Source organism: Babylonia areolata, chromosome 5, assembly GCF_041734735.1.
Source record: "Babylonia areolata isolate BAREFJ2019XMU chromosome 5, ASM4173473v1, whole genome shotgun sequence".
Lineage (NCBI taxonomy): Eukaryota > Metazoa > Mollusca > Gastropoda > Neogastropoda > Buccinidae > Babylonia > Babylonia areolata.
Genome location: NC_134880.1, coordinates 29,495,516 through 29,567,604, shown reverse-complemented (window position 1 = coordinate 29,567,604; position 72,089 = coordinate 29,495,516). Strand labels below are relative to the sequence as shown.

The window sequence follows — 72,089 nt, the reverse complement described above, 5'->3', positions numbered from 1 at the left end:
TTTTGTATGAATTCAATTCCGCTGGGTCTCCGACACTTATCAACGGTATCCTCTTTCAAAACAAACCTGAGAATCGACCTGTTCTTTGGTCGACAGGTCTTTGGATGTGATGAAGCACCGCAAATTGTCTGCATTCTTCCACCCCACTTTGCCCTCTACGGAAATCATCATGTAGTGTGGGTGTGGGTGTGGGTGGGTGTTTATATGCCCGAGCGTGTGTGTGTGCGCGAGCATGTGTGTGGGTGTGTAGGTTGTTGTTTTTTCTTTTGTGTGTGTGTGTGTGTGTGCACGCGTGCTTGTGTGTGTTGAATGCGTGTTTGGCGGGGAGGGTGGGGGGTAATGATTTAATGTTTTGTATCTTGTATTCAATTTTACCTCTTTGATATTTACGTGTTTTTTGTCTTTCTTTTTTCTTGGTGTGTGTGTGTGAGTGAGTGTGTGTGTGTGTGTGTGTGTAAACGCCTAGGACTTGTTTTCAAGATAGACGTAAATGCTCATACTGTTAACTACTACTGCTACTAATATAGATGCACACGTATGTGTTGTTTTTATAGTTTGCGCCATACAAGTACTATCCATTATCATTATCATTTGTGTTTGGTTTTTTTTTGGTTTTTGTTGTTGTTGTTTTTTTATCATTATCATTTGTTAATTTTTTTTACATAACTTACTAAAATGGGCATACTGACAATTTCAGTTAAAATCAACTATCTTGCCTGAAAATTTGTCACCATCGAAATCGTGCATTCAATCGACTAGCACGAGTGGGCTTTTACGTGTATGACCGTTTTTATCCCCATCATGTAGGCAGTCATACTCTGTTTTCGGGAGAGTGCTAATCAATAACTTACGATAACATATTATTTAAAGGAGGCGAAGGAGGTGCGAGATTTGTTTTGAGTGGCTCCGTCGATGCGGTTGATACCCAAGTACCTGTAGCTGTGGCAGGAACAGTGACGAAGAATTGAGTCTGTCAACTGGACTTCTGTGCATGTGTTGCACTAGAGTGAAAAATGGTTGAACTGGGCTTGTGAAGAGATGCAATAGGTCGTTTACAACTGGCTTGTATGTCAAAGTTCTTTTTGAAGCCGGTGCGAGCCACACATGAAAAACTGTATCAGTGTCAACGACATGCTATGTACCTGGCAATGCCTACTGCTTCGTGTCAGCTGTGTGTGTGCAGCACAAAGCAAGTGCTTCAACGTGTGTTGTTCTCTCTGTTTGCATGAATGGGACTTGAAAACCATGAAACATTGTATTAGTGTGGAACTTCTACAGTCGCTACTGTTGATGCGTCGCAGTCACCAGTGAACATGTTACGCTCTGCGCCTGGCAGTGTTCGTTTTGGCAATGCGTCGAGTGAAGTTCAGTAGTGATGATGAAGCTCCGGCCCAGGAAACAAGCAGAGTACTGTTGAAGAGACGTCACGCAGTGAAAGCAATACACTGAAATTTGACGCCATACTCTCCTTTGCAGTGGCAGGGAACTCTGATGAGCAGGGTGATGTGCAGGACATGAAGAAAATGAATGATGAAAAAGTCGTTCAACGGTTTGTCTCATGACATAAATGTCACCAAACAGAAAGCACAGCAGAAAAAAAGTTTCCTTCTTCTTCGTTCGAGGGCCGCGACTCCCATGTTCACTTGCATAAGCGAGTGGACTTTTAGAGTGTATAAACGTTCTCCCCCACCATATGGGCAGTAAACTCCGTTTTTGGAGGGGGTGGGGGTGGGTGTTCATGCCGGATATATTCTTGTTTTCATAATCCACCTAACACTGACGTTGATTTCGGGATATTTAACGAACATATTTAATGGCATGCACATAGATTCACATGAAGGGGGGTCTTCCTTCCTTCCGTAAAGTGATCACTGTCAATACCTGACTATTCTATAACTGCGGAAGATACATTTAGGTCTACATTGGTTTCTTTAAAACAATTTTTTTTTTAAGGTACATTCTGGTATTTATATCCTGGAGACCATCGACACAAAGGTGTCGACTGAGCTGGCCTCCACGACTCTGGCGTTCCAATCCTGGATGGTACGTGGAGGGAAACCAGCCTGCCTATATCTAGTTGTGCAGAAGATTTGCTCCAGCTGCTCAGTGTGGGTGCGTCGCTGCCGTGGTGGTGGTGATACCAGTTTTTCTTTCAGTGAATCCACGCTTACATAATTATGCGTGGTCAGTCTGGCTGTTTGGCGGTGCTGTTGCAGGGAGGACCATCCAAGGTCTTGTAGCATTGCTACTTGCAGGTCTGCACATCTGTTGATCTTGGAGATCGAAAAAAATCTCCACGTTTTATGCACCAGGTGCCGTTGCCAAGATTCAAATCCGGGAAGGCCAATAATTTAACCAGTCAGCTGTTGCGCCCGAATCTTATGTCCGATCATCGTCAAATTGCAACGATGGGGCGACTGCATCCCAGTGTTGAAAGACCGATGAGCCAGGACGAGCAATTAGAGGGACAGCATGAAGGTAGCACAAGGTCTCATCAAAAGATGATCCATCAAGCTGAAGAAATTGAGAGAAGGTAAGATCGGCGAGTATGTAAACGGCCGACTTGATGATGGAGTCTCCCGTCGGTCCGACGGATGAGTAGGCAGGCAGGCTTATCTGTCGGTGTGTGTCCTCATATGGGAGAAGAGGCCGATTCTGGATGCGCAGCACTTCCCACAGGTGTTGCAAGGGAAAACGTCTCCAGAAGTTGAGCCCTGCTTCCTTCGCTCATTCTTCTCCTTAATGGCCAGCGTTCTCTGTGTTTTCAAACGTCTTTATGCCACTAGAGCACAGCATCCTCCAGTGACAGCGGTCAAGGGCATCAGTTTCCCAGGAAGCAATGTCTATGTCACAGGCTTTGAGGTTTGTCTCCAAGGTGTCCTTGAAGCGCTTGCAGGGTCTTCCAAGTTCACGGTGGCCTTCCTTCAGCTGGCCATACAAAAGGACCTTCGGGATCCTGCGGTCTGTCATGCAGACAACGTGTCCTGTCCAGCGTAGCTGGCACTGGATCAGCAGGCTTTCGATGCTGGGCAGGCCGTTCCTCTCTAGGATCTGGAGGTTGGAGACCCTGTCTTGACACTTTATGCCGAGGATCTTTCGTAGGTATCTCTGGTGAAACTGCCCAAGTTGTTGAATGTGACGGTGATACGTCGTCGTTGTTCACAGCAGTACAACAAGGTGGTCAGCACAACAGCTCTGTAGGTTTTCATCTTGGTGCTGAGCCTGATGCCTTTGTTGTTCCACAGCCTGTTGTTGAGTCTGCCAAAGGTTCAGCTGGCCTTGGCGATGCGCAACATCACTTCTGCATCAAGGGCTCCGTTGCTGCCCAGGTAGCAAAACTTGTCGACTGACTTGATCTCTGTGTCATTGATCCTGATTGCAGGGGGGGGGGGGGGGGGGGGGGAGGCACTGGCATTCTGTGAGCTAGCCGGACTCGGACTCGGTCTTGCTGAGGCTGATGGTGAGTCCAAAGCGCCTGCATGAGGTTGAGAACCTGTCCATAATGAACTGCATGTCCTCATGGGTGTGTGCAGCAAGTGCGCAGTCATCAGCGAAGAGGAACTCTCTCATCAGTGCCTCAAACACCCTGGGTCTGGCATGGAGTTGCCGCAAGTTGAAAAGTTTGCCATCTGTGCGAAACTGAATGTAGATGCCCCGGTCACAGTCTTGGAAGGCGTCAATCAGCATGGCAGAGAAGAGAATGGAGAACAGTGTGGGTGCCAAGACGCAGCCCTGCTTCACTTCATTTACTACAGGGAATGGATCCGACATGTCAGTATTTTCCTGTACTCTCGCCTGCATGCCATCATGGAATGACGCAGTCAGCTGGATTAGGTCCTCTGGGCAGCCGAACTTTAGGAGGATCTTCCACAGAGCACGGCGGTTCACTGTGTCAAAGGCCTTAGTCAGGTCTACAAAGACCATGTGGAGCTCCTTGTTCTGCTCACGGCACTTCTCTTGCATCTGGCGTACGGCAAACACCATGTCACATGTTCCCCTGCCTGAGCAGAAGCCACACTGTGCTTCAGGGATGACTGTGTTGGAGATATGGTCAACCAGTCTGTTCAGTATGATGCAGGCGATGCAGGAGAGATTCCACGGTGGTTATCGCAGGATGTTTTGTCTCCCTTCCATTTGTAAATGTGGACGATAGAAGCATCCTTGAAATCCTGGGGGACATCCCCTCTCTCCCAGATGGACTGAAACAGGGCGGTCAGCTTGTCTGTCAGCACCTCGCCTACATAGTTGTAGATGTCAGCCTGGATTCCATCCGCTCCTGGTGCTTTTCCTGACGTTGTCACCTTCAGGGCCTTCTGGGTCTCGACCTTGGTGGGAGCGGCAGCTAGCGAGTCATTGATTGATAGCTGTGAGAGGGCTGCAATTGCCTCATCAGATACGGACGAGTCCCTGTTAAGGAGGGTGTTGAAGTGCTCTGCCCAGCGGGCAAGGATGTCTTTCTTGTCTGTCAGGAGGGTGGTCTGGTCCGAGGCTCAGACAGGGGTTGATCCTGTGACTCTTGGCCGATACACAGCTCGGAGACCATCATGGAAGGTCTTCATGTCGTGAGCATCAGCAGCGGACTGAAGCTCTTCGGACTTTCTATCCCACCAGGAGTTCTTCATCTCAAGCAGCCTCTTCTGTACGAGTTGCTTGGTTTGCAAGAACTGGTTCTCCTTCCTCTGGCAGTCTTTATTGGAAATGTGATCCTGATGCCGTATATGCAGTGAGTTCAGGAGATTGGAGATTCCAGAGTCGTTCTCGTCAAACCAGTCTCTGTGGCTCCTCTGTACAAAGCCGAGTGTGTCAGCTGCTGCTGTGTACACAGCATCTCTAAAGGTGCTCTATACCTCTTCTACAACAGTCGATGCAGGAATTTCTTGGAGAGCTACTTGGATTTGCTGCTGCAGCACGTCCTTGGTGATAGGGAGGCAGTGAATGTTCAGCTTCCTAGGGGGTTTCTGCCTGGCTGGGTGGAGATTGCGTGCAAGTCTGATGTTCATCTTGCTGCGCACCAGGCGATGGTCTGACCAATAGACTGCTCCTCTCATGCAGCGTGTAATGGAAACATCACCTCTGTCCCTCTGCCGGACAATCACATAGTCCAGCATGTGCCATTGTTTGGAGCGGGGGTGCATCCATGTGTTCTTGTACTTGTCCGCTTGTTGGAAGAGCGAGAGCAAAAGCAGTCCGTTGGAGTTGCACTTGCCAGTGCTGTGCTGTCCTAGGACTTTTGGCCATGCCAACGCGGGCATTGAAATCCCCAAGGATGTCTTTTCTGTCTACCGCTGAAATGGTGTGGCTGAGCTCCTCGTAGAAAGCTTCTTTGATGTCATCAAGGGTGGCCATCGTCTCGGGGCATAGCAGCTGATGACTGTGGCGAAGCGATCCTTGGGCAGCTTCAGATGCAGGGTCATCAGCCTGTCGTTTATCCCACGTGGAAGGCTGTCAAGCTGTCTTGCAAGTTTGGTTCGTATGACAAAGCCCACGCCTGAGGTTCTTGGGGTGCCATCTGGCTTCCCAGTGCAGTAGAAGGTGTAGCCCCCTCCAACTTCCTCCAGCTGGGTTTCACCCGCAAACCTGGTTTCGCTCAGGGCTGCTATGTCCACCTGGCAGTGCGATCAAGCATTCTAGCAGTGAGCGCTGTGTGTCTTTCTGGTCTGTCTTCTCTGTCTAAGAGGGTGCGAACATTCCAGGCACCCAGAATCAGGGCATGACTCCTGGTTCTTTTCTTTTGTTGTTTTCAACTGCTATTGTTGGATGTCCAAGTAGGTGCGGTTTCCTACTAAGTAAAAGGTGAGGCAAGCTTTGTTTGGGGATCCTTTTATCTCCCCTTCCCCATGTGGGGAGAGCAGTGCTGTACCTAAAAAGGGCTGCTCTGACACTGTGGGAGGATACGGGCGCCGCATCTGCCCCAGTCTACGGCGGACGACCATCACCCCAAAGCCGCCTGTGTGCAGAGTCGTGACTAGGAGCTGCCAGCAGCATCCGGTGCCTGTCCCCGTTACCACTTCTCCATCGCCGCAGGGCTTGGGGAAGCTGGGTGTTGAAGGGCTAGCTCGACGTTCCGACATTAGGCTGGTTGCCTGACCAGCACAGGTGACTTTTTTTTTTTAGTGAGGAGTTATGCAGTTCCTTCCCCACTCTCTTGCCTACCGATGCTCACAGTCCCACAGGTGCAGATACTGCCACGTTTAGGACGGCCTTGGCAGGTGCAGGTTTTTTCTCCTAGGGGGACTTCCAGCCAAGGATAAGCGCTCCCCCTGCCCTTTGGTCATCCTCTTCCGCCTTTACAGCCGTTGGGAAAGGTTTCCTCCTCCACCTGGTCTGTCGTTGAGAGACTTCACATGCGGCAGGTAGTACTGGGTTACATGGTACCAGTAGCAAGGGCTATGCCCCTGACCTGACACCAAAAACGGCAGACTTAATGTCGCCGCTACTCTCACCCTGTCATCAGGGCAGAAACTCCCACTTCTTCCATGTGTGACGCAGCAGGACCACGCTTTGAACCAGCACAGTCCAACCACAGACGTTTGAATATAGGCTGACTTGATCCTTGGTCGACCCACGCCAGCAACAACAGAAATGCCGCGCATAAGGATGTGAACGACAGACTAAGAATCTGTTCTTCAAGCTGTCAGCCAAGACTGGACGAGGTTGCGTGGGGCAGCAAGGCGGACCACACTGCACGTATACACCACACTGACGCTGACAAATATGAAAGATTCCAAGACCTGCAACAGGACAACACGAAACACACACACACAAAGACAGACCGCTTTAACGCAGACACATGTACCATAAAAAAAAAAACAATTAATAAAAAAAACCCAACTAAATGACAGAAACCAAAGCAGTGGAAACATATTTGCCCTTTGCTATTGGATTATAAATGGTTTAGCTTCTGTGAGAACAGATCTTGTTTTTGTACATCATATCATATCTTTTGATATTTGCTTCCTTTCCGAAACGTTTACAATGTAATTGTATAATTCTGATGTGTACTTCAAAGACTTTTGCGATTGTTAGTAAACCACCTGCTGTGAAGCTATAATCTTCTGGAAGAACTGTAGGCTAGAAACGAATCTTATCAGATTTTTGAAAACAACAGATAAGCAGTTCTTTCGGTTGCGATAAAGACATGGTGTTTATAACAATCCAGTAAAGAGTGCGTGTTATGAAAAGAAAGATTACGGGTGTATATTCTATCCAGAACTGCTTGAACAATATATTCTGTCTTTCTTGGAATCAAAAGATTTGTTTAATTTTATCAGTCGGCTTCCATAGCTGAATTTGATACACTGGTGACTCAAACACAGGAGTGCATTGCTGGCCTAAAAGACTGGATGACTCTCAACAAGCTGCAATTAAATGATGATAAGACTGAATTGATGATAACCTGTTCAAAGAAGTTTCGTCAACATCCTTCCTTTCCTGACTCTGTTCTGATCAATAGCACACCTGTTTCACTTTCTCCCTCTGTTCGCAGTCTTGGTGTAATCCTGGACCAGTCTCTTTCCTTCCAACAGCACATTTCGAATATCTGTAAAGTTGCCTATTTGGAACTGCGTAGAATCAGCTCTATCCGCCACTATCTCTCAACCGATGCAACCAAGACACTTGTATGCTCTCTGGTTCTCTCAAGATTGGATTACTGCAACTCTCTTTTGGCCGGCCTTCCCAAATACCTGTTAGACAGACTCCAACGAATTCAGAATAACGCTGCCAGACTCATTTGCAGAGCTTCTAAATTTGACCATGTTTCTCCTCTCCTTCAGTCTCTCCACTGGTTGCCTGTTTCTGATCGAATAGACTATAAGCTATCCACTCTGACCTTTTCTGCAGTCAACGGATCTGGCCCCAAGTATCTTTCTGAACTCATCCATATCTATACCCTGTCTCGCCAGCTCCGTTCTTCCTCTGATACTCGACTTCTCAGGATACCTCACGTCAGAAGTAAGACCTATGGACACAGATCGTTTTCTTTTCAATCGCCAAAGACGTGGAACAAGCTCCCTGATAACCTCCGTCATTCTGATTCCCTCGCATCTTTTAAATCTCGTCTCAAAACTCACCTATTCCCTCAGCAATAAGTTCAATTGTGGCAGGTCAACAACTACATGCATGTATATGAATGTGTATTGTGTGTGCGTGTGTTTATGTAAGTTTGTGCCTGCCTATGTGTGCGTATGTGTTAGGGTAGCTGTTAGATACACATGTATGTTAAAATGTATGTATGCAGTGTGTGTGTGTGCGTGCGTGCGTGCGTGTGTGTGTGCGCGTGCGTGCGTGCGTGTGTGTGTGTGTGGTCACATTTTGGTGTGTGTATGTAATATAGATATAATGTTTTATGTTATCAAAAGCGTTTTTGTAAAGCACCTAGAGCAGATTTCTGGATAGTGTGCTATATAAGTATCCATTATTATTATTATTATTATTATTATCTGATTGGTCGGGACCTGAACTGCCGGATAGGTCCATAGAACTCGATGGCGACTATGATGATGAATATAAACATTCCAGATGTGTTAGAAATTATCAAGATGAAGTTCTAAATACTCTTGGTACAATGTTGATCCAATTATGTTCTGTTGAGAAGTTTTGCTGATGAAGGTATTGATGGCAAATTTACGTGTTTTTGTTTTGTTTGTTTTTTTCGAAGAGAGAAAACAGTTTAATTGATATGTATGTACGTATGTATATATATATATATATATATATATATATATGTGTGTGTGTGTGTGTGTGTGTGTGTGTGGCATGTCCTGTAATGTCAGGTGGGTTTGGCAACAATATCCATAAGTAAACATGTTTTAATAGAATTTGTTATCTGCATACCGCTGCCATGCCCAGAGGTGTTGATATCCGTTTAGAACAAATGTCAGACTTTTTTTTTTATAATTCAACAGATTTATCTTGACTTGCCACTTTGGCCACTTAAGTCCAACTCACCTTGTGATCGTACGAAATGTCTCTCCTGGTTCTTGAAACAAACTGAAACAAACGTGTTTCTGTTTCCCTGTTAACAGAAGAAGGCAGGCAGACGGGGGCCAGTATCACCCTGAACCACAGAATTGTGACCGTGGAGAGTGACTCCAATGCTGCCAGGGTCGGGGTCATCATGACCTGTCAGGCCGTGACCTGTCCAGGGGACGTTGTCAAGCGTATCGCGCTGGGAAAAGTCGCCGCTGCATCCACCATCGTAAGTTCTATCCATCAGGTCACCAGTGATCAAAGTTTGGAGCCCTGTTTAGGAATGGTGTTGTGTCCTTGGAAAAGCAGTTTACACCGGTTTTAAAGTACGGTTTGCTGTCACGTACTTTCTTATGTTAAACTGATGCAAATAGGCCTGCTGGTTTTCTATGTGTTGGCCAAATTTCGCGGCTAATTCAGTACTAAAACGCGTCTGCCCAGGCCATCCTCTGCTCAGCCATTCAGTGCAATTGACTGTCGGCCCCGTTTCCTAAGTCTATTTTCTGTTTGCTCCATTCTTGCCACAAACGTTTAAAAGCATTTCAAATGTTATTTTCTTGCATGGATATATTATATGGTTTCTCTGTGAATCTCTATTTTTCTTTGTACTGTTTTCCACACTGTCCTTTCTCTTTTCAAGCTCAAAGCGTGAAACTTGACTTGACCTGGTCATTATGCGTCACATTCCACCCTGGTATGCTGAACTTGGAATCCCAAGCCTGGAGTCTCTGGGTTCTCCTGTTTTTCGACTGGGGTCTCTTGACCCAGATCATGGGCAGAGGGCTCAACTTTAAGATCGGTCTGTAAGGGGACAGAACGAACGAATGAACGATATGATGAAGGAATAAGCACAAAAGTGTTGTTGGTTTTTTGTTGCCCCCTTGGCAAATTTTGAAAAAAAGAGAAGAATAGTACATAAAGAAAAAGCAAGTTAATCACGGAAGCAAAGAAACAATTTCAAAATAGAATGAAATAGATAATATAATAAAAAATATATAAAATAATATAATATCATCGAAAAATGTAAGCACGCACATCACTTAATTGTATAAATTGATAGGAAGCAGAAGACAAGCAAGGTCGTTCCTCACCTATCCTCCAAATTATCCCAGCCAGAGTGTGGTTTGGGTGCGAGCCTTGCCATTTATGTGTCCAGTGCTGGAGGTTGGAGGGAGAACGTTTCTCTTTGGGGGATTTAGTGACCATCCTTTACTCACAGTAGTGCACTGAGACTGTCAGTGGTGGGACGACTCTCTACGTCCCCACCCCCCAAACCCATCCATGCTGAGTCACCTCCTCCACTTCCCTCAGTGGGGGAGGTTTCAGTGGCCTTGATGGGCATCTCTCTATTAACCCACCCCAAATCACAGCCCCCCAGGATAGGGTACAGGTCGTGTGATCCTCACTTTCTAGTGCCCCTCTCCTGACACCTGTGGGTCCATGGAGGGGTCTGTGACAAGCATTCACGCTTTCTCGCCCCCTTTTTTCTGGAACCTTTGGTCTGGGACTTCAGATTCCTGCGGGAGGGTACAGCTAGTGAGAGGTGGGGCACATGAACCCGCTATCCACCCTCTCTCTCTCTCAAGAAGCTTTGGTCTAGGGATACAAAAGGGATATGTCAAAGGCGACGTGGTTACACTCTGGTTGCCCCTCCCTGTCGGACACTGGCTCGTGACAGACGTTCTTACTATATTGCCAGTTTCCTCTGTTAGAAGAGACCTGTGCTGGGCAGACAGTTTTGGACTCTCGTTCCGTCAGCCTGCTGGTGGGATCGACATCGAAACCTCCCTCCAACCTGTTATCCCCTTCCTGGACATCCAGGCGCCTTTGGCCGTTGGGAATGGACTCACAGGGTGGGTGGCGCCCAGGGTGAATTCCCCCATCGTACCCGCCCTGGGACCCGCTGGGCTGCATGAAGGACCAGCACCACTTATCCCCTGGTATTTAGTGTCCCTCTGGGAGTGCGCACTGCCACGGGTGGAGGGACTGAGCACTTGTCAGTCAGGACGACCTCTGCTGTTACCAGCACATCAGAAGTGAGGATCGATACATTCCAGGCTGGCACATACCACAAAGAACAACAGAAAAATTAAAAGAAAAAAAAATGTAACAAATGCCTGACAATCGGGCCCTTACCAAGTGTAGCACTGAAGGGCACAAGAGGGAGACCCTTTGTTCTGAAACCCCATCCTACCCCCTACCTCCACCCCCCCACCACAACACAGAGAGACAACTGAATACTGGGTAATAACACTGACTGCTTCCAAAATCTATGCCAAATTTGGTATCGGCAGACAAAGTATTTCAAGAGAAAATGACAATGATAAAGTTTACCATGGACACACACACAACTGAACACTGGGTTATAACATCGACTGCTTCCATAATCTGATTGGGTTATCCACAAACGAACATCAAGCTGTTCAGTAACAATGTTCCGACTGACAGGAAGCCAAATTCTGCAGCGTTCATGTTATTGAATTTGTAGATATGCCTTGTGGGCAGCTTAGTTTGACACAGATGACGAAGCAGCGGTAGAGGATTCGTTTTGACGCATGATTTACACTTTTTAAGTAAGTGTAAAAGTGTAGAGAGGAAAACGTATGAGACAGGAGAGAACGTGTGTCGGTTGGAAAAGGAGAGGAAGCAACACTTTAGCAGAACTCACCTTCTGATCGTTGGAAATGTCTGCTTCTCAGCTTCCTTTTGTTGTCACGGACAGGACTACGTCACAGCAGAGACTGGTTTCAGGGGAGGACAGGCCTTGGACAACATCAATCGTCCCCACACTCAGGTGTCTGGATCCATTGCCCAATCTAGTGTCACCTATGCAATCACCAAGGTTGGATTTATGCTTTCAATAGTATTATCATTATTAGATTGGGGTGTAGTTGTAGCAGCTGCACCGACAGTAGCAATGATAGTATTAGCAGCAAAAGTAACAGTATTTGTAGTTTCGGCATTGGTTGCGATAATGGTAATAGTACTGGTGTTAGTATTGATGATGGTTTGTTAATGGAGAGATTCACATTCTTCCAATCTGCATGCAGCATCCTCAGCCAACAAGCAATAATTTGTTGTTGTTGCTGTTTGTTTCTGCTGACTTTTCTCGTTTCTTTATTTATTGTCTGTCCTCGGCGATGGTGATAATTTGGACTTTTAGCGCTCATGTAATGTGTTCGCTGAAAGATTATTAGGCATCTATTTAAAAAATGAAAACAAAAATAGGAGAAAAATTAAGCTTAGAGAAGAGATGAAGTAACGAAAGAAAGATACAGATCTAAAATCATCGTGAACGGTATTGGGAATATCAAATTTCGATTTTGATTTGCTCCTCAATTACCGATCTACCGCTGAAAAGTAAAAATAAATAAGAGGGACTTCATGGGTATAGACGCTTTGATACTGCAATGATACCCGAAGTTCTTATTTCTTTAAAAAAAAAAAAAAATAAAAAAATAAATAAAAAGCCGTATTCTATATCTTATTTTACCTTTTTTTCTATTGGATTTTTTTGTGGCTTGATGGTACTTGTGGAATTTCCAGCTCCGATATTGTCTTGCGTGGTCGGTTGGGCTGCGTACTGGACTAATCAATGAAAAGTACAAGAAGAATCAATTGAAGTAAAAGCAGTGAGAGGAAAATCCCTAAAACCGAGTTCAATGTTTTATTTGTTCCATTTGTTGTTTTTGTCGTTCTACCAGTTTCCTTCTGATCACTAATTTTCCGCCGAATACTTGAATGCTGCCTGACATCCCTCTATCTGTTGTTCAAATTTCACTTTTCTTCTTAACTGGTTGTCTCTGTCCCTCTCTCTCTTATCTTTGTGTATTTGTGGGGTATGGGTGTGTGTGTTTTGGGTTTTTTTTTCTGTCTCTTTCTCTCCTCGCCCTGCTTCTGTGTGTGTGTGTGTGTGTGTGTGTGTGTGTGTGTCTCTTTGTATCATGCACATATACACTCACATACACTCATTTTCTCTCTTTCTCTCCCCTCCGTCTCATCAGTCTGTCTGTCTCTCTGAGTGTTTTTGTGTGAATGTGTGTGCGCGTGTGTGCAAGCATGCGTGTGTGTGTGTGTGTGTGTGTGTGTGTGTGTGTGTGTTTGAGTGTGTGATAGATCAGATGTCAAGACGAAGGAACGTACCGTTGCTCTACGGTCATCGAGAAACATAAAAAGGGAACTGAACACGACAATAAAACAGCTGCGTTAACGGTTAAAGGTATCTGTTGGTACTCGTTGCGGTTCGGTTTGTTGATTCAGATTTGATTCTCTGTCTCTGTTACTGTCTGTCTCTCCACTCAGTTTGCTATTTACCTACATAAGGCATTTAAAGTTCACAGTGTATCATGCATTTAATCATAAATTGTGCACTGTTCAGTTTGTAGTGTATCATTTGTACTTGTTCATTTACTATTGTCATTAGTGCAATTTGTATTGTTCGGATATTTGTTCACAGGACCCACTTAATGAGGGGCCACGACCTTTATTGAATTAATCTCTTTCTCTCTCTCTCTCTCTTTCTCTGGGGCTGTGCACTGTTGTTGCTGCGAGCATACGGACTTACAAGCTCCTGAGACACTAATCGGTGATTGTCCTGGACGCAGATTTGTGAGGTGGTGAAGACTTTGCTACAAGAATCCCGAAGAACAATTTCTTCCGCTGAAAAAATTGGGTTTGTTTGCATCGGCTTCTTGTCAACATACCTCAGTTTCATGTTGAAGCGAGCCATGAGGAAAAAGGCTTCGCCAGTGGCGATTGTGAGACTCGCACAACGAATGGACGGTGTAACCCGTGGGTTGCGCCTGCACCGTTTATTCTGTGACCATTTGTTGCTACGTTGTGATGACATTGAAATCAGTCCGTTGTAACAGGCGGAACTCTATCCCTGGCTGGTTCTTATCCCGGGTAAGAAGTAGCCAAGGCTACTTTTTACCCCGGTTTAAAACCAGCCTAGGCCATTTCATACCCCTCCTGGCTGGAATATATCCCCTGTGTACACTTCGCTCTCCCAACCAGTCTGTATCACATTTACATTAATGATGATGGTGATTATGATCATGATGATAATAATAATAATATAATGGGAATTCATATAACTCCTTCCAACGCTCAAGCCACTTTATAATTAATGCAAAAAAGTGATGTGATGATGTTCGTCCTTCGGATTCAAATATGACCATGGCTTCAAGAGTCAGATGGAAGATCAGTTGCGATTCGTTGATGCGCCTGGCTTCAGCTGCACGGGCTCCTCTGGTGATCTTGCTGCGCCAAGCTGGTCGGTCCAGAGCAAGTGTCTCCCAAGTGTTTATGTCGACGCGCAGGACTTTGAGGGACACTTTGATACGGTCTCTGTAGCGTTTTTTCTGCCCTCCAATTGAGCGCTTGCCCTCAACACTATAACTTAATAGGAAAACGCAAATATGTTTCAAATAACAATCAGCATTTGAATAAACCACTTGTGCAAATTTTATAAACGTACTTATAGCTAACAAATTCCATCTGCTTCCTATGAACAAACAACAACAACAAATGAAAACCGACTTCGGAGACAAATATTTTTCATGTACACGCGTGTTTCCTAAGTCATTATACTTTGTGCATTCCATTATAAAATAGAACTAATACCCAGTCACAGTCATATTACAAACCTTGTATAACCGCAACTCTCGTGGTGTGCCACTACGTCTCCCATAATATCAATTAAAACAGGTGTTCCATATCAAAAAATCACATTGTAAATAAGACAACAGTTTTATCCAAGCAACAAGTACAATGATTATTTTCCAGTTTTGAATAAAATCCCATTGGTAATAAATGTTGTGTAAAATAAATTCCTCGCAGTTCACATACCCTTCATTCTAACGTTGTTAATCGTGGCGCTCATCAAATATCAATGTATTTCAGAGAAAAAGAGGGGGTAAAAAAAAAATGGCCCATAGGATATAAACTGGCCTAGGCCAAACTATACCCCGGGTATGATGTAGCCCAGGCTAGTTTATACGGGGGTATATTCTGGTCTGGGCCAGTTCATACGGGGGTAATCTCTGGCCGGGGTAAGATCTGGCCTGTTACACCAGACCCAACCCAGACAAGCTGACTTTTTGCGGCAATCGCAGGATCAGCCCATAGGGTCAGTGTGGAAAAGTGGGACAATTACGCTGCTTTCAAAGTTGATCGGAATGGGCTCAGTTAGGTGTCAAAGCTGAAGAAAGGAATCTTACCTAAGAAGATTACCGGCGACCTGAACGAGAAGCCAGAAGACAGCGAGAGGGGGATCGACAACCTGGAGGCCCGCTCCTCAATGACCTGTCCACGGACCACCTGGACCTGACGGAGGATGTGGAGGTGGACAGAGTTCATTGTCTGAACGCTGAGCAGGTCTCCCCGGTGATCACCTGTTTTACCTTCTACAGGAAAAAGGTAAACATCCCGAAGCCGAGAGTTACAAATGTAATCAATATCGAAGACTTTCCAAAGGGTGTGAGAGACATAAGGCAGCGATCAGCCCATATCTAAAGAGGGCTGGACAGAAATGAGAGATTGGCCAGCCTGCATAGTTAGTAAATCATGCATATTCTGTAAAAAGAGAGGTAACACCGGTGGCAGCGACTGTCAGTGTCAGCGACTCTGCATGTAATTTGGGTGATGAAAGGGGTGTCTGTGCATGTATGAATATAAATAATTGCAAAGAAGAAAACAGTTCAATAATGCATTGTTGGTAGAATTAATAACATCTATAAAAAGAAAGAAAACACACACACACACACACACAAACACACACACACACACACATACAAGCACACCCACTACATGAAAACTTCAATACGTGGTGCACAAGGAGGTTGTAGAGGAAGTGAGGAGGTCGACAAACTACTGTGCTTCATCACATCCATATTCCATTTTGAATAGATAGGTAGTTAGTTTCGCTTTGAAAGGACAGAGTTGGTGAGTGACCGAGATCCACAGGAAGAGAGTTCCAGTGAGAAGGTGTTTAATACTTAAAACCTCTTTGACTAAAATTCAGTGTCTTTGAAAATACTTTGGTGACTCGAAGGATCACTTCTCCAGAATACCTGAGAGAACGGGAAGGGGTCGTAAATATCAAGGAAAGACGATGGGTAAGATGGAGAGAATCTTAGACATAGCGATTAGCCAATATGCCAGTTTTGTACTGGATGAGCAACCTATGAAGCTGGCTTGTATGAAGCCGTATTTACTTGTATAAAGCCTTGAAATTATAAATATAGAATGCAGCTGAGTTTGAATATTTATTTCCCCCCTTCATTAGTGTAATGTCTGAATTAGAAATACTACATGCAGATGATACGTCTTTCTCATCTTTAGGTTACATCTTTCTTTTATCGGTCTAAATATATTACCTCTGAGTGTTTGTATCCCCCCTCTCTTTCTCTCTGTCACAGACACACACACACACACACACACACACACACACACACACACACACACACACACACACACTTGTGTGTGAAGGGGCTGTTGGATGGGGTTGATGTCTGAGTACCTATTCGTGCACTCAGTGACTGGGTAGACGGTACGTGTGTGTGTGTTTATGTGTACGTTTGTGCGTGCGTGCGCGCGCGCGCGTGTGTGTGTATGTGTGTGCCTGTCTGTCTCTGTGGCTGTGTTTGTGTGATCTGTTCATGTGACGCGTGTTCGACACAACGGAAAATGACATATCAGTAGGATTTTTTGTTTCTTCTTTTTTTCTTTCTTTTTGCTCAGGAAATAATGATTGTGTCTCTATATGTTCCAGTAAATCCAGGACGGTTCAGTGTCACACCAGCGGTCCCCATCAACAACATAAAAGTGGGCGACGTGCTGTTGTTGAACTGCTCAGGCAGCGTGGGCACTATCACTCCGGACACACAGGTATATATGTGTCAGGTCTGCTTTTCCTCAATACTTATAAGGGCATGTGGGGGTGGAGGGTGGGAGGTGGTGAAAAGGATTCGCCCTGTGTAGCACTCTGACTAAAATCGAAGTTGACGCATAGAATACATACAACGTATCTATATGTTAAAACTACAAAACTTCAACATTTGTGTTTTCACGATGCGACTACTATAGTTCTCTTTTGACTAGTTGTTCCCATATCTTCTTAAACGAATTCAAATATTTCAAAACAATGCTTCCCGTCTGGCTTTCAGAGTTCCGTGTCTTCTTCACTTAGCAGTGTACTGATGCAGAAAGAGGTACAGATGTTAGCGTAGAACACTGGTTATATGCTGTCTGCTGTAGCCATACAGTACGAGTATACCCACTTTAGAGACTTGGTTTAAAACTTGGTCAAACTCGTGTGGACAATATTTTTGGCCATCTCTGTTGAGATCTGGTTCGTCCTTTACATATATATGTGTAAGAAAGAGAGACAGAGAGAGATAGAGACAGAGACAGAGAGAGAGACAGAGAGAGAGAGAGACAGAGAGAGAGAGAGACTGTCAAAACCTGCAAGGGTCTGTTGACAAGAGGGAGACGGGTTAGTTTTGCATAAGACAAATATAGCAGAACACGGTCTGCTCGTTCCAACAGTACCTCTCACACACCCTCACACAATCTTTTCAATCTTCATCAAAATTATTATATATATATAAAATAAACGCTTAAAAATCAAAATGGAACAATATAACCAATGCAGCCATCCATTTTATACCGGTAACACATTTACTTTTTTGCTCCATCCATACAGTTGCCAGTAATACATTTTATAATATGAATAACTTTCACACTTAGCAGTTACAGTAGCATATCATCACAAATGAAACTCACCGTCACATTCGCAAAACATTCGTTCTCCATTATTTCAAACTTTAACTTCAGTTAGCTAAACAAGTAAATCTGTCATTAAAATTAAATCAAAGAGGTTTTTTTTACCTATACTAATTGTAATGTGCATTCAAAGAAATAAAATATAAAATAATATATTCACCGGTCAGCCCAAAGTCTTGAACGAAGAACAAATCTGCAGGATCAGTTTGATCTGCAGCCGGTCTGTTTGACAAGTGACTGCCTGCAACCTGCCCACACTCGCTCGTCCAATCGCCAGGCTCACATACCGGCCAATCAACATTAAGAAACACCATCCAACCAGCAAACAGGAATAGGAGCCAATGAACAGCTACAGAAAAATAGACACCTAAAGTCACTGAGACTGAATTCCATGACACATAGAGGATTTTTCACATGTGTTATCCAGGTAGAGCTGGTGTGGGAATACAAAAACAATGACGACACCTCCTGGATCAGGGTAAAAAGACCAAACATCAACAACACGCTGCTGCCATTGCCCAACAGCTGTAAGCACATGACCACGTGGAGTGTATTGAAGATTGTTTTGGACAAAGAGGACAACGGCAGGAGGTACCGCTGCTTTCTGAAGAAGGACGGTGACGACCTTGAGGATGATCTTGATGACGATGACGACACCCATTTGATCGAGATAAATTCTCCGTTTAATTCAGGTAATAAATATTTGTCGGATGTACATACATACATACATACATACATACATATATATGCAGTAGAGGAGGCAATTACAGTAGGTGTGAGATGATGTCCATACCAAAGCACAACTCCACACAAATATATATATATATATATATATATATATATATATATATATATATATATATATACACACACATATATATTAGAATATTACACTTGTGCACACCTTTATGTTGCTATTTAATTAAACTATCTGTAAGCTCTTATCCGAACACTGTTGTTAATGATCATGTGTGTACGTTTGTTAGCTATGCATGTTCATACATGTAAGTGAGGGTTTTTCAAAATATCGCATTTGTGTGGAGTTGTGCTTTGGTATGGACATCATCTCACACCTACTGTAATTGCCTCCTCTACTGCATGCCGGAGTGTGTACATCTCACCTGGCTAAAACTTCACGTGGGATTAACTGGGATGGAAACAGAGAAGACAGAGAGGAGAGAGAGACGGTGTGCTTTTTTACATTTGATTTTCAACCCAATGTTGACTGTCATTTGTACCAATGGTACCCCGTGATATGGCGTCAGTGTTCCTTGAGGAAGGCCAGAGGCCGTATTATTGGAAAAATCTGCAGAACTTGATGGCTAATGTCTACTATTCTTGTATGCTAGACAGCTATAATCATAGAAAGCTCGCAGTGCGACCGACACGTAGGGCGCGGATTAGACTTACAAGTCATCAAATGATCTACAAAGTGTTAAGCTCAAGCTCATCTTTGATAGATATGCGCGCGTGGGTGTTTCAGTGTGTGTGTGTGTGTTTATTGGATGTCTGGGTTCCAAACATTAAGACTAAATCGTTTTGCCAATGCACAACTGTATGAGTTGTTCAAAGCAATAAATAGCAACCACACATGATCTGTCTAGAAATATTTTCATTCCATCAAAAGGGGAAAGAAACCATTAATGTAATTGGTGTTGTCAATTAGTGTTGTGTTACTGAGAAATGTGATGTTCTTTATTGGAGGTAGAATATAGCAATTGGTTATCTAAAATGTTTCCCCCTGTTGTGTTGTGCTCTACTGTTTATATATAATCTTCAACGAGTTATGACACTCGAGTCATATGTAATATTTTCATGTAGTGCATAGGAAGAGAAATATGTGCTGTATCTTGGACAGTTTCAGTTTCAGTTTCAGTAGCTCAAGGAGGCGTCACTGCGTTCGGACAAATCCATATACGCTACACCACATCTGCCAAGCAGATGCCTGACCAGCGGCGTAACCCAACGCGCTTAGTCAAGCCTTGAGAAAAAAAAAAAGAAAAAAAAAAAAAAAAAAAAAAAAAAAAAAAAAAGGTGAATAAATGATAGATAATCTTACATAAATAAATAAATAATAATGATGATATTAAAAAAGGTAGTAGTAATGATAATAATAAAATAATAATAATAATAATATTAATAATAATAAAATAAATAGATAAATAAATAAGACAACAATGATGATAAATAAGCAAATAAATGTAAAACATGAAGACACACATTCATACATACACTTGGACAATGTAGGGTATATATATATATATATATGTGTGTGTGTGTGTGTGTGTGTGTGTGTGTGTTGATTGATTGATTGATTGATTGATATGGATACTTATACAGCGCCTGTCTTTGGTTGGAGACCAAGCTCTAAGTGCTTTTCAAACTCGGGATCATTTACACACCAGGCTGCCTACCTGGGTAGAGCCGACTGACGGCTGCCATTGGGCGCTCATCATTTGTTTCAGATTTCAGGCACACAACATACACACTCAGACAAACATTTAGCATTTTACGTGTATGACCGTTTTCTTTATTTACCCCGCCATGTAGGCAGCCATAGTCCGTTTTGGGGGGTGAAATGCTGGGTATGTTCTTGTTTCCAATTTCTATAAGCCACCGAACGCTGACATGGGTAAAAGGATCCTTAACGTGCGTATTTGATCTTCTGCGTGTGTATACACACGAAGGGGGTTCAGGCACTGGCAGGTCTGCACATATGTTGACCTGAGAAATCGGAACAATCTCCACCCTTCACCCACCAGGCGCCACCGAGATTCAAACCCGGGACTCTCAGATTGAAAGTCCAACGCTTTAACCATTCGGATATATATATACATAGAGAGAGAGAGAGAGGGGGGGGGATGGAATCAGTCTTGAGTTCAGGAACCTGATTGTCTCCATCCCTCTTTATGTGTATTGTGCCCGAAAGCAGATGTATATTAAATCACTTCTTGGTTCTGAGTTATGGGCTCTCTCTCTCTCTCTCTCTCTCTCTCTCTCTCCAGATCTGCAAAAGAAGATGAAGTCCATTTCGTATTATGTTGTCCTGTATTAGATGACTTGAGACAAATATATATTCCGTTGAGATATTATAACAGACCAAGTAAGTTTCGGTTAGTATTACTTCTGTCTTCTACAAATGATAACGTTTCTTTCGAATCTTGCCATATTTATCTATAAGTCATTAAAACGACGGAGATTCATGACTGGTTAAAGAGAACAGAGCTTTGAGCATACACGTTGTAAGATTATATTCTTATGCAAATCTATTCTTACAAAATATGTAATCAACCCTTCAAATGGGGCCATGGCCTTATTGAATAAACTTTCGTTTCGTTTCGTTTCATTTCGTTTCGTTTCGTTTCTCTCTCTCTCTCTCTCTCTCTCTCTCTCTCTCTCTCTCTCTCTCTCTCTCATATTTCCAACCACCTTTCTTTCAGTGGCTCGGGCAGTATTGACCATCAACCCCCGAACAGTGACATTGTTTAATGCCGACAAGGAAACGGCCGTGATTATCTGCAAGGCTCTGCAAAGTCAGAACAAACTGATCAGTCTGGTGCTGTCCTTCAAGGCTACACAGCAGAACGTCACACTCCAGCCTAAAGAACTGGCCATCACTGACCAGCCTAAGTCAGTGATCAGTAAGGTGGAACCCGAGAAGGTGTCTGTTACTGGGGGAATTGTTCCGCGGGCCATCTACTATAACATGCTGGAGGTGGGTTTCCCTACAAGGGTGTTCTACACTTACAAAGTTCTAAAACGATGAACATTTTCGGAAAACGAATATTTTTATAATCCGATATTCACTTGTGCCATTGATGTATGTTTCCCCATCAGTTAGGGGCCTTGGCCTTATCCAAATAAAACATTTCACATTCGCATTTCCCTACAGGGGAAGAAAGATTTAACGTCTAATTGTGGCTGATTCGTTTTCACTTGTCATCAGCTTACCAGGTGATCCAGCAGTCATCTTTGTTATACCCTGTTCATTGTGGATGTTTTCAGCATCCTGAGAGCAATGTATTTTATTTGTGATCCAGGAGACAGTTTTGAATGACAAGGTGGAGACGAGGCGAAGGGGGTGGAGGTGTGGGGAGGGGGTATAGGTCTTTTTAATAAATTGTGGTTTGATTCGGCTACAGGTAAAGTCCATAACGACACGATGATAGGTATATACGGGAGAGGACGGTAAAGATATAAAACAATGGCTGCATTGATATTATGCATAGTAAAAGCTACGTTCTAACAATATGACCTGAACGTTCTAACAATATGACTGGAATTTCTGTTATTTCCAGCCTTAACTCACTCGGGACGACAAGTTTTCTCCCTTGCTTTTCCCCACAGACGGCCCATTTGTAAGGGTTAGGAAAAAAATTACAAAAAATACAAAATACTGTGTAAGAAAATGAAACTTTCAGAACTGGTTTAATACGTGTTGAGCTATTACATGTAAAAAAAAATCAAATTTCTCATCTTATTTTTACAGTTTTGCCATATGTAGAAAATACTGCCAATTTTTCACCCCGAATCACCATACCCATGCTCGCTTTCTGCATTAAATTCGCTTTCTTCGTCATCATCCACCTCTTCAATGTCCGACCCTTCAGTTTGTAGCATTTCAAGTAGGCTACTTCGGCAACCCTAAAACATTGCCGTCACTGCCTTGTTCGCTTCACAACATTCCGAGAAGAGGCCGCTTTGCTAACAAGCTGGCACGCGAGCAGACGACCGGTCAGTGACTTTGTCAGCGTGTGTGCGAGACAGGCCACACATCCCATATTAACCAATCATACTGTTCGATTGTGGAGTGACCCAGAATAGCGCACTCTGCTTGGCTTATCACAAAGTCACGTGTACAGCGCATGATGAAATTTTACTTTTGGAAAATGCTATTCCATTCCTTCGTCCGAAACCGAATACGTTTTGTGTAGGAATGCGTGAGCATTCCTTCGTCCGGAGTTAAACAAAGATCTTTCCTCCCTTGAACTTGATGTTTTCACTTAATGGTTGTTATCAATCTGAGCTTATGTAACATGTATTGACTCATGTGTATAAACATACATAGTATACGTAATGACAAGGTGTGCGTGTGTCCATGGTAAATTTTAACGTTGGCGTTTTCTCGGCTATTCCAAGCGGTACAGAAAACTAATTTGGCATGATGGTAGGTATGCATCAGAACTTTAAAGTCATCTCCTGATGATATTCTGTGCAGAGTGTAAGGTCATTGGTAAAGGTCATTATTTGTATTTAAAAATTTTGAAAATTAAAAAAAAAGCTTGACAGTTGTTTTTTTTCATTATTCGTTTGTTGGATTAAGTTCGACACACTGGGTCTTGTGGGCGTTGCCTCTCTTGTTATCAACTTGTAATGTAGCAACAACAACAACAACAAAACTGAATGGCGTGAGCCCTCGCGGAGATGGCATTGACGGTGCGTCAACACACAGCCCTCTCCCACACAGGAGAGTGTGTGTATGCATGTGTGTGCGAGTGCGCGCGCGCGCGCGCGTGTGTGTGTATGTATGTGTGTGTGTGTTTGTGACTTAAGCCACACTGAATGACACAGAAAACGAATGATGAGCGTCTAAAGGAAGCAGTTGGTTCCACCCGTGCAAACTGTCCAACCGTGCCAAGCGTTTTGCATGTTGCTTTATAATTGCATAGTTTTTACCTCCAGATGTATGAAATATCTCTTAATCGACCGGTTAGTGGTCATGGAATCAATTGTGAACACAATGTCATGTACGGATTGTCGTTTGTGTGTGTGTGTGTGTGTGTGTGTGTGTTTGTTGTTGTTGTTTCAGTTTTTTGTTTTTTGTATTTGCTTTTTGACTCACTTGTGTAAACAAAGTGAGTCTATGTGTTAACCCGGTGTTCGATTATCTGTGTGTGTGTGTGTGTGCCTGTGTGTCCGTGGTAAACTTTAACATTGACATTTTCTCTGCAAATACTTTGTCAGTTGACACCAAATTAGGCATAAAAATAGGAAAAATTCAGTTCTTTCCAGTCATCTTATTTAAAACAATATTGCACCTCTGGGATGGGCACAAAAAAAATAAAAGAAGCCAAATTATATGCAAACTGAATTTACTGTTTTATATATATATAATTTTTTTAGTCTCTAAACTTGGCACTTTGATCTGATATTCTGACACAATAAGAGCAGTCATTTTTATCATTTTTTGCTCTAACAGGAACTTCTTTTGCTAAGTAAAAAAAAGGGGGAAATTAATCTGTAATTAATGCTATGGGACTTAATTTGCTTTAAACTGATCTTTCTTATCTTAAACATTACATTTTGAAATTATACTCAATACATAAAAAGCTTGCATGTTTTACTCTCAGTGTACAGGGCTTTCACTATGTTCATTCGCCCAAGTGGTCTTTTTCGGAAAATACTAAAATCAATACGACAAGTGGACTTTATAGATCTATTGGCTGAGCCCTGAAGGTCATGGGCAAAAATCAATTGCATACACATATTTATACACATTCAAAGCGCGTGCTCATATTCTTCGCGAACGGAGACCATTAAATATTTATTCAGAGAAAGATTTGTGAACGCCTCATCACTGGATTATGCCCCAAACTGCCATAAAAATATCCACAGAATCAGTCGGAATTCACAGTTAAAAATTGTAAACCATGCGAGTTAATACTCTTCAATTGATGAAACGAAAAAAATTCCAGTCTTGACTTTTCTCAAAATGAAGTCCTTTTTACTTCATACGACGTTTAGAAGTACTTGTACTTGGCTCTACATGTTATTAGTTTAACAAAATACTAAATTTTCATATCGACTTTAAAACTATTAAACTAGAATAACATAAAAGAGAAAATGAATCGATCGACCCGGCGGGTGTAACTAAACTTGTACATCTATCTGGATCTAGAGAAAACGGCTAAATGTTGCAGTGTGATTGCGGCGATAGCCACGTCTCCTTTACCGCGGACTTAAAAAGAATTTTTAATTGCCCTTAAAGAATTTTTGAATGCCCAAGATACACCAGAATAATATGATTTAAACAGCGTTCTCACTTCGAATACCACAATCGATTTATCGCCCTTTAAACAAAGTATGTTTAAATATTAAATGTTAGAACGTCAATTAAGGAGCCACGATAGTGTAATGGGTAAGACAGTTTCTTCTCACCCGCCTCTCTTGTTCATTATCTTTTTTAATCATATATGCTACGGGGTTTCCTTCCATAAACCCGTCTTTACATGTCTTACCTCGCCAGAAGCAAAACACTGACAAATGATCACTGTGTGTCATCGTCACAGGTGACGTGTGCCGATGCAGGAACTTACGTCTGCACAGCCGTCACTGAGCTGGCCACTGAAACAAGAACAGACTCTGAGGAAAAGACGTTTGATGTGAAAAGTGAGGAATATGTGGGAAGGAGTCCTGTCAATGTGTGTGTGTGTGTGTGTGGTATGTATCTATCTATCTGTCCTTTGCATGCCTTGAGACATAATATTCCCCATAGTATACATGATTTTCCTTTTCTTGACAGAATATCGCAAATGTTAGCACCAATTTAATTTCCATACTAATCAGAAGTTCTAATTTGAACTAAGAACGATAAAATGACTGATATTATTAATTAGTATATGAGTATATTAGATAAAAGTGTTTAATTTTGTTTGTAATGAAAATGCAACAGGAATATGACTTGCGAAACAATTCTGGCTTCTTTATACTTGTGTGCCCCTCACAGAAGTGATTTGTCATTATAAATAAAAAGTGTGTTTTTGAAACGAAATTTGGTGTCAAAAGTTTACCAAGCACACACACACACACACACACACACACACACACACACACACACACACACACACACAAACACACACACACAGAGAGAGAGACAGAGAGAGAGAGAGAAACAACATTTTCAATTTTATCTGGTTTCCCTTTAAATCACGTGTGTTACATTACTAATGACTTCAAATTACTGTGCATCGTTGACTTCTTTACAATGTTTCAAACATCCAACAGCTTTTTCAACAAGAATTGCAATGGATTGCACACTAACTAGGTTATAGGCGGTGGATTAAGATATTAGTTATGGATTATTGTTATCATTTATTCATTCATTCATTTCTTTCTTTCTTTCTGACAGTGTCTTATTTCGAAACGACACCGAAGAGAACAGTTCTACCGAATGGCGGAATGCAATTAACATGCAGCACGCTCATTCGTTTTGACAATGAAAACCAGGTAAACCACGCTTTCTTCCCCTTTCGCCCCCCACTGCCCGCCACTGCCCCCCCCCCCCCCCCCCTTATCTCTCTCTTTCTCTCTCTCCTCTCTCTCTCATGAGTTTGACATCGTATCGCATACTGTTCTAACTATGATTTAAAATTGAAAATTAATTCATGAACACCCTATAATTTCTACGAATATTCCAAGATCTTCGACGTACACCGTTTTATTCAGCATGACTGATTCTAACACCAAAGAGAAAAACCATTCAGCATCATAGTAGTGCAAATATTTATATGCCCCCACATCAGACAATTATTATGATAATGACATTGAAGGATTCTACACCGAGCTTCAAACTGTCATCATCAAGATTGAAAACAAACAAACAAACAACAACAAAATACTTAATCAGGATGACTTGAATTCCAAGGCTGGTAATAGATGCCGAGGAAAACAGGAAGAATTACTATGGCCCCTAATGTAATGAGAATACCAGTGATAGGGACGAAACATTCACAAAGGTCATACAAATTAGCCAGTGGAAATCGGAGTCATGGCCAAAAGTAGAATGTTGGAAATGTACAAGAGAAGGAACCTAAAACCAGAAAAGAAAACTTGATAAAGGAAATGAGAAATAAATAGCAATTGAGAACGAAAAGCTGAACAGTGTCAAAACGCTGAGAAAGCCCTGGACAGCAAAGGGACAAGGAGAGCCTTTAAAGATTTGACTGAACCAAAACAAAGTACAATTACCACTATTCATGACAAAGACGACAACTGTCTCACACAAGAAACAGATATGATTATATATATATATATATATATAATGGATTGAGTACTGCCCTGACCTGTTCAACAGAGCAAAGGAAACTCACGATACTAACAGTGCAAGATTCATCAAATGAGGATGACTTCCCTACACTCGACAGGTGGTTATAGCATCAGTGGAATCGCTGAACTGTGGCAAAACTGCATGCATCGACAACATTCCCACAGAGCTGACAGAAACTGACATTCTTACTGACATCTGCAACAACATTTGGCACACAGGCCAAGGTCCACACCATGGACTTAATCACTAATCATAACCATCTCCAAGAAAGGTAATCTTCAACACTGCTAGTATCACTGCACCATTATTTAGATAAGGTATGTCAGCAAAGTAATGCTCAAAATCATTCTGAATATATCACAGCCGCAAGCAGAAGAACATTCTGGAGTCCGGAAAAGCAGAAAAACCATCGAACAGATCATTTACTGCGTACCCTTTGCAAAAAAACAAACAAACAAACAAACAAAACCAGCTCCAGGACATGAGGTTACTACAATGTCTTAATATACTTTGGCAGGAAGCACTGTTTACCACAATGAAAGGATTTAACACCAGCAAACGATGATAAACACCATCCATCAGCAATACTCCAAAGCGACCAGTGTGGCAGCCACGCAGGATGCTATCAGAGAGTGGTTCCACACTTACTTCAGTTGGAGTCGCCAGGTCTACTTTCCGTCTCCCACACTGTTCAGCATATTCATACGTCAATAAAATGCATCTTGACCGACGCTCGTGAAATGTATGTCCATGACGTCAGGATGCGGTGAAACTTGTGACCTGTGAAGACTGACCTGTCACAATACCTCCAGCACGTGAAGGGAACCTCTTCCAGTGTCACTGACAGTGCCTTTTAATATTGCGCTTACACTCATCCCATATCAGATTAGCGTGAGCCTGTAGTTGGTTCGACGTCGTTTAAAGCCTGAACCGGACTATAAATGGCGGGCGATTTGAATCAAGCCAGTTTCTCACCAGTGTCTGACACTGTGACGTCGGTGAACGTTTATTCAAAATAAAAGCCTAATAAAGCTACGGTTTGGCTTCATTTATGGCAGAGAGCGAGATTTGCCTAGCAGCTTCCAATCTAGACCTGAATTGACTTTGGAAAGTACAAAATGTGTCAGCTACACGTAATACAAAATTTGAATGCAGAGAAAAGGGGCGCAACCGAAACCTTGCTCTCGGGAGTTAAGACTTTAATTTGAAAGCAGTTAGTGTCGTTCGCCAGTTCTGCCTGCCTTTCAACTTTCATGTTGGGAAGGGCTGAGGCCGTTTTTTTTTTCTATGTCTCCATTGTGACGCAATTGCAGGCAAACAGAGGTGATAGAAACAACAGCAGGCAGGTGCTGAAACAACAGCAGGCACACTGAGGCTGACACTGTCATCAGTACACAGCACACTCTGCACACAGCATTGTCACTCGCACTGCCTGTTTCATAGTGCACCACAGTCTCCATGATACTGCAGCAAGCAAGCCAGAATACATGAAGGCATCCATTACACATCTGTTCTTCATGTCACCTCGCTCACCTTACAGTCCCATGAATCAGCAATCAGTTTCGCATTTGCCACACAAAAATATCCAATTCTGACTCTGTACCTAAGTCTCTACATCACACATTTGGATTTTTTTTTTTTTCTGTCAACATAAAGTGCACCAACTTCTCGCACAAGGAAATTCAAGGCATCCAAAATAATGAGATGAATCCCGAAAATAGGTTGTGCACAGTATCAAACATGCTGCCATAGTTTCTTGAGAGAGGTGGGGAGAGAGATCAGCCCATGGCACGTTAACCTGATCAGGTCGTGCACTGTGCAGGACGTCAAATGGCACTGGCAGTCCACCCCCACCGACCCTAAATCGGGCGTTGCTGCGTGGACCGACATCAGCCCCACTTCTAAGTATGTCACTGTCAGTGACACCACCATCACTCCGTCCCACCGGTGTTTTGTTGTATCCACCTCCACCCTCACTGTCAAGGATACCTCTGGCAGTGCAGAAGAGTATTTCAACCATCATCGCTGCTTTGTTTCTGACGGGGATACTAATTACGACAGTACAGGATCAGAGTTTGGAACAGATCGACCATTACCCGGTAGGTGTTTTTTTTTAGTTTTTTTTTATAATTTTTTTATAAGTAAGAAATCATGTTATTTCTGCAATATCTCAACCCTCCCCAGACCACCTCTTACCCGTTCCCTTTCTTACTTCCTCCATCTGATTTAAGTACATCTCTCTCTTTCTCTCCACCCCAACCACTCTCTCACTCTCTCGCCTTTATGTTATGCTAGTTGTGTGTTGGTACACAGGAGAATTGACTTTTTTCTCTTCCTGTGGAGGCCAGGGGACAGGAAGGATGGGAATCCTAATTCAGACTCGATCCCCCCTCCCACACACATACACACACACGCGCACACACACTTTTGTCCTAGACATCAGCCGTGAAGAAAAGATAAAGTGGTACGAAATTCCAAAATTGACAATACTGGCCACAAAACAATATATGAACAAAACAGCAAAAATACCTAGTTACTAAATCAATGAATAAATGCCAAAAAACCAACACCGGTAAATAAATAGCAAATCAATCAGTCTACCAGTGTGCACAAAAGCACCTGAATATTCAACAGCCATTCGCTTTGTTTCCCCCAGAGAAAAAGAGCAGTTCCACAAATCGGAATCTCATAATTGGACTGATCCTGGGAGGTGCGTTGCTTCTCTGCCTTATCACGGTACTGGTTGTACTGATGAAGAGGAGAGAAGAGAATAAGCACTCACACAGGAGAAGAGGTTTGTTTTTTGCATGACTCCTGTTGATTAGAGACAGAGACAGAGAGAGAGAGAGAGAGAGTCGCTTTAACCAGGGAAATGAACTTGACAGTTAACTGTTTTTTTTTTGTTGTTGTTGTTTTGTTTTGTTTTTACCAAGACCTGGAGCATTAGAATACTATGTATAAATGCTTTAAAATGAAAATCGCACACATCCACACACACACGCGCGCGCGCGCGCACCCACACACACACAAACACACACATACACACACACACACACACACACACACACACACAGAGAGAGAGAATCGCATAAGTATGAAAATATTTCTGAATTCTGTTCGGACATACTGACATGCCTACACACTTACGCACGTGTAACGGAACACTCTCTCTCTCTCTCTCTCTCTCTCTCTCACACACACACACACACACACACGCACGCACGCACGCACACACACACTCATGCCCACACGTCGGGATTAAAAATAACCACATAGACATCACGACATCACATCTATGACCAAACTACATAAAATACACAATGCATTTAAACAGGATTACAAAAATACTAGTATAAAGATGTTTCTTTGCCTGTGATTGATGTTTCAGTGCCTTATTTGTTTAAGATTTGGTTGTGTGTTTTACTGATTAGTATTAATTTATATTGATTTCACCTCTATACTATTTGATACGTTGTGCATGTGTATGCACAATAAGTGTGCATGGGTGCTTGCAAACGGGCGGGTGTGCGCGCTCACGTGTATGTGTGTGTGTTTTGAATAATGGAAAGTTTTGGGTTTTTTTTATCGGACTTACTTTGCTATAGCTGAGGTGAGTATTATTTTTGCTATATATTTTGTATGCCAAATTCTGCCGTTTGGCTTATAATCTGTATGTATCACAGACTTCGCCACACTAAATTTCTTTACTGAGATAATAAAGATATTCTGACACACACACACTCTCTCTCTCTCTCTCTCACACACACACACACACACATATTTATGATGATGTGGTAAGCAGGGCGAAAAGTCAAGACCTCAATTATTTGCTGGTACAGGTGTATCATTATGCAGAATATGCTGGTATATGTGTATCATTATGCATAATATGCTGGTATATGTGTATCATTATGCAGAATATGCTGGTATATGTGTATCATTATGCAGAATATGCTGGTATGGGTGTATCATCGTGCAGAATATGCTGGTATGGGTGTATCATCGTGCAGAATATGCTGGTGTAGGTGTATCATTATCCAGAATATGCTGAGTAAGGTCACGGTGGTGGGAGTGAGACAAAAAAGAAAGTATATCATGAATCAAATATCAGTTTTACTTGTATTGACGACGTCCTTTTCAGAAAGACAAGTGAATTAAATTTTGAACGAATATTTCTTCTTCGTGATAATTTCTTATTCATATGAAAAAGAAAGCCAGCTAAACCATTTTGGAAAAAAAGTCAACATGGAAAGCAGATTTTCTTATCATTAGAACTGAATACTGAAAAGTGATGATTCCATTCTCATTGAAGAAAAAATGTTTTAGAATGATCAATTGTTTTCTGTAATCGCCTAAATTATGCAGGAAACCGACGACGATTGTATACATGAATTACCTAAAATTATTACATCGTGCATGTGTGTGTGTGTGTGTGTGTGTGTGTGTGTGTGTGTGTGTGTGTGTGACTAAATGGGAGTTTTCATTTTATTCCCTGTTCGGTTGAATATACTTACCTTGTCATACTAATGCAAACTAGGCCTCTCGGTTTCCTCTCTGTTGGCCAAATTTTGCGGCTAAAAGAGTACAAAGATGTCAGTAGTCTGCTGTGCCAATCAGCGTAATTCAAATCATTCAGTACTGAATCGTTCCCATGTCCCATGTGAATCACGGCAAGAACAGTTGAGACAGACGGGCATTCGAACTTGACATGGTTAGTTTTATTTAACCAAAAAGAAATGAAAAGTAGGACAAAGCCTTACTGGTTTACATCAGGAGAATCTATAGTAGTACCAGCTGAATTAGGACTGACAAACGAAATCCCCTTTAAAACATCTGCCATGGTCGTTCAGAATTTCATGAGATAGATGTTGATGATGTGAATCTCCGAACGCCTGAAAGGCGGCGTCCAGAATTAGCAAAAGAGGCACAGAGTCCTCAAAGGCTGTCAAAGTGGCAACGGCCCGCACCTCATGTGCTTTCGGATTCCAGCAGCAAATATGTCTCTATACCTCAGAGTAGGCTTTCAGAATGACCTGAGAAACCCACGGACAAATGTCGCCAGCAGCAACGTCTTCTTTGTAGTTCCCATTGTTCGAAACGAGGAAATGACTCCGAGAGAAACATGTGCCGCGAGATCTATACCAGTTACACCTCACTGGACATTAACGCCAATCTTTATCCTCCCTGTATGTCAATGAAGGGTCTGATCCTCAAGGAGGGAGAAGCATCTCCTGGTCTTGGTTTGTAGTTAGGAAAACGGAATGTAGTGAAACCGTTCCGGGGGAAAGCCATGTCCTGAGATGATCCATTCAGACTATGCATCTCACTCGCTCTTCTGTCGGTGAAAGGTGAAAAATGGTCCTGAGGATGAGAATGTCAAGGGTTCGAACAGTGCCAAAACTGAACATTTTTAGGCTTATGGTACTCCTGGGGTGAAGCCCCGAAGTGAGTTCTCTGAGAAAGAAGTCCACTTCAAAGGAAGGACCACTCAGCTGCTTGATTGTGCAGCAAAAAGCAAATTGAACTGTACCAGTTTCGAGATTGAGCCGCGTGGAGCAGTGAGCAAGAAGGTTTGTGAGCTGCATGCTATAAGATTTAGTACACGGCTCATTGTATACCAGATACTACTCCAGCCATTTGCACCAACGGAAATCATACAGCAATTCAGACCACGACGTCATCGAACCAGAAACCAGTGACTTAAGGTCTGAGAAGTCACTTCAAACGGAATGGGCTGTTAGAGCAGAGGCTGTCCGAGGGCGGCAGGATTCAAATCTGTTGGAGGCAAAGCAGCCATCCATGTGGTGTAACAAATTGGAAATAGAACGAGGGAGTCCTGAACGGGGCTGTCTTAACAGATCTGATTTGACCTTGAGTTTCAGAGGAAAAACATGTGCGAGAACCAGCAGGTCTGGGTGCATAGGTTGGGCCGGCCACTTGGGTCCGATCAAGGTGAGCTGTAGACAAATAACCTAGCTTTCCAAAGCACCTTGCACAAGACTAGAAAGGGGTGGGGACCATAAGCGATCAGGCTGCTCCAATCTAGAGACAGAGCATCCTCTGCTCAGGCTTCTGGGTCTGAGATTGGCGACATCAAAATTAATTAGGAGTCTCTTGTAGAGCCTTGTGTCAAAGTGGTCCACCAACTGCAGTTCCAATACCCTTGACGGGTGACCTTATCGAGGGTTCACTCTGTCTGAAGGGCACTCTATCACCCTGTTAGGGCATCAGTCACGATGATTAAGAAGTTGATATTGCCTTCTGTGTGTCTCAATGAGAGAGCAATACCCCTGTTGTGACACCAATGGATGGGGTCCTGAGCCCACAAAGTGAGGTTCACCCAGTGCATCCCCCACCCCCACCCCCTTTTATTATCACATAACATATCACTGTCATGTGTCTGTGAAGAACTAAATGATTTTTGTCAAAGGCCTTATATGAGAAATAGAGAACTCGGTGAACCGAACAAGGTTCTTGAAGAGCCAATTGCAGCCCTCCAAGGACCGAGTCTCTGCTACATGGAGCATGTCCATGTCAGTTCCCTTACCCACAGCAGATGCACGTGTGAAGAGCACCACTTGAAACTTGTGAAAGATGGGTGGCTCTGGGCATTCCCTCGGCATTAGAGATGAGAGTAGCCATGCAGACGTCTTCTCGAGGAACCACTCACCCAGACATATCTGTATGTCACAAGGCTGTGTCTTTTGAGATCAGCAGAATTTCAGTACCCAATTAAGCAGGCTACTGGACCCTGCCTAAGACCCTTGTGGCAAGATCTTCCGTCAATCCAGCGAAAGTCCAAACATTGCCGTGCACCCTCAACAACAAAACCGCGAGAAAATCACCACCACCTGTGTCATTCGACGGAATTCAGATCGAGTAAACCGAATGCCTAAGCTACCTAGGAATACAGTTCGACAGGATGCTGACCTTCAGAAAACATACGACAAATACTGTTCTCAAATGCAAGAAGGATCTTTCTGTCTTAAATGGCAACCAACGTCACCTCTTCCTTCTATATCAAGCACTCATTCTCAGTGTGACGACTGTGGACTGGGGCTAACAACACCGTCTCAAAGTAGCCTCCTAAAATTAGAAATAGTTCAAAATGAAGCTATGAGGCTGATCCTTGGGACAACAAAAGACACACCCACGGAAACCATGCGATATCTGCTTGACCTTCCTTCAGTGCAGGCCAAAAACAAGTTAGAACAGGTTAAGACCTACTTCAGAGCATTAGAAAACCTTCAAAACCCACTGCATGATACAGTCAAGGAACCAAAAGGCACTCGTCTTGGACGAGGAAGGGCAAGCAGAAGACACAGTCCAGCTAGTATGCCGACTACAAGACCTGAAAGAAGCAAAAGAAAGGGAGGAAAACCCCGAAAACCTCAGTCATCTATTCAACACAGCAATTTCACCCACTATAGGAAGACATTGTCGGGAATGGCCAGATGGCAAAACTGATGCAGAAGTAAAGCTACTCGCAGAAGAAAACAGTAAAGAAGAGGACATCATCATATACACAGATGGTTCAGTCACCAAAGACCAGTCCGGTTGGGGATTCACTGCGAAACAAAATTAAAAAAAAAAAACAATTTGGGAAGAGAATGCCAAAGTCACAACCTCCAGCCTAACGATGGAAGTTGAAGCTGTGACACATGTTCTCCAGTGGCTATCATCTATCCATATGCCTGGAAACCAACATACATTGATTCTAACGGACTCAAAGAACCTCATACAGAAAACTTAAAGTGGAATGGGAAACCCAGAGTGGCATGAGGCAATGCGCAACTTTCATATGAAAAAACTTACATGGTTATACTGTCCGGGACATGCAGGTGTTAGGGGAAATGAGCGAGCTGACAAACTTGCTGGTAACGCAACAACAACGAGCGGCCTACATTTAGGAAAATCGGAAATCCTCAGAAAAGTCAAAGAATACCAAAAAGAACAGGTACAATGCCATCACACCATTGATCGCCTCAAAGAAATGAAGGTAGATGGAGCGGCCGTAAGTCTGGCATGAAAGGTAGAGCACGATGCTTTGCAAATTAGCCAACATTGCACAAATTTATTCAAAACGGAACAGTCTCTGTGGGTTTCTCTAAATACAATATACTGAGCAACACGCTAGACATCAGAGATCTTGCGGCCAATCAGTGGCAGCCTCTGTGTGTGTGTGTGCGTGTGTGCATGCGCGAGGGTGTAAGTGTACACATGTGTCAGGAGAGCTCTGTGCACGTGCGTGTACGTGTGTGTTTGTGTGTGTGTGTGTGTGTGTGTGTAGAGGATGAGGTATGTGTGTGTTTACATGTCTGTACTGTGGAAGCAACGGAATATTGGAACGTTCGGGTGTGCATATATGTATTTGTGCAAGGGGTGGGGGTCGGGAGGGAGGACGGGGGGAGATATGGGTTTATGTGTGTGTGCTTGTATAAGTAAGTGTGCGTGTGTGTATGTGTGTGTGTGTGCGCGCGCACGCACCGTGGAAGCTGCCATATGAGTGTGTGGATTAGGGGGGGTGCAGGGTAATTTGGGAGATGGTGTGTGTATGTGTGTGTGTGTGTGTGTCGGGGTTCGTGTACGATTATGTGTATTTGTGCTTTCATATCTGTGAAACTGCATGTTTGTTGCATATCTGTTATGCATGTGTGTGTATCTGTGAATGTGTGACTAAGCGCGTTGGGTTACGCTGCTGGCCAGGCATCTGCTTGGCAGATGTCGGGTAGCGTATATGGATTTGTCCGAACGCAGTGACGCTTCCTTGAGCTACTGATACTGATACTAAGGGACAGTGGACGCCAGTTGATCTACTGTGATCTATCCAAGCTTTGTATTGGAGAGATTGTAATGGACAGTGTGTCGAATTTCATTCATAAGAATTCAAACATCTGACTTGGGGATAGATTGCACTTCTTGTGGTCAATGATGAACACCAGCTCAGAGCACTGATCCATCTTCCTGGAGGCATGAATCTTGCACAGGACCTTCGACTGGACCAAGATAAGCCATTCGTCCTAGCATCCACACAGACGAATGGACTCCGACCTTATCAAGGAAGCCAAATTTCTCACCACCTTGGTGAAGGGAAAGGGGTCTAATAAGATCAAACATTATGGCAGATATCTGGAAGACCTGCACCCGAACCCCAAGTACTGGCAAATACGTCAGCTGAATGAGAATCTGAAAATTAGCATCCTTCAGCTCTAAAGAAATGCAATTACACAGAATAAAGGTATCTCAAATAAAACGCCGGACCTGGGTCGGTGTGAGTTCCGGCATTGTACCCATGAGTAACAGATCTCAAACAAATCTCCAGAGTGACCGTCTCTCCCCTCAGTTCCCTTCCAGACTGTTCTTAGGATTGAGCCCTCCACCCACAATCCGTCTAAGAGACACGTCATTAAAACGGGAGAACCCGGAGACTCCTGGCAAGGGACTCCAGGTTAAGCCATCACAGGGCGGAATATGAAGCATAACAACTAGGTTCAGTCCGATCCCACGCTTAGAGCCCGAAAAGAGAAAGGACTGCGAGGAAAACAGTAAGAAAAGAATAAGGCAAAGGTTCAAAGATTAAGAAAATAAATGAATATAAGAGAACAAGAGGCAAAGCCTTCAAAACTCACTTGTGCTTCGCGCTTTATCCAGTAAAGGAATCACGAGGAGAGAAAAAAAAAAGAAGAGATTTAAGAATCGTTGAGAAGTGCTCTGTATTAAACATGATATATAAAATAAGCTTGGAAGAAAAATAATTAATAAAAATCACAAACACACACCAACCAACCAACCAAACAAAAAACCAAAAAACATGCCATGGGGATCGAACCCTGCATGTTCAGTTCCTAAGGCTACATTTACACTAGGCCGGTATCTTAGCTCAACTAGTTGAGCTAAGTTGAGCGTCAACTAACGATATCTCCGCTCAACGTTGGTCAACTAGTTACCGAATTCAGGTTGCCTCAACTCCCTTGCGAATGCAGTTTTTTTGTTGTTTTTTAAATAAGCCCCGCCTCCCCGCCACGTCACACGCGCAGCAAGCGCTGGGCGCTTTTATACAGCATTTTTACTGGCAACTACCACCAACTGCCAACAACTGTTGCGTTAACTTGTGCTCAACTTGGAAAGTTGACATGTAGTTGGTGTGGGTCTTGGCTCAACTTCCAAGATAGTATAAATAAAGCTCTCGGGGGTAGCTATTCAGCCCATCTTGCCTCTTGTCGAAAAGAAAGGGATTTCTCTTCATTAAATCCAAGACCTGCTCCTTTTGATTCTCGGTGAGCCTATGCTGCTTGAGGGACTTGCCCTTCTTGTCAGTCTGGGTGGGGGTGGACTCGATCCCCGGGGTGTCCTCTGCAGCATCTCCAGGAGTCGACGGCACATCATCAGAAACAACTGCGGAATCAGGACTCGACATCTTGTTGTTGAAGGGTCGACAGTGAAAAACCCTAGGAGCAGCCAAAGATTTGAATGAAATGCGCGCAAAGATATCGTGTGATGGTCTGGTGCGCACACCAACTGTGAAAGTTGAGACAAGATGCAGTAACCCACACCAACTAGTTGCCACAACCTCTGTCAACGTAAATCAACTTAAATCGTAGTTATCGCGTCCAAAAAACACACACTGCGTGCGTGCGAGCGAGGCTTGGCTTGCGAGTCGAGCAATGCCACGCGGTGGAGAAAAAGGTTGCCTCAACTCAGCGCATCTTGTGTAAACGCGCATGTCAACTGGCGCCAACGTCGAAGTTTGCGGCCAACTCCATAGGATATTGGGTGGGAGGTGATATCTATTTCAGCTACGGCAACTTGAAGCGCATCTTGCTCGGGAAAACCAGATAGGCAAGGTCTAAAAATAAAGGGTCGACAACTGCCACCAACTCACAATATCCTTCCTCATCTAGCTCGGCAACGCTAGCACAACTAGTTGCTGGGAGTTGAGATGCCTAGTGTAAATTAGCCTTAAGCAAGCAGACTAATCCCCACTGCTGATGCGCATCTGACGTCATTTGACTGCATTTAGTAGTTAAAGCAAAATTGACGTTTTCTTCTTCCTGCGACAAATAGATATGATTGTAGTAGACGAAATAACGTCGTTTTGAATAATGTTTTTTTTGTGGCTTATATCTCGAATTAAAAAAAAATTTCGGCAGTAAATGAGACGTTGCCATCGCTTCAAGCCCACCGCAACACATGGTAGAATTATAGATCTGCACTGACAAACCTGTCTACAATGGGTTGAACGAAACGATCCATTCAATTTTTCTTTTATGTTCATTCCAGTTAATTCAGTGTCCACTTTAGAATATTTAGATGCACGAAACACGTCGATGGTGTAGTTAGTATCGCTGTATGTGTTCTGTCCAGAATTTGTCTTTCCTTTCAATTGTGATCAAGAAAAATGAGGTCGCCGTCTTCAAACACAACCTACCTTCTAGTAGCCCTGACTCCGTGTGAAGTTGTTTTTAGAATTTTCGCATTCGCATTCGAACATATATTAACGAAATAAACCGTTTATGATTCGGAAATACGGTTCAATTTCGGGAGACTTACAGCCTGTTATTGGTATGACTGTGAAGTATTTACAGAGAAAATGGCAATATTAAAGTTCCCCCCCCCCCACCTCCACACACACACACACCCACCCCACCCCCACACAATATACCCGTGCATATCATCCATAAATGTGAACAGTAAAAACAATATTTACCTATGTCACTTACAAAATCTGCAGTTCCATCTGCTTCCATTAGAAATGCCTTAAATGATAACCGACATGTGTTTGAAATAGTTCAGAGTTTAATTTGGAGCCCAATCGGCTCTTTGTTGTAATTCTATTGGATGACTAGTTAGTTTTATTTCGTTTATATATTTTTTATGCTAATTGAGGAGAGAGGTACAGGGAAAGTAGTGATGATTTAAGGCATGGGTGGGGTGGGGGAGATGACGGATCTTCGTCTAAAATCACAAATGTGGATAGACGTTAAGCAACAGAACGAACACACACACAACCGAACACCGGACTAAAACATAGACTCACTTTGTTCACACAAGTGAGTCAAAAATAGATCGAATATAACGACAAAAACTGACGCAAACAAAAAATAAGGACGTTAATTCTGCGACGGTGACATCACAATCACAGAACACGACATAAAACAAGCATACATGAAATTAACTTTTGAAAAGCTCAAGTAAAAGGGCTGTCTCACGAACCGAAGCTGAGAATGACGTTGATTGACTAAGCAGATAACAAACTTGGCAGAGGCAGTGAGCAAGCCACAAAATTTGGCCAACACAGAAAAACTAATAAGCTAGTTTGCATCAGTTTGACATGGTATAGAATATGACTCTAAAATACATTGACTCAAAACTTACAATAGCAATTATACAATGTGCTAAAAGCATTCTCCTTTACTCTTCAGGGTCAATAAGAATCCTAGACCCCACTTCAGGTCGACCTTCATTTTCAAGACCATCATTTTCAAGTCGTCTACCTTCATTTTCAAGACCTTCTACCACCATGCTCACCGAACCGTCTTCCATGGTCATCACTACCAGTGTTAACGACGATGATGCCACTTCGGTGTACAGTGATTACTCCAGCAGTGAAGCCTCCACCACGTATGGACGTTATTGAGGGTGCACATCACGTTTCCCATCGTTAACTTTGCCAAAGCCCTTGTTGTTTCTTGTGTTCTGTGTTTCCTAAAATTTTCCTTTACAGCAGTTGTAGCACGTTGATATTTCATCCTTTTCTCGCAATAAAACTTTTTCATTGAACGTACTATTTGTTCATACAACACTCGGACGATTTCCGAGAGCACAAAACAGATATTGACCTATTCTTCATCCAACCCCATGCTTTCACTCAATTTACAAGAAAGTGTGGAAATGTGAGAAAGTGTGGTCGTGCTCCTGTCACGCTTTCTTGGAATGAGTGAAAAAGTATGGAAAGTCACCCTTATTTGAAAACATGTTTTGTTTGTGGTTTCTGGAATATTCGTAATACACAGAGAAAATGATAAAAAGAAATGGGAAAAAAAGAGATGGCGATTATGATAATGACGATGACGTCTGTAAGATGTCGACTGTTGTGGCACTTAAACTAGCTCATTCAATGACGCATTATCGCATATCATATGGGAAAGGTCATGTCAATGCACCAACTGTGAATTCAACGTTGGAATTACAGCAAATGACAAAGCGTATAACGCATACACAAACATAAGCCTATAACAAGACATTACCCCTATCCTTTCCGGCAGAATGAATATCGAAATTAAATAACTTTAAGCGTAAAAGTTGTTTCACGATGATCTGCCCTCGCTCAGGTAAAATTTCGACGTACTGTTACAACTTGTTCTATCATACTCATTTCATTAACATATTCACTTCACGCTTTTTTATGTTCTTATGTTTGCAGCCATTCACATGCAACGCCTCAGTGTAAGGCCTTCCAAGGTTATTGATTTCAGAGAAGCCACTCTGGACACGAATTAGTTTCAAACTGAGTCTAAGAAGGAAAAGAAACAAAATAAACGAAATAACACACATACAGTCACACAGACATACATACTGACACTCACACATAGCCACAGCCACGAACACACACACGCGCGCGCGTGCGTAAAACGATCATTTGTGATCAACGTCGATATCTTTGCTTACGTCATCATCATTATCATGATCGACGTTGTCTTTGACGGTCTCTTCTGTGGTGCTGAAGGGCCCAAGTAGGGGGACCCTGTGTGCAAACCACCCCCTTCAAATCACAAACTAACACGGAACGCAGTACACATCCGCCTCCACCACAGCGAAGCTGTATGCAGAAAATGAGTGTGCACAACGCCGCTGCGTGTGAGTTATTACGCGCGCGCAGGAATGCATTGCCAGAGGAGAGAAAGAAGAACACGACGTGTTATCGAACGCACATCTAGGCATGAAGCCAGGCCGCAGAGGAAAAGGAAGGGATTTCTTCTCACAGGAACTAAACAAAGCAAGAGACAGCACTGAGTTTCAATTTCAGGTTTAGGTTTTCGTGGAAACGTCACTGCGTCCAGAAAAATCCTCAAATGCTACACACATCTGTTTGATTGATTGATTGATATAGATATTTATATAGCGCCAATCCTCGGTCGGAGACCAAGCTCCAAGCACTTTAAAAAACACGGGCCCGTCTGCATGCACAACAGGTTGCCCACCAGGGCAGAGCCGATTGGCGGCTGCCATTTGGCGCTCATCATTCGTTTCCTGTGTCATTCAATCAGATTTCAGGCACACACACACACACACATACACACATGTAACGTTTTACGTTTATAACTTTTTTATTTATTTACTCCGCCATGTAGGCAGCCATTCTCCGTTTTCGGGGGAGTGTATGGTGGGTATGTTCTTGTTTCCATAACCCACCGAACGCGGACAGGTCTACACATATGTTGACCTGAGAGATCGGAAAAATCTCCACCCTTTGCCCACCAGGCGCCGTCACCGAGGTTCGAACCCGGGACCCTCAGATTGAAAGTCCAACGCTTTAACCATTCGGCTATTGCGCCCGTCAAATGCAGATGCCTGACCAGCAGCGTAACCCAAAACGCTGTCAGGCCTTCAGTACACACACACACACACACACACACACACACATATATATATATATATATATATATATATATATTGGTGTATTTATGTAGGTTTATTCAAATCAAAGTTATATTAGTTTAATACAGTACCATGTAGCATGAGAAAATGCCATCTAAAGTTGGCAGAGCTGTGCTGATAAAAGGACCATAACAACAGGGGTTTCTTCTTCACTGAAATCATCGAAACTTGCTGGAAATCATAATTACTACTTTCTGCATCAAAACAAGCCAAAAAGAAATGTATTGTTTATCATTTATTTACATTTATTTCAACCGAATTTCATGCAAGGACTTTACATAAAAGTGCACACAAAAGCATACAGTGTATTCATGATTTTCTTTAATTAAGCATGAACACTGATCTACATTATCTATTATATATTCAAACATACTGTCATGGTTTAGAACATATCTATGACAAAGTTTTCTTGCTGTAATGAAAATGATTATCATACGTTTTAGTCCGCAAGTAACTCAACATGTTAGTATGAGGCAGTCTTTAGTTCACTTGGTATCTGATCTGGTGAATGGTAGTAAACGACACCTCCACTCTAAAACAATCAAAAATCACAAAATCCATGAAACAAAACAAAATTAAAATCACATAACTGAATTTCTTATGTTGAAATGTTGACACACACTGAAGTCTTCTGAAATTTCTTTCTCTCTTTTTTCTCTCTCTTTTTAGAAATTTTTAACGTAGATGTGGAGTAGTGTATATAATTATTTCACATTTACCAGGCACAGTCCACATGATTTGACACCTCATCCAGTAATGAAATGAATCTCTTGATGTCCATGTCAGGCACACATGCAACTGTACAGTATGCTCCAAAACAGCAGATGATTTGTCAAACACTGACACATGACAGACAGCACAGAGAAAAAAAAAAAAAGGTTTCAAAATTTTGGCTCTGGCATCAAAATGTCCTTTGCATCTTCCCACACAAAACTTCCAATGCTTTTGAAAAGGTAAGCTTTGGTGTTGTTTTTTCTGACACCTTGCCTGTCCTCCTGCTGACGGAGACCTTCCTTCTTGTAGTGGGCCATGACATTTCTGAGTCTTTTGTCTCCAATGCTGCAACAACAACACAATGTGTAACTATCTGACTTTTGGAAACATGTGAAACAGTTCATTCTCTCCCGTTACAATACACTGATCCCTATGAATGAAAAAGTAGCGTTGTTTGGTACAACGAAAATGGATATCCCAGATCATGAAAAGAGAAAAAAAATCAACACGACTCTGTTGATAGCAAAACTGTCTATTTCTAAATTCAAATATGGTAAGTGTAAGAATCTGTATCTTATCTTTGAAACCGAGCTCAAATTACGTAAGATGTGATCTATGTCTACCAAGATACCTGAGCACTTATACGGATCCATAAAAAAACTCAAGTGGTCAATTTAAATGTGTACATTTAAAGACGTTCCGTAAAGCTAATGCCTCCACAGAGAGAGAGAAAGAGAGAGAGAGAATGAGATTGTGTCTACCTCGCCTCTTTTAGACATTGTGCACGAAACTACCCTGTATGTGACCTTGCATGACCTTGACAATGTTTGAGCATGACAATGGTAGGAAGACAGATTACAGGGGGGAAAAAGAGAGAGAGAGAGAGAAAAGGAAGAATAAAGAGATGAGAGAAGAAAAAAAAAAAGAAAGAGAAAGAAAAGACAACAGAAAAGAGAAAAATGATGATGGAAGGAACGAAAAGAAAGAAAAAAAAAGAAAAAAAAGAGAGAGAACAAAAAAAAAAAAAAAAAAAAAAAAAAAAAAAAAAAAGGGAAAGAACCTTCCAAGGATGCTGAGACTATCCTGCTCATTTGCAGAAATTTTACGCATCCACTGATTTCTCCTAAAAAAAAAAAAAAAAAAAAAAAAGAACACTGTGGAAATGGTGCATCAATAAAAAAAGAAAGAAAAATATCAAAACTACGTTCTCCTGCAAGGGAAAGGGTATGCAGTAAATTGGAATTAGTGCATTACAAAGTATACAATACTTTTCATAACACTGTATAGTTATTTCACCTTTAAGTTAACTTCCAATTAGTAATAGTACAACTCCCACAATAGTCCAGTTCCCATTGCTCGGGCAAAATTTCAGATTAGGATAGTAATTTTTTGCCTTTGGTTTTTATCTGCAAAGCGCACTGTCATTTTCATTTTAAATTGAAATTTACATAATTGTACATTGTACTGAAACACCTGTCATAAACTGACCACACAGATACTGAAACACCTGTCATAAACTGACCACACAGAAACGTTGATAGAATTTTAAGTAGATAATGTTGATCTTTCGTCTTTTTCCCCCACTCATAAATCATATTTCTAATTGTTCTTAATAACATAATACTATTGTAGTTTTTACAGTTTTTACCTGCACATGTACTTACCCTGTTAGAATGACAAAGGTCTTTTTGCAGACCAGTCTGTTCATTACAATGTAGGATATCATTGTCTGCAGGCGTTCTGTCTGATGCTTTTTACGGCTGCTCACACTGAAGAATGTTGGAAATGAAGATGCCCATGATAAACATGGTGATGTGCTGGATAAGTAAGAAATTTATCTAAAACAAAACAACAACAACAACAACAACAACAACAACAACACACACACACACACACACACACACACACACACACACACACACACACACACACTTTATTTCTTTGTTCATTATCACTAAAATTGGAGACAGTGAGACTATTTTACCACTATTGTTTATTTCTTTGTTCCCTTTGTTCTTTGTTGTGTCTATTAATCCTTCGGGATTTTATGACAATAAATGAAGTCAAGTCAAGTCAAGTCAAGTCAAGTCACACACACACACACACACACACACACACACACACACACACCGTATTAGTGTCTACATGTAGTCACACGTAGCCTACATACATTTTTTAAGTTACAGAAAATATGTTAAAAAACAAATTACATAAATATAGACCAAAACGAATGTGTGAGAGTTTACAGTTCCCAGTTATGAAACTGGGCAAATTAATCAATGTATGCTCTTGTGGGCAGACGCAGTGGATCTGAAGTAACTGATCACAGAATACACACATCATGTCTACAGTTCATTGATTTGAAGAGAGAGAGAGACAGAGACAGACAGGCAGACAGAAAAGAGAGAGTTGAGACTAAAAGAAAGTGTTTTTTTTCCATTTGCAAGGCTGGCAACACTACATGCAGCTCAAACTGTCTCACACAGAATACAGTATAAGATCAGCACTCTATGTTATAGATGTATTCACAAATCTGCCCCTTCCTATCTCTGTGGCTGCCTTCACCTCTACACTTCATCTCGCTCTCTACGATCGGCTTCGGATTCACTCTGTTTACGCACACCCAGATTCAAACACTCGACTGTTGGCCGCCGTTCTTTCGCTATCTCTGACCTTGCAATTGGAATGAACATCCTCTTTTGCTTCGTCAGGTTTCCGCACTCAGCTCATTTAAGCCTGTCTTAAAACCCACCTCTTCCCAAAATAACCTCCCTTCCCTGCCTCCAGTCTCCAATTTTAGAATTATGCATGCGTGAGAATGACTGGTGTGAAAGCACTTGGATTTGTCTCTGCATAAGATTCAGCGCTATATAAATATAATGACAAGCTGCTAAACCTATAAACTAATCTACAATCTTCATGCATGTTCGTAAGATCAACCTGCTGCAGAAAGTACTCTTTTACCACTAATGTGAGTGAGTGAAATGCAAAATTATCAAGTCCTGAAATAGACAAAAACATTCAAGCTTTTCTTGGAAAAAACAACAAACCACCATGGCAGAAAATATGACAGGAAGATACAACTGAAAGATAAAGGGAAAACCAAAATCAAAGAAAGCAATAGAGGATATTTCTAGCACAGATTTTCCAGATAGGGATATCTATACCGCGACTTGACATCACATGGCACCAAACGGGGATGTACATATTCATTTATATGTCAACATTCTGGGTCTGAAAATGCATGAAATATAATGTGCCTAGATTTGGAAGAAATGCATAATGATTTTTCCTTGGTTATCAACACACCTCTCTTTTCTAACACTACAGTACGCCATAGTAATGTATATAATTATGAAGTCAAATATTAAATTATATGATGGTATGAACTGCACTGATGTCAGATTATAACTATAACTTGTATAAGATTTTTTTTTAAATCATCACATATTTCATGTTCAGTTCTGACCATTTTCATTTTTGTAGTTGTTGCTCTCCCCAGTAGCTTTCAGATTCATTTGGTAGGCCTCGTTGGCTTTCATTCTTCTTACACATAGAAGTCCATCCCAAAATTATGTGCAAAATCAGCATATCCATGTTTTAATTACAACATACCCTTATCCCCCACATATTTGCATTTAAAAATATTCACTACGTAGAAATAACTTCTAAGAGTAAAAATCACATCTGTAATTCTTGGGAGACGTTTTACACAATTTTTACAAATAAAAAAATTACATGACTAAAGTGACACATGTGCATAACAATTCAGGAAATTTCACACAACTTATGATTCAGTTTGTAGTGTATTACATGCATTTGACAACATTCAACAAGCACCAACACACTGAAATGCAGTCGGAATTGATTTCTATCACAGATGTCCATTTCAAGTCTCGTATACATGAGAACCAATTTTAATTCAATAATTTCTCTGTATAGAATAGGTCTACTCAAAATTTTATACCTTCATTTTATAGTGAGACACGGTGGATACAACATTAAAGATACACAAGAATATATATCATTTTTTTTATATATATATATAGAAAGAAATGATGTTCTGTAATTGAAGATAGAGTTCTGTAGTAATAATAATAATGATAATAAAATATATTGTATATGAAGACAGGTTTCTATAATAATAATACTAATGATTAAATAAATTACATAGCACCAACCACCTAATAAATGACTGCTTTAAGCGCTTTACTGTAAAAAGGTGTGGTTGGTTTTGACGAGAGTGTTGTTGTTTCTGATAGAAGAGAGAGGGGAGCAGACAGGGGATATAGGATCGACTAATGATGCACTCACTCACTCTCTCCTCACATCAATAGCAGGGCCACATGGAGTGGTTTTTATAGAGTGTTTACTTTACAATACAGCACACAGTAAAAAGATCATCCTACACCTAAAGCAGCACCTATAAGCAGCACGGTAAAATTCACCCTAAACCTAAAGCAGCACACAGCCTAACAGGGATTTCCTTGTTCCTCACATCACTGATCAGTCAGTCACCCGGTGTCAGTCAGTTCTTCTGGGAGACAGCTCAGAACTGGCTGTGCTGACTGGTTTTATCCCTTCCCACAACATACTGTGTATACTAATGTAAACTATAGCACTCACTCCCCTAACTAGTTGAACTAAAATAACCAATCTTTGCTTGTCCTAGTGACGCTATGTGAATGACTGACAGATTCACTGCTTGATCCCAGTTCAACAGATTGATCTGATTCGCTCACTTCAACCCACTTGTCTATACACATTCTATGATGACAGGTTCACCCGTTTACGTCACAAAGAGATTGGGGAGACAGGACAATACAACTCTCAGCATATTAGCCGGCTTGATCAAAGTTTGCATTAGCATAAATTTTCCCTAGTTTTCGTTCCGAAGTCCTACCATCTACGTCAGCTGTGTTTGTGAACGGGGAGATGGGGAACGACTTGAAAGACAGGCCGCCACACGGGACGTTCTGCTCAGCACGGGAACTGAGGCAGACGTCGCACAACCGCACGTGTTCCTACAACTGGGACTGGTGACGCGGTGTCGCGGACCAAAGGCGCCAACTAGGGAGTGGGGTGAGGAGGTGGAGGGGTGGAAGGGGGGAGAATGGCGTGGTGTCGGCACAACCTCAAAGACTGGACTTGGGATGGAGCGGGAAGGGAGATAAGAAGGAGGGGTGGGGGGGGGGGGGGGGGGGGGGGGGGGGATGAAGGGATGGGGGAGGGAAGGGGGACAGAGTGCAGGTGGTGGGGGCTGGGGGGTGACACTGCTGGCACACTGTAACACCCACCCCCGGCTTTTGAATGCAATGTCCTCATTGCTGCTGACCACATGCTGACGACTGCCGTCATCAATTAATGGTAATGGGGAGATTGGTTCTCTAACCCAAAAATTAGCAGAAACATAAACATGTGAAAATGAAGACATTACAGGACAAAAGAAACCACCATAAATACATTTCAAAATGATACAGCTGTACATAACTCCATAACCCAGAAAAGCATACAAAAAAAAATCAAACAGGGAGCTACACAATGCAAAAATCAACAGTGTTCCAGCTGACACACATCAGCAACCACAAGCCCTGGAATGAAGGAAAACAACAACACAGCATGACATACAGTTTTCCTCATTCAGATTATCCCCTAGCAGGCTACAGCTACAATTTTACCCCTGCTGCTAACCCTACTGGTTGACCCTGACAGTTTCCCACCCCTGTCAGTCTGATCTGGGACCATGGCACCTGTGCATGTCCCGTGCACCCCAGGCTTCGGATGAGACCTGGTGCTAGTCTCACACAACCCGGTTACCACCGGTCTGTGTGACCGTCCTGGAGACCTGACTGTATCCTGGCAGTCTCCATCATCTGTGCCCTCCCTTGTGGCACATATACCAGGAACACCTAGTTCAGGTGGCATGGGCAGCAGCACCCATTCACCCTGGCAAGGATCATCCTCACAGTCACTCCTTGTCCTGACTGGAGTCTTTTCTTTCAGACTCAGATCCTGCCTCCTGAGACTATTGGGCAAGTCTCTCTGGTTCTCATTGTGGGAATCTTTGTGTTTTTCCTTGGGGAGAACCTTACCCACCTTTAGGGAAATCCCATTTCCCACCACTGACTGACCTTTCCCTTTCCTACCTCTGTTCCTTCTCTTCCTACCCACAGCCCTGTTCTCTAGCACAGCCCCATCTCTCTGACTGACTAAATCTGACATTAACCCCTGCATGGACCTAATACTCTCTTCTAAACACAACAGTTTGTCCCCTAATTGTGCTGTCTCTTCCCTGGTTTGTTGCTGTTGTTGGTCCTCCTCTAGCTCTCGCCACAGTCTCAGGGCTTCATCCCTTGCCTGGATGAAGGTGGTGTGTGGCTCCCTCGTCACTACGCGGCGCAGCTCCCTTTTCAGCAGGAGGTTCCGGAGGCCATCGATGAAGTGGTCCCTCAGCATCTCAGCGGTGAGGGCCCCAGTGCTCTTCGTCCGGATGATCCTCCCCATGCTGCACAGAGCATGGGAGTAGTCCAAGGTGGACTCCTCTGGCAACTGCTTCCTGCTGAAAAATGTGGACAGCAGTGTGGTGACACGCCGCCCGTCGCCGAACACCCCCAGCAGAATGTTGATCACCTTCTCTGGGGTGTTGGTCTCCTCAAGGTCCCGCAGCATCAGCTCCCTGCGTGCGGTTCCCTGCAGATGGCTGTACACAAAGTAGGCAGCCATCTCGTCTCCCATGGGGTACGCAGCCAGGACCCGCTTCACCTCCAAGATGAAGTCCTCAGCCGACATCTCGCCTGACTCACCAGTAAACACTGGGAGTGTGGGTGCCACGTACCACCCCATGGGAAACTCCTGCGCCATTGTAGTTGGGGTTGTCACCTCTAGGGCCATTACTGGGCTGTGTTACCTGGCTGTGTGCTGCTTCAGTCCTAACTGCTTAACCTGTCTATTGTGTCAGTAAATCACTCTACCTGCCTATCCTGTCGAGTAAACAGTCTACCTGCCTATCCTGTCGAGTACGCCAAGTTGTAAAAAGGTGTGGTTGGTTTTGACGAGAGTGTTGTTGTTTCTGATAGAAGAGAGAGGGGAGCAGACAGGGGATATAGGATCGACTAATGATGCACTCACTCACTCTCTCCTCACATCAATAGCAGGGCCACATGGAGTGGTTTTTATAGAGTGTTTACTTTACAATACAGCACACAGTAAAAAGATCATCCTACACCTAAAGCAGCACCTATAAGCAGCACGGTAAAATTCACCCTAAACCTAAAGCAGCACACAGCCTAACAGGGATTTCCTTGTTCCTCACATCACTGATCAGTCAGTCACCCGGTGTCAGTCAGTTCTTCTGGGAGACAGCTCAGAACTGGCTGTGCTGACTGGTTTTATCCCTTCCCACAACATACTGTGTATACTAATGTAAACTATAGCACTCACTCCCCTAACTAGTTGAACTAAAATAACCAATCTTTGCTTGTCCTAGTGACGCTATGTGAATGACTGACAGATTCACTGCTTGATCCCAGTTCAACAGATTGATCTGATTCGCTCACTTCAACCCACTTGTCTATACACATTCTATGATGACAGGTTCACCCGTTTACGTCACAAAGAGATTGGGGAGACAGGACAATACAACTCTCAGCATATTAGCCGGCTTGATCAAAGTTTGCATTAGCATAAATTTTCCCTAGTTTTCGTTCCGAAGTCCTACCATCTACGTCAGCTGTGTTTGTGAACGGGGAGATGGGGAACGACTTGAAAGACAGGCCGCCACACGGGACGTTCTGCTCAGCACGGGAACTGAGGCAGACGTCGCACAACCGCACGTGTTCCTACAACTGGGACTGGTGACGCGGTGTCGCGGACCAAAGGCGCCAACTAGGGAGTGGGGTGAGGAGGTGGAGGGGTGGAAGGGGGGAGGATGGCGTGGTGTCGGCACAACCTCAAAGACTGGACTTGGGATGGAGCGGGAAGGGAGATAAGAAGGAGGGGTGGGGGGGGGGGGGACGAAGGGATGGGGAGGGAAGGGGGACAGAGTGCAGGTGGTGGGGGCTGGGGGGTGACACTGCTGGCACACTGTAACATTACAATACACTTAAAAAGCAAACATGACAAACTATGACAAGACATTGCATCACAAGTATATACATGTAACATTACAAGGTCAGTGTCAATAATAAATAATCTATCATACATAAAAACATAATGTAATCTTATACATATAACAATAATATCAAAAAACGATTAACAATGATAATTAAAAAATGTATATATATAACATAAATATAATAACTTAATCTATACATCTCTCTATGCAAAACATACCCAACCAGGTTGCAAAACATAAGAACTGGAAGGCAGATATGCACTCAAACACTAAAACAACTTATATGTATACCGCTAAACCTGCACAGACATCAAACCATGCGCCAACAGTAATCTATGCATGGACACACACAAAAAACATCACGCACAACAATCTAGGACTGCAAAAAGAAAACTGCATATGAATTTAGTTAAAATGTGTAGGAAACATACCGGTTGTGCATAGCTGACTCAGTGACTTTATTCTAGAGGTCCTTGTCTGGTCATGCACCTATCCTGACCAGCTTGGATGATCCATTGTTGCAGGTGGCCACAGGGTTTGAAGGGTCATTTCCTAAAATAACATGATCTTAAACAGTTCTACAAATATTTGAATTGTTTCATTCATTCATCAAACATATTTCAATTATCAAGAAGTTGTTTTTTTTAAATACTGATAAAGATTATCATTGTTCATGACAAATGTTACTGACATTTAACTGTTGCTAACATCAGTGATCAGAATGATTTATGTCTAGCACTGGTAATAGGCTTAAAAACATGAATATATTATAAATCAATTGCAAATTAATGCGTACATGCATGGTGCCTCGCTGTGTGTGTGTGTGTGTGTGTGTGTGTGTGTGTGTGTGTGTGTGTGTAAGTGTGTGTGTGTGTGTGTTTGTGTGTGTGTGCATATTTTGTTGGTGATAGTCTAAAAGTGGAAGTAAAAGGATACTCTAAAGTAAAGTCTAACAATTGTTAACATTTTCATGTTTTTGTTCTGTGAAATAGGTTCACAACTAAAAAAAATGACCTCACAATGTCATGTGTGGTCATTTGATGTCAGTTAGTGTACACGCCATGAACTGGTAACTGAAAGTTGTAAAGGTGATTAATTAAGCCTCAAACAGTCAAAGACAGCTGATATGCTCACTTGTGATACACTTAAATATATATATATATATATATATATATATATATAATCGTAAAAATGTGTTCTGTATTTGTTATTATAAAGCTTCGAGTTAAAAATTTTTAAAAAAAGAAGAAAAAAAAGTCCTAACCAGATTCGAACCCTGCGTGTTCGGGTAATTGACGTTCTAAAATTTAATATTTGAACATACTTTTTTTAAAGGGCGATAAATCAGTTGCGGTATTCGCAGTGAGAACGCTGTTTAAATCATATTATTCTGGTGTATCTTGGGCATTCAAAAGATCTTTAAGGGCAATTAAAAATTCTTTTTTAAGTCCGCGGTAAAGGAGACGTGGCTATCGCCGCAATCACACTGCAACATTTAGCCGTTTTCTCTAAATCTAGATAGATGTACAAGTTTAGTTACACCCGCCGGGAATGTAGTACGACACGGTCGATTCAGTTTCTCTTTTATGTTCATTCTAGTTTCATAGTTTTAATGTTGATAAGAAAATTTAGTATTTTGTTAAACAAATAACACGTAGAGCCAAGTACAAGTACTTCTAAACGTCTTAAGAAGTGAAAAGGACTTCATTTTGAGAAAAGTCAAGACAGGAAATTTATTCGTTTCATCGTGATCAGTTCAAGGGTATTAACTCGCATGGTTTACAATTTTTAACTGTGAATTCCGACTGATTCTGTGGATAGTTTGGGGCATAATCCAGTAAGTGATGAGGCGTTCACAAATCTTTCTCTGAATAAATATTTAACGGTCTCCTTCTCCAGCTTTCCATCGCATGCTATTGTGTATTGTCCATTGAATATAGGATTGAACGGGCAGGTCAACAACTTGAAACAAAATGGCGTCGTTCGCGTTCGCAAAGAATATGAGCACGCGCTTTGAATGTGTATAAATATGTGTACGCAATTGATTTTTGCCCATGACCTTCAGGGCTCAGCCAATAGATCTGTAGTCTACTCGTCGTATTGATTTTAGTATTTTCCGAAAAAGACCACTTGGGTGAATGAACATAGTGAAAGCCCTGCACACTGAGAGTAAAACAAAAGCTTTTTATGTATTGAGTATAATTTCAAAATGTAATGTTTAAGATGAGAAAGATCAGTTTAAAGCAAATTAAGTCCCCTAGCATTAATTACAGATTAATTTCCCATTTTTACTATCTGCACCAAAACGTTTACAAAATAAATAAAACTTCCATGCTTAGCAAAAGAAGTTCCTGTTTGAACATAAAATGATAATAATGACTGCTTTTGTTGTTGTGTCAGAATATCAGATCAAAGTGCCAAGTTTAGAGAATACAAAAAATATAACAGTAAATGCAGTTTGCATATAACTTGGCTTCTTTCTTTTGTGTGCCCATCCCAGAGAGGTGCAATATTGTTTTAAACAAGATGACTGGAAAGAACTGAATTTTTCCTATTTTTATGCCTAATTTGGTGTCAACTCACAAAGTATTTGCAGAGAAAATATCAATGTTAAAGTTTACCACGGACACACACACACACACACACACACACACACACAGGCAACCGAACACCCGGTTAAAACATAGACTCACTTTGTACACCTGTTTCCCATACTTATTTCCCCTTCATTATCTTTTTTTCCCTTTACTTTATACGCACTTCATTGCATTGTCTGTAAATCACTGGACAACCTCTCTGCAGATTTTAGCGTACATTCTTTTCGGTTTTACTAGTTTCTGTTTGGTCTGAATGCATGTTTGTCTCTTCCTCTCTCACAGTCTTTCCTCCCCCATCATGACCGTATATTGCGTCATTTTTGACGTAAGAATGGATTTTCCCAATATATGACGCATTCTGGCGTTGAAATAGCAGACTTTTCAAAGACTGTAATGTTGCTTCCGCATCAGAATGCGAGGAACAGTTGCATCAATACTGCGTTCAGGTAATCTTATCTAGGCTCAGGAATTGGAAGTTTCTATCGTCCAGTGTTTTTGTCATGTATATATAGCCATATACAATTGCAAAATATTAACCAATGTCAAAAAATAGGGATAAACTGGCATAACTAACATACTTAGAATATTGGCTGAAAGTTGAAAAATGTATTCATTTTGTTATATAATTATTGTAGCATCCGGATCTTTATGCAAGGGATTATTTCTCATTTGCTACAATGCGGTGTCATAGTGATATGCCTTGGGATTCACCTCAGCTGGCCCGCAGTTCAATGATAAATGGAAAACAGCCTTTATCAGTTTATGCCAGTTTTCAGGTTCAGGTTAGAGGCGATGCCAAGCATCTAAGCCTTGCGGCTTTGTACGCCCTGTCGGTTTTAATAATTTTTTGATTAAGGACTCACAAGCCCAGGCTCACCTTTGACCATGAAGGACAAACATTATTTTCTTTATTATATCGTTTTCACATCACAAGAGTTTTAAAGGAATTTGTGTTTGGTGCGCGTTTGATATCTGGGGTTAGTCTATTCCAGTTGTTAATTACACTGCAACTAAAAACATATTTTCTAATGTTGCTTCTGAATTTTGTCAGTACTGTTACGGGTGACAATGTTAGTTTGCGGATTAATAAAGAAACGTGCTTTGACAATGTTATCAACATTATTATATATTTTCATACCCTTGGATCGAATCACCTCATACCCTTCTTGCTTTAAGTGAAGGAAGCTTAAGATATTAATTTTTAGCCTATCTTCATGAGAAAAATCCTTCATCTTATGGACTAATTTTGTTGCTCATCTTTGTACACCTTTAATTGTAGCAGATCGACGTTTTAATGTTGGGAACCAAACCGTGTTTGCATATTCTGATGTAGGTCTTACAAGTTATTTATATAGTGGAAAATCATTTATAAACACAGTAAAAAGAACAGGTCCCAGATTACTGCCTAGGGGTATTCCACTCAGGACATCCACATCACTTGATTGAGATCTACCAACCTTAACTTTCTGTGACATTAAGGTATAATACATCAATGTTATCACCATTATCAAGTAACCTTGTGAAGTCTTCCATAACTTCAAGTAACTTGAGTTACGCATGGTCCACTCTTTCGAAAACCATGCTGATATTTAGCATATAAATTATCTGTCATCACAGTTATGTTCAACAATAGCGTCCCTTACAAATTTCTCAAGAATTTGCAGCAAACACAGGTCAGACGGGTCTGTAGTTACCTGGGTCAGTTTTTGTACCTTTTTTTAAATATTGGGGTCACAATGGCTGTTTTCCAGTCACTGGTTTAAACACTAAGTATTCTTTCAATACACTTAAGTTCCCAACACATGGATCCAACTGCCACCTAAACGATCAGTGTATTGAAAAATAATTTATTGTAAGATGTTCTTTGAGTCAGTGAGAATCATGGCATGTTGATTTCCAGGCGTATATGACAGCAACTTCAGGGCATGTGTCACAGCTTCAACGTCCATAGCCAGGCTGGCAGTGACTTTGTACGCGGCATTGTCTTCCCTAATTGTTTTTCCCTATTTTTTTGGCATTGAATCCCCAACCGGACTGGTCTGTGGTGACTGAGTAATCTGTGTATATGATGATGTCTCCTTCTTTACTGTTTTCTTCTGTAAGTAGCTTCACTTCTGCATCAGTTTTTTCCATTTGGCCATTCCTGACAATGTCTTGCAAGAGTGTGAGAAATGGTCGTTTTGGAAAGATGTTAAAGGTTCTTCAGGGTTTCTCTCCATTCTTTTGTTTCTTTCAGGTCTTGTAGCTGGCATTCGAGTTGGGTTGTGTCTTCTGTTTGTCCTTTTTATGATCTTCCACCGTCCTAGACGGCTGCCTTTTGGTTCTTTGACTGCATGATGCGTGGGTTTAGATGGGTTTTCTTATGTTTTGAAGTGGGCCTTTAACCGGTGCTAACTTGTTTCTGGCCTTCATTGAAGGAAGGTCGAGCAAATTTCGCCTGGTCTCCTTATGGTGTCTTTTGTTGTTCCAAGGATCAGCCTGATAGCTTCATTTTGAACTCTTTCTAATTCTTGGAGGCTGCTTTGAGACAGTTTTGTTAGCTCTAGTCCGTAGTCGATCACACTTAGAACGAGTCATTGATGTAGCCGAAAGAGGTGGTGTTGTTCGATGCTGTTTTTGCATCTTAGAACAGTGCTTTCAGTGTGCTGGCCTTCTGAAGATGCCTTGATAACTTAAAAAAAAGGACGTGAAAAGATCCACAGCTTTTCCCATGCACTATTACTGCTGCAGCAACAGCTGCTGCTTCTGCAAGACCTCCTTTATTTGGGATTTGTTTGTCCAGGCAACGGATATGAATAAGCAGCGCCGCAGATCAGCCTTTTAGTAGAATTTATTATCACTGAGTAGTTGCATGATCACTTATACAAATACAGTGTGTCTACATTGTTATTATCATTCTCATTATTGTTAGTAGTAGTAGTAGTGGTGGTTGTAGTAGTAGCAGCAGAAGCAGTAGTAGCAGTGGTTTACTTATTTCTATCATCTTGTTTCACCTGTATTATTATTTTTTCCCGTTTATATGGTGATGATGATGATGAGATGTTGTTATTGTTGTTGAAAATGGTAATCATTACTGTCTTTTTTTTTAATTTTTACCATTATTATCATTGTTGTTATTGTTTTGCTTTACTACTGAAGTTTGCAGATTAGTAGTCGTCGTCGTTCTCGTGGTCGGCGTCATAGTAGTAATAGCAGTAATAGAAGTAGTGGTGATGGTGGTGGAAAAGTAGTGGTGGTTATATGCTGTTGTTCTGCTATTGGGTGACAAATTGACAAAAAAAAGAGTGGCTTCAAAGAAACGCAGATAAATTAATATATTTTGATCAGTTCATACTTCATTGTTCTTAAAAATCATGAAAGAAATGGTCCAGCGATCACATAAAGCATAATCTGAAAATCAAAATATTTAGCATAGATTTAGGGATGTGCTGCAGCAAATCATATCAGCTAGAAGACGTACGTCTTGAGAAACCCGATGGGAATTACAAAAGCCTTAACTCATCAATGCAATGGAAACCAAGTACTCATCGATTCAAGTGTAAACTAACATCGGTGCTTGGTCCTTTCTATGAGAAATAGAAAATGACTGGAGATTCTGTCATTATCTGTAGAGAAATAAACAAATTTATGGGAGCAGCAAAATATCAACGCACAAAGACTTGCATAAGAGGAAATCATCGGAGATTTCTTTTTTTTTTCTCGGCCCATTAGCAGCCATAAAGCTAACGCGTCTTGGAGACATTGACCGTGTGACTGAAATCGCTCTTACATTGCTATCATTCAAAACAGGAATGAGTTCGTAAATGGTTACTGCGTTAAGGCATTAATCATCCCTTTGGCTTTCAGTCTGCCGAAGCCATCAAAAAGGCTCAGTATCAAACCCCACAATTCATTTAAATATGAAAACAGAGAGACAAACATGGGGAACTTAAGAAGGGGAAGAAATAAGAGAATTGCATGGAACCGGGACAGCATGTGGGATTAATGGATGTGCCACACTCAGAATGAGTCATTGTGCGACAAAAATCATTATGAACTCAAGCCGATCTCTTTCTCCCTTTCAGAATTAACAACTTTGAACTTGAAGACATCATTAAACGTTATTTCGTTTTTATTCCAGGACGCAATAAGGATGAGACTTGAACTGTCCTCAGTGTGGGTCATTCTGTCCTTGTCAGCTGGGACACATTTGTTAATATATCTTCTGCTATGTTGTGAGTAAACGTGTGATGCACTCCGCCTTGAGTTATTTATAATCTTTTTTTTTCTTTTGTTTCATTTTTTTTTTTAAATCGCGATTAACTGTGAAATACATAATGTCATACGTGCGTTTGTGTGTGTGTGTGTGTGTGTGTGTGTGTGTGTGTGTGCATGTGTGCGTGCGTGTGTGTGTGTGTGTGTGTGTGTGCATGTGTGCGTGCGTGTGTGTGTGTGTGTGTGTGTGTGTGTGTGTGCTTCTCAAAAATCGAAAAAATTCTCAACGATATCCTCTTTATATGTTCAATTACTTATTCATTGATTGGTTGAAGGATTATTTATTTATTAATCGTTAATTCGTTTAGACTATATTATATTTACTTACTTACTGACGCAGTCACACAATCACTTACTTATTTCCTCGTTTGCTTGCAAGACTGCCTTCTTGCCTCCCTGCTCATTCACTCAGTTGTTATCACAAGGCAGAAACTACTCAAGAATTTCCTTCACATTCCAAGTCCGTGATACAAATAAGAAAACCTTCGCTTCAATTGATGTACGTACGTACGTACGTACGTACGTACGTATGTATGTGTGTGTGTGTGTGTGTGTGTGTGTGTGTGTGTGTGTGTATCAATACATATATACATACATACATACATACATACATGTGTGTGTACATAGATACATGGAGGGAGGTGTGTTTGTCTATATATATGTGTGTGTGTGTGTGTGTGTGTGTGTGTGTGTGTGTGTGTAGATATACGTATATATCAGAGAGAGAAAGAGAGGTGTCAATGTGTGCATGAATTAAAGTGATTAGTGTTTATTTGTTTATCTATTTATTCTTTGTTTTAATCAATTGATCTGTCACACAGCGCCAGTTACAAAGACCGAAGCTGAGGCCTGTACGCCCAACCCATGCCATCATGGGCAATGCACATCCACCGCTTCTGACTACAAGTGCACATGTGACCAAGGCTACACTGGAACAAACTGCGAAAGTAAATACATACTGACACAGGGCTTGGAGTGTTAAGAAAGGGGATCACCATAGACTGATCCAGTTACGTTCATGGATCCTCGTGATCAATAGAAATTGAGAAGATTTCAACATCCAAGTGATTTAATTCCCGAACACCAGTACAAATGCCATAATGATTTGGTAACTGTGCATGCTTCCACACCTCTCCATATGATTTTTTTTTATAATAATAAATATTTTGACCAACGAAGAGTAAGAAATAAAGACCCGCCGAAAATACAGAGCGACACAGCAAAGCCAATAACGCACGCACGCCCGCGTGCATGCAAGTACGGATGTACGCACGCACGCACGCACACACACACACACACACACACACACACACAAAGGGAAGGAAAGCAAGCTCATGTTCAGTCTCTTATTTCGGGTCATAGTTTCCAGTCATATTTAGATTTGTCATTTGAAATAATGATAATAATAATAATAAAAGCTAAGAAAAGCAGAAGATGAGCATATGTCGGTAGAAGGAAGGTGGAGAAAAAGAGAGCGAGAGAGAAAGAGAGAATTCCTCGTTCTGTTTGCATGCTTATGGATGTAGCTATGAATGTATGTCAAGTGGCCTTATACAGAGATGTTCGTGGTCAGATGATGCCTTCACGCAGGCCCTAGACCCCTGGATCAGACAGATGGTGTTGTCTTTTCCCCATGTCACTTTGCCCATTCCCTGTCAGGCTCAAAGGACGTGGTCAGCCGTTTTTCCCATATCTATGTATCCCGAGGCCTATTCCCGATACCCAAATCCTTTCAGCCAAGTATATGTGCCCTCATGTGTATGTTCCTCCAAATTTATGTTTTCCTGGTCTCTGTTCCTCTGGGTCTTTGTTCCCCCAGGTCAATGTTTCCCCCGGTCGATGTTCCCTTAGGTTTAGGACCACTGCTGGCCACTAATGACCACAACCCAAAATTGCCCAGGTCTCGTTATTTTGTCACGTCTGCGCGTTATTATGTTACTTAGCAGGCGTTTGATCTCTGCCTGGCCACCGCTAACCACTAATAGTGTTCAGCTTGCATTACTTTGTGACTGTTATGCAGTATTTAGAAGTATTAATAGGATTCGAACATTAGCTGACTAGTATTGACTACCACTGACCACAACGTAAAAATGATCAGATTGCGTTGTTTTGCCACGTTTTTTAATCATGGGAGATATTTTACCGCGAACTGACGACTGTTGGCTACTGCTCACCACATTCCTGACCACTGTTTAGTTGTTTAGATTATATGACGACTATTCTGGATTGGGACTTCTTCACAAGATTTTAACATTGATTAACTGACAAATACTGACTACTGCTGCTGACCATTGCTGACCATTTCTAACCACTCCTGAATAGCGTATTCATTGGCCGTTGCTGACCACTACCCCAAAGTGTGCAGTTTGCGTCATGTTAACATCTTTTCTACATTCTGACTACTCTCTCATACAATTTCAGTAATTTTCACCGATTTTGATCACTGATCACTGCTGACCACTGACCAGTACCCAAAAATGAATGGATGATGATTTGTACAATGTCCTTGAGGGAGATTGGCCTGGGGGAACATAGACCTTGGGGAAGTTATGGACGAATTGTGTGCCATAGCTTTCGAAGAAATAGACATCCAGGAAGAGATGCAGCACACCAAATATCTGTGACCCAAACAAGCATGGACCTATTAATGACAAACCATGCCTCCTAACAGCCGTCTGACCATCCTGGAATGTTCCTCATTATTATGAAGTACGCTGTTTTGAAACTGCCTGTGCATGTAGTACGAAAAGAGAGCGAGAGAGAGGGGTGGGAAGAGGGGCGGAGGGGGCAGGGAAACAGGGGGCGGGAGAGAGAGAGATAGGCAGTTAGCATGGCGTGGTGAATGAAAATAAGAATACATGAAAACGCACCGAAACGAAAAATTACCAAGAAAACGAAGAGAAGAAAAACTAATAAAAAAAACAAGCGGGGAAAACATTACATATTGATTAGACAACCAGCAGGATCACAACACACACACACACACACACACACACACACATAAGACTGGAGTTCTTAAAACTTATACTATTGTTATTTTTTTCATTGTAGTATGTTGACTGTTCCAGGTGTCTGTAACCCAAAACCAAAGCGTGAGTACATGTATTGCATTTTCATCACCTCCTTCGATGTTTGAGGTGTGGATTTTGTAAATTCTTTGTATTTTCTGCTTGAAAGAAACCAAAGAACAAAAAAGTATTCCATGGGTGGGGTGGGTGGGAGTTAATGCTGAGGAGAAGGGCAAAATGCGTCTTTCTGAAGCCAGCTGCAGGCAGGAATTCACACACACGCACGCACACACACACACACACACACACACACACACAGAGAGAAAGAGAGAGAAACGCAAGGGTGCTGCAGGCAGTAATTCACACACACGCACGCGCGCGCACACACACACACACACACTCACATACTCACACAAACACATGCGCGTGCACGCACACATGAGAGCACGCACGCACACACACCGAAAACGTCGTACACATCAGACTGTACTGAGCAAAGAACCTCATAGGAGCTGGCCAGAAAAGAAAAAACAAGATGACTGGAAAGAACTGAATTTTTCCGATTTTTATGCCAAATTTGGTGTCAACTGACAAAGTATTTGCTGAGAAAATGTCAATGTTAAAGTTTACCACACACACACACACAGGCAGCCGAACACCGGGTTAAAACGTAGACTCACTTTGTTTACACAAGTGAGTCAAAAATCACCCAGTGGCATTAAAACCATTCATTTGGCTTGAGCACACAACCTCCTATTTGTCAGTCCTTATCACTGGTTTCTTCACTAAGTCACATATTACTATCAGTAGCAAATATTACGTTACAGACGAACTGAAGTGAAATGTTATATAAATTTTACATATAACTTTACAAGCACATTAAATTAGCCTGGATTTGAACGAATTAACTCATGGTCTGTATCCCTAAACAGCGAGTTCAAGTGTCCCATGGTCCAGGTGGTCTGAATATGGACCGTGTTCAGTGACGTGTGGAACCGGAATCAGAAAAAGGACTCGAAAATGCTTAGCCAGTAACTCCTGCTCTGCGATGTGCGTTGGCTTCCATGTCGATCATACCAACTGTGAGGACCTTCCCTCTTGTTGCAGTAAGTTTACTGATTGACTGATATTTATAGAGACCAATGACCAAGCTCTAAGCGGTTTACAGACACATCTGCAGAGAAGTCGGTAGAGCCATTTAGCGCCCAGTATACGTTTCCTGTGTCATTCATTTAGTCTTCAGTTTTTCACACACACACACACACACACGCGCGCGCGCGCATGCATGCACGCACGCACACACATAAGACTGGGCTTTACTGCGAAATTTCTTCAGAGACAACTCTCGCGCCAGCCACTTGCTACACACTGGACCTCGGTTTTATGTGACTGACTAGCGTTCACGCCACTACTCAATACCCAGTGGAACGGGACAAAATTCTGGCAAGTGTCGGATTCGATCTTGTACGCTGAGATTCTCTCGTTTCCAAGGTGGATGCTTTACCACTAGGCCACCACTCCACTGAAAGTGCTTTGTAATTAACTTTCGAAGCTCCTACCTCCAAACCTGACATTGCCTTTCAAATTGTACTTCGCAACTAAAGGCTATAAAGGTAATCGTTATACACCCTGATAATAAGAGAAGACATAGGACTGGTCTTTGTGTCTGTCTGCCCCTAAATCTCTGCATTAGATCGGCGCCGGTCTGTTTTTATCCAAATTTCATATCTTCTTGTTTTGTTTATTCTGTAATATTGCATGTTATTAAGAGTCCTGATTTCAGTCTCAAAAACAGGTTTGACTGAAATAAATTGTTTGCCTTCGAAAATAAATGAAACGAGCAAGCTATGTTTATTTGTAAAGTCACCATCAAAACGTTCTTGTGGATGTTCTATAGAGTGTATGTTATTTCAAATATATAATTTGGAGTGCTACGATCGCAAGGTTTATGCTGAAATGTATTTAGGAAATGAAGGTGCTTGATAGATGTTAAGACACATACGTTAGCTTTGCAATGGCATAATTATAATGATTATAATGATCATAATGATGCCAATGATGATAATGATGATTGTTGATGTCGTTGTTGGTCCTACCAGTATTATTGTTGTTGTTTTTATCGTTGCTGTTGTTGTCGTCATTACCTTTGGCTGATGTTGAAATGGTAACATTTTCTCACTACCATCGTCATAACCGTCCTCATGTTTATGATCATTATAGTTCATGTTATTACAATGCATGCATATGTAGCCGTGAACCGAGCGGTATATAAAATAACTCACACAAGATCATAAGATGATTTATTGTCCTTCAAAGGAGATGCGTGTTGTGGTGGTACACAGTTAAATCCTATATAGTACAAATATAGACATACATAACCCTTTCTGCTGATTTACAAACGCTCAGATGCACACTATTTCAGCTGCATCAAAATTTATATCTATGCGCCCGCCATCAGTCTCCATTTCACACACTCGTTATAAGAAATTACTTAAAACATGTAAAACGACCATGAGTTATAAACAAGTAGGTTACAATAATAAATAAGCCGCTAAATCAAGGAGAGTTTATAACATGAATAGATAATTGATTAACTAAATATATAAATAGATGACAACAACAACAACAATAATAATAATAGTAATAAAAATAATGATAATAACAACAATAACAGTAATGATAACAACAACAACAACTATACTACTACTACTAATGATAATAATAATGATAATAATAATGGATACATGAATTAAGACTTCTTGTCCTATACTAGAAATTGGGCACAGCCTGGGATTAAGATACAACACTCAATACCTAAAAACTGACTATAGTATTGAAATTCTAGTATTAAAGAACACACACACACACACACACACACACACACACACACACGACGCATTATCTAAACTTAAAATGAAGAAGAATAAAATGATAATACACAATGAAAAGTACAAGATGTGCACAGTCGAACACACACACACATATATGTAGCGTTTCCTAAACAAAGTAAGAATAGATTGATGATACATGATGAAAAACAAGCACAATCAGTTTAATATAAGACTTAAGTTATAATATATATATATATATATATATATATATATAAGTAAGCACAATCTAAAAACAAGCATCATCAGTATCTAAGACTTACGGTTATAGATAAAACATGATAAATGAAATTGCTCTCAACATCACACCATAATAGACCAGACCCAAGTTTAAGATTTCTGAAACTAGAATATCAAGCAAACACACACACACACACCACACACACAAACACACACACACACACACACACACACACACACACACACACACACACACACACACACACACACACACACCTACACACACACACTTGAATGTACACATCATAGTCAAAACAGTCAATCAGCTCACTGAACCAGGCAGCCAGGCACCAACCCATCAAATCGGTCAAAAGCACTCAGTCACAATCAGTCAGTCGATCCAGCATATGAAGGTGGTGAGGAGTATCACAGTTCAGTAAACCAGGCAAGTGGATAGGGGTAAGGAAATGGGGGAGGAGGCGGTATGGGGGCGGGGGTTGTGGTACAAGAGGTTACAAAAGAATTACTGATTTACTTAATTAAAGAGTATGAAGGTGAAACGATAGAAAAGATCCGCGCACAGGCCAAAGACATATAGAAGGCCAGTCACAAAGGGGTTTTCTTTTCTTTTATTACAATATCATGAGAAGAAGTAGAGAGGAGATGAGAAGACAGTGCCTGGAAGACACAAACAACAAATGTCATAAGTACATGTCAAGAATGCAAGTGGACAGGAAGCACATCATATATTACATTGGAAAGACTACCACTTGGTTTGGAGTGGGCAACAACATAACATAAATAATGCATATGTGTGAAGACCAAACACTGACAGCAAATGATATTTTTAAAACATTCAAATAGTGCTGTTACAGTTATTGAAGTTAAGATGATTTAGTGAAAGTACATTGACATTATAAATTGTGTAAAGCTTATACTGTGTCAAAGTGACTCAAATTAATCAGATATCATTTAGCACTATACTGGAGTAAGCCATATATAAGAGAGAATGATAGCTAAGTTACAATTAACAGACTGTGATACATATCAGATGGTTTTAACCAATAACCAATATTAATCCAACACTATCTTGTACTTACCAAAACAGAATAAACTGAGAGACCAGATAGTCAATGCACGATACAATAATTGGAAAACAATCATGGCTTGACCATTTTGTGCATTCCGTTGAAGGCGGGTGTTCAACATTTTTATTTCCCACTCTAAATGCGAGATAAGTAAAGCTGAACCTTCATCAGTGTGAGTAAATACAGAAAGGTATCTGCATCAAGAATGGAAGAAAATAGGTGGTGGCGTGTGCCTGTATGTCAATGAGAAGTGGTGTGACAGTGCGAATGTGTGTGTGAAGAAGCAACTGTGTACACAGGAACTTGAACTCATATCAGTGTCGCTGAGGCCTCGATACCTGCCACGTGAGTTCGGCCGTATTTTCTTGACTGTTGTGTACGCCCCAGTCTTTGACCAGGCATCTGCTGCACGTGCAGGAAGGACGATCGCAGGTGTAGTTCGCGACCTTCAACTCATCTCTGCCGACGCCCCGTGTTTTATTGTTGGAGATTTTAATCACTGTGATTTAAAGAAAGCCTTACCTTCTTTTAAACAATATGTTACCTGCCGGACCAGACTGGACAAGACAATCGATCTGTGTTATGGGAACATTCCTAATGCCTACAAATCTGTTCCCCTTGCACCAGTGGGTGTATCTGATCATGATGTTGTTCATTTAATCCCAGCCTACAGACCAAAGATACAGACAGAGCCGATTGTGAAAAAGAGTGTGAAAGTTTGGACGTCAGAGAGTGTGGATGAACTGAGATTGTACTGATTGGAGTGTGTTGACTGACCCATGTGAGTATGTTCATGAAGCAGCTGATGTTGTTACATCTTATATCAGTTTCTGTGAAGACATGATAATTCCGACAAAAATAATTAAACTTTTCCCCAACAACAAACCATTGATCTCAAAGTCTCTCAAAACAATTTTAAACGAGAAAAAGGTAGCGTTTCAGTCAGGGAACAAGAAGGATAGGAAACTGATACAAAAGAAGCTTAGAGGTGAATTACGAAGGGGACAGAGGGAATTCAAGTCAAAAGTAGAGCAACAGTTTCAGACAGGAAAAATGGCAGATGCATGGGATGGGTTAAAAATTATCACTGGAGAAACGAAAAGGAAAACAGTAGCTTGTAAAATGGAAAAGAATGAACAGATTGATTTTTCAAATAAACTGAATGATTTCTACTGTCGCTTTGAAAGGAATGATCTGGGAAGGGAACTGGATAGTGTTATCTCACAGTTGCAGGAAAAGATCAAAGTTAGGAACACAGGTGAAGACTTTGAGATCGATGCAAAAGTTGTTGAATCTTTATTTTTAAAACTGAACGTCACGAAGGCAATTGGCCCCGACAATATCTGCGGAAAATTACTGAAAACATGTGCTTCCCAGTTGTGTGACGTGTTCTGTAAAATTTTCAACTGGTCTCTGAAGGACTGCTCTGTCCCCAGCATCTGGAAAAAATCTACTATCTGTCCTATCCCCAAGAAAAATAACCCAGCCGCACTAAATGATTACCGTCCTGTTGCCCTGACTTCAGTAGTGATGAAATGCTTTGAAAAAATTATTCTCCAACATCTTCTTTCTTTCACTGAACAGCAGCTTGACTCTCTTCAGTTTGCTTATAAAGCACACAGAAGTACTGACGATGCTATCCTAACTCTCCTTCATAATGCTTTCCTTCATTTGAATAACACGGGATCTTTCGTTCGTATCCTTTTTGTTGACTTCTCTTCTGCTTTTAACACAATACAACCTCATCTCCTTGCCCTCAAACTGCAAGGCATGGATGTTGATCCGAAGCTTACTCTTTGGATAGTAAGTTTTCTTCTCAATAGAACTCAGTCCGTCCGCTTTCATTCTGCCCACTCTTCTCTAAAATCTACTTCTACTGGTGCACCCCAAGGTACAGTGCTGTACACAAATGACTGCAGAGGCACGGAGGAAACTCCTGTCATAAAATATTCTGGTGATTCAGCAATTGAAGATCTGTCCAACTCTGATGCTATTTATTTCAGTGAAATTAAAAAGTTCTGTTCCTGGTGTGAGAAAAACTATCTGGATCTCAACGTATTGAAAACAAAAGAAATGTTAATAGATTTTCGGAAAGACCCCTTGCCTGTAGCTGACCTTGTTATTGACGGTCAAACAGTGGAGAGGGTCAATGAATATAGATATTTAGGGACCATCTTAAACAATAAGCTGACTTTTGACAGAAATGTTGATTCCATTCATAAGAAATGTCAATCTAGAATTTTTTGTTTACAGAAGCTTAGAAATGTTGGTATCAATTCAAATATTCTTGAAAGTTATTATCGATGTTGTATCGAGTCCGTGCTTACAGTTTCATTTATGTGCTGGTATGGAAGTTTGGGAGTGAGGAGTAAGCGTGTTTTGAACGATGTCATGAGTGTATGCAGTAAAATTGTGGGGGTGAAACAAGCTAGTATGCAAGAGCTGTATGAAAGTCGAGTGGTTAAAAAAAGCAGGCAGATAGCAACTGACGACACCCATATTTTAGCAAAGTATTATGAGCTGTTGCCATCAGGACGACGCTACAGAACTTTTAAGTTGAAATCCAGAGCTCTGAAGACTTTTATTCCACGTTCAATCCACCTTTTAAATTTTTGAGAACTGTGTGTGTGTGTGTGTGCGCGCGCGTGCGCGCGCGCGCGCACTCTCATGTGAGACGTGTGAAAGTCCGTGCATGATAGGTTGTACCTTGTTCTATTTGTGGTGTGTGTGTGTGTGTGTGTGTGTGTGTGTGTGTGTGTGTGTGTGTTTACTGAGCTTAAAACGTGACAATTGGTTATAATGAATGTGCAATATGTAGGAAGAATAATGTGCAATATGCAGGATGAATGTACAATGAATATGTCTAATGCTAACGTCCATATTCTAAATATATTTCTGTTTAATAATTACGATGTAATACGAGGGTCATTCAATAAATAAGGTGAATTTTTCGGTATAAGGACTTCTAATACAGATAGAAGCTTAATTTTTTTTGTTTGTTTGTTTTACTTCTTTTTCACATGGATTTAATTTGTTTTGCAGATTAAAAAAAACTTTGAGAGTTTTGGCGATTAACAAAGATGGCCGACCAAGAAGCATGCTCCAGGATTGAACAGCGGTCAGTTATCAAGTTTTTGGTTGCTGAAGGGTGCAAACCAGTTGAAATTCATAGGAGAATGTCAACTGTGTATGGTGCCACATGCTTAAGCCAAAAAATGTCTACAAGTGGGCTAAATTGTTTAAAGAAGGACAGAGCAGTGTTGAGGATGAAGACAAGCCTGGAAGGCCTACAGAAGTGAGGTCTCCTGAGGTGATCGAATCAGTCAATGACCTCATTCAGTCTGACAGAAGGGTGACAGTGGATGACATTGCAAGGACTTTGAGCTTATCTGTTGGGACAGCACACAAAATTGTCCATGATGAGAACAAACGCAGGGGTCATCAGTCAGAAGGAGTCATCTTGCATCATGACAACGCAAGGCCTCACACAGCAGCCCGAACGGTGCAGACCATCAACGAGCTGGGCTGGGAACTGCTCCCTCATCCCCCTTACAGCCCAGACCTTGCCCCTTCAGACTTTCACCTGTTTGGTCCCTTGAAAGCGTTCACGAGGGGCACGAAGTTTGAAAGTGACGATGAAGTCAAAAGTGTTGTGAGCGACTGGCTGAGACATCAGTCCAAAGATTTTTACGCTGAGGGAATACGGAAGCTTGTGCACAGATGGGAAAAGTGTGTGACAGTGCTGGGAGACTACGTTGAAAAAAATTTTTTTTTTAAATGCTTCTATCTGTATTAGAAGTCCTTATACCGAAAAATTCACATTATTTATTGAATGACCCTCGTAATTAATTGCAATGTTTTTAAAAGCGAATATGTGAAATGCTTTTATTTCAGAACATATGTTTATTACTCTTGTTTAATCAAGTTATCCGCGTGTGTGGGGTGGGTGGGTGGGGGAGGGGTGCGGTGCGGGTGTGTGCTGATTATCTGGTTGTGGTTTTCCGCAATTCATCTTTATTTTTATCTTATCTGTCTATTATAATCAATGTGCAGTATAGTAGGCTATGTTTATAATTATATTCAAATAATGTTTCTTAATTCTTTCTGTTTTTACATTAAGAATACTAGTTATTACCTGCAGTGTGTGGATGTATGTATGAAACGATTATGTGATATGTTTTACATTTGTATCTTCGTAATATTTGTAGGGGCTGTTGTTGGCTTTTACAGTTATGGTCCCCATGTTGTTTACTTGTCTATGTTGTGATAATGCACCTGACCAGATTTCTCCAGTTGGAGATAATAAAGTTATTCTTATCTTCTTATCTTATCTTATCTTATCTTATCTACGTCAAATAATTAAATAGTTTCAGTCTAGGAGCACATCATAGCAACCCGATCATAATTTACGTCAAACAATAATTAGACCTGTGACTGAACAACAGTGCAATTCTTCTGACAAACTTTACAAACATATGATAATCAACATGCTTATAATATGAATGCAAGCAATGTGTTGAAACTTACAATTTACAAATCATCAATACCTTTAAAACGAGTACTTACAGTAGAATGTTAGGCAGATGACTGTGTGTGACGACTGAGCGTGTGGACGCAAGCACATCACCTGTGAATCTGACCAGCAGGAAGCCTAACAGCTTTCATTTCAAATTCGCATTTGTATAGCATTACACCAATCAAAATTACATCAACAGGTCAATGGCTGGACACCGTCACTGCCAAACACTATAATAGTGTGGTTGCAGTGTACGATAGCGATCACATACAGAATTGTAGATAGTAGCATTATATGTTCTTTGTTAAAGAACAAAATGACGTAAATTTTGTGTTTGTTGAAACCCTCACACTGACGAACGATTAAACTAAAATAAAAAAAAGCTTCTAACTTATTTAAGTGTGTGTGTGTGTGTGTGTGTGTGTGTGTGTGCGTGTAAGCAAAACACACGTAATTTGGCAGTGAATGATACATAGATTTAGTTTCATAAATGTTTGGAGCATTTGTTTAGAGGGGACTTCATTCATAATTTGAACGGCCTTGTGCCGGTGTCAGAGCGCCTGTTGTGCTCAGTTGGTCAAGTGCAAAATGTCGTCTGCCAAACAGCTGGTGTGTGAAACGGTTATTTGTAGCCAGCTGAGCACTTGACTATATATGTCTATTTTCAGACGACAAAGAGGACGGCTGGAATACCTGGAGAATGCTCGGGACATGTTCAGGAACATGTAACGGTATTCAGCAGAGAGTACGGCACTGTAAGAGTTCATCCAGGAAACCTGTTTGCGCCCATCTGTGTGTGGGACTGAGCATTGAGACACGGGCTTGTAATCTAGGGGACTGCTGTGGTGATTATTTTCTCGTGACTTTGGTTTGATCAACAAGTCCGCGGTTGTTGGTTTTTTGTTTTGTTGTGTTTGTTGGTTTGTTGTTTTTCCTGCTTCATCAGCACTTTCATTTCTTCCTCTTCTAACTGACATTGTTTTTTTTGTTTTGTTTTGTTTTTTTGTTTTGTTTTGTTTTTTCCCTTGTACACAAGAATATGTTTTGACATTTCACGACATCAGTGTGATTCAACATTCACATAGCGAAACATTTGGTTCATCAATGATCATCGAAAAAAACCCATTAATTTGTTGAAATACAAGAGTTATTTTTCAATATGATAATACTTATAATAGTAATAATAAGATAAAGAACAATAACTAATAAAGAACAAGAAAAAAGGAAACATTGACAGTGACACCAAATGTCACATCATGGCATGTATTCATGATGACATAGCTTCAAGGAGCACCAGAGTTGTTTTGTTGTTTTTTTTATAAGGTGTTATTAAAGGATTAATATAATTATGTTATCAATTACCTGTGGCAGCTTACTTCTTTTATTGAAATTAATGTACAAACATGTCAAATTTTGCAGTATATTCATTTCTGATATTGTTATAAATTCTATCAAACATGCATCATTCACATACTGTATCATGATGACAGTTTTCATTTTACTCTGTGTTCTGTTACCAACAGTATTGTAGCCATTTTTCTTTTTAAACAAAATCACAGTAATTCATTTCCGTTGTGTGTACATGCTTTTCTAACGCGTATCTATACTTAAGGTCAAGCAGGAATGCTCGCAGAGTTGGTTGTATTCGATTGATTCTACTCCTATGTATAACAAATTTTTCCCATGATAACATTAAATCAAAAGTATCATCCATTGTATTTTTATCATCAGTTCCAAACAATGCCAATTCAAAGTTCAATGACAGTCGTTCACAGTTTTCACATTTCTCTCTCAATAACTTATTCAGACTGTCATTCAAAATCAATTCAGAATTGCGTCCTTTCAGAATTAAGTTGATCACTGTTCCAGTCCCCGGCTAAGTCTTCTCCATCACTCTCTGCCACACCCAAACACAAGCTTCCTCCCGTACTATATCGCCCTCAGCTCTATGTAGACTTTCCTACCCCCGCGCCCCCCCTGCCCCCCCCCCTCCCCCCCAACAAACACCCCTCAACACTCCTCGTGGTCACCCACCCCCTTCTGCCTCAGTTATACGTAACCACAAATTTAACAGTCCAGTCTCATTTCTTATTTGACAAGATTATATAGATAATACACATTAATACTGATTATTACATTTTATTACACTTGGTTTCAGTCCAGTGTTCCAGTGTTCATGAAATATCAGTGTTATCTGTCTATCACACCAACCTGTTTCCTTCTTCGATGCTGATATCACTTGGTGACTTGGCTCGTTTAAAGGCGTCATCTAAGTCCGTGTGAATGTTGATTTTCACGATCACACCATTTTTTAATTTTGCCAGAATCTTCCCAGAAGAGGCCCAAGCGGACATGGTGGCCGAGTGGTTCATGGCACTCCTCAGCAGTTTGCAGTTTGCTGCCGTCAGGTCCTCTCCGATGCTGGTGCCCTTTCCTTTCAGCTTTCGCCGGTTGATCAGCACCTGGTCTCTCTTCTTACGGTCGAAGAACCGAACCAGTATCGGTCTGGGTTTGTCCCCGCCACGCCTGCCAGTCCTGTGTGCCACCTCTATGTCAGCTGTTGTGACATTCACCCCCACGCTGTCAGTCCTGTGTGCCACCTCTATGTCAGCTGTTGTGACATTCACCCCCACGCTGTCAGTCCTGTGTGCCACCTCTATGTCAGCTGTTGTGACATTCACCCCCACGCTGTGTGCCACCTCTATGTCATCTGTTGTGACATTCACCCCTACGCTGTCAGTCCTGTGTGCCACCTCTATGTCAGCTGTTGTGACATTCACCCCCACGCTGTGTGCCACCTCTATGTCAGCTGTTGTGACATTCACCCCCACGCTGTCAGTAAAGAGAGAACACATCTTCTTTGCACGGTCCTCTGCTGTCTCGTTCTCTTTCTCTGGGACATGGAACACCCGCAGGTGACACCTCGGGAGTATTGTTCCAGGTCATTTTGTTCTTTCTCCACCTCCCTTATTCTATTCTCTTGCTGTCTGATGATATTGCGCATCAGTAGTATAAGGGATGGGGGTTCTATATGTAACGGATTTAAGCGCCCATAAGGCGCAACAACGCCTTAAACCATAAAAACGAAAAACCCGCGCGATCGTTTTTTTTTTCGGCTTAAAAAGGTGTATGGAGAGCCAAATCACTAGATAAAAAAAATGATGGTTAAATATGTGTATGGAGAGCCAAATGGTCATGGGGGTTCTGGTTCATAAGACTCCTTAAAGAGAGGAGGTATCAAGTGGGTCAACCGTTCACATATGAACGTTT

The 72,089-nt window shown here is 41.7% G+C and overlaps 1 protein-coding gene across 1 annotated transcript; it reads left to right on the top strand.

The window, feature by feature from the left end:
- The first annotated feature begins 16,012 nt into the window (after nt 1–16,012).
- On the top strand, nt 16,013–39,440 carry LOC143282245 (uncharacterized). Its single transcript, XM_076587844.1, has 8 exons — nt 16,013–16,088; nt 16,745–16,860; nt 18,185–18,449; nt 21,210–21,472; nt 25,047–25,146; nt 25,886–25,983; nt 28,626–28,902; nt 39,226–39,440. Exons 1-8 carry the CDS (start codon nt 16,085–16,087, stop codon nt 39,438–39,440), a joined length of 1,338 nt encoding a protein of 445 aa, XP_076443959.1. The 5' UTR covers nt 16,013–16,084.
- Nucleotides 39,441–72,089: the final 32,649 nt, after the last annotated feature.

Excerpts from the sequence above, each read along its gene's own strand:
- LOC143282245 (XM_076587844.1), top strand. Across the intron at positions 21,473-25,046 it reads TCTACTATAACATGCTGGAG|GTGACGTGTGCCGATGCAGG; the intron begins GTGGGTTTCCCT and ends TCATCGTCACAG. Across the intron at positions 28,903-39,225 it reads AACAGATCGACCATTACCCG|GGTCAATAAGAATCCTAGAC; the intron begins GTAGGTGTTTTT and ends TTTACTCTTCAG.